This window comes from Haliotis rufescens, unplaced genomic scaffold (assembly GCF_023055435.1).
Source record: "Haliotis rufescens isolate VD_foot unplaced genomic scaffold, xgHalRufe1.0.p SCAF_8, whole genome shotgun sequence".
Lineage (NCBI taxonomy): Eukaryota > Metazoa > Mollusca > Gastropoda > Lepetellida > Haliotidae > Haliotis > Haliotis rufescens.
In genome coordinates this window covers 8,289,170-8,357,163 of record NW_025964372.1, presented here as the reverse complement: position 1 = coordinate 8,357,163, position 67,994 = coordinate 8,289,170, and the positions used below count along the sequence as shown (strand labels likewise).

Below are 67,994 nucleotides of genomic sequence, written 5' to 3'. Positions count from 1 at the left end.
CATTGTCGAGGGTACTTCTCATTTGTTTTATGCAAAACCCTGCACCAGTATTTTATACATTTCAAATCAAATTCAACATATGATCAATATCTACCACATTCAGACAGTATTGCTGTATTGGATACAGTTTTTCTAACCCCTACCACAAATTTACAAAAATTGGAATGGAATGATTCCACCGACTGGCGAACAGTGTATCCCCATATATCGGCTCCATAAAGCACAATTAGTTTTATTTTAGTATCAAACAATTTAAACAGTATATTTACTGGCCTGTTTTCAAATTTATATTGCATTTTTTAACAGCAGCCACTGCCTTATTTGCATTAACAACAAGTGTATCAATGCATTTGGTCAATGAAAGTTGAAATGTAAGTCAATTGAAAATAAAATTCCTAAATAATTGCAATATGTTGAGAGAGTGATAGAGTTCACGTCCACAAAACATGTTTCATTATGTCGCACAGGTCCACCTCTTCTGTCTTAGCCATATTAACGTGAAGACACTATACGTTACAGAAATTATCCAATACATCCATTTTTCTTTGTAGTCATCTGCACATAGCAGATTGTTCACCTGCTACCTTCAAGCTTAGATGTCCACACTGATGGGCAGGTGACCTAAAACATGGAATATGATTACAGGTAATGCCTACTCAGCTATATCGGTCAAAGGCAGGACTTTGAACTTTCGAGTGTAAACTTAGCATTTATTATTAACAACACGTATTTCACCATCTATTAATCAAATAATTATTCAAGGGAATAAATACTCCCCTACTGGGGATGAGAAGGAACTTAAGATATGTCGCTTTAGGTTGTGTGTGATAAAACGGAGAAAAAAAGGTCCAGGATTGTTTCAGCCTCATTGTCATTGTGATACCAATGTTTCCAACATAACTAACAAAAGATGTGCAGAGGATTTGAATCAAAGTCTTGTGCTCGATTGGATTGATATGAGTGTTCAAAGATAGAGTTATGCAGTGTTATTTCAGGGTTGGCTTATCATATTCCACATGCAGACTGTTGGTTGGAGATGTTCTGAAGGCCCATGCAAATGCTGTCTTTTTGACGGGTAATACCTATTTAGGAGATAAACGAACGGTGTTTGAAATTTAGAGTTAGTTTAACCTGGATTAGATACCCCTTAAATTAATTTGGAAACGAGTGTTCTATATTGACAACAAGAGAGCTTTGAAGACAAGTACTTATACATGGGGAAATAGGCCACCTATCTTAGAACGTGCCGAAAAGGGGTCAGAGGATCCGGAATTGATAAACATGAACCCTAAAAAAGTTTAAGATTAATAACTCATATTCTTGACTACTTCAAAACAATAGTTACACGAAACAATGTTTTTCAGAAAGAAACTGATGAACACATAACCCTCCATAGAAATATATTTAATTACAGCACAACTTCTTCTGCATATTTGCACAGCTTGGTCTCCATCAAATCATTGTCTGCAAATCAACATGACATCTTCCATTGTAGAGGTGACAGGTTAGGGAAATAATGACACAAAAACTTGAAATATGTATGTATTTTCTCAAATAACTTATGAAATACCAAAGAGCACATCGGCTTGGAAAACTACCATCGGGTAAGCCAAAACCAGTCATTGTAAACTTTATACATACTGGCGATGTAATTTAAAAAAGGGGATCTAGCTATATATATAGAGATGCATTCAGGGCAACCGGTGTGAAATTCAATGGAGACCTGACATGAAGACAGAGGGAACAGCTCGTACCACTCAGAGAACAGGGCAAACGTGGCTATTTCAAGAAGGGTGTACTGAACGTAGACAACCGAGGTACCACTTCAGACGCACGCCAAGTACTCACAAGGTGCAGCAAAGTAACAGCCAGTAACCCAGACAACGGTCTGTTGTGCCGGGCCACAGTGAAGTGTAATAAAATCACCCTTCATGATTTTAATATAGCTAAATATTTTACTGAATTCAGCATCGACACACAGGATGCTGTAAAGTTTTCATCATGCGACCATAAGGGTTGTTATGCAATTAGTACAACTGTACTTGTGAAGAACTGCATAAGTAAGCATGTAAGTTTTAATTTTCTTCTCATATAGGTTAATGTTCTTAAGTAGAACCAGATAATGTTTGACCATTTGCTTGATGTGTAATATGCCTCCGTGTTTATTACATCGCAATATACGATATATTATGAAAGTAAAATTGTTAAATATGGGATAAATAAACGTGAAGACATAATTACAGATCAGCTTAGAAACTTCATGTCGGACCCAGTGATAATTTTTGGTGGAGATTCTAATGCTAGAGCCGGTACATTACATGAAGATATACCCAAATTGACTGAAAATAGATCGGATTCTTGACAAATATCCCTGTCACAGGTCTAGATACAAACATAGCTAAAGATGAAAATAATTATTCTTACGCCAAAGTAGTTTGGGATATTGACAAGAAAGATGATTATATGTCAAACCTTTCTTCAAACAATACCAGAAAGGTTGACCATGCAGAAAATATGATCAGTGAGAATGTTCATAAATTTAAAGATATATTTACAAATGTCATAAATGATGCTGGATTTTGCTTTCTTACTCATTTTAATAGTAACAGAAGAAGAAGACGTCAGGGAAAATTATGTAACAATGATTGTAGACAGGTTGGACGGGAAGAAAGACGGTCACTAAGAAGACTAATACTAGATCACAGGAAAAGTAGTGGCTGTATCAAAGTGTAAGGAATAAATATACATTAGTTCGGAACAGTGGTATTATTATTTCTTGAACACAAGAATGCGAATTTTGACGTAGATTTCAAAGTATTAAACGAAGACTATCGTGACATTACTGAAAACTTGAATGTTGATATATAGGCAGAAGAAACAGATAAAGCAATAGACAAACTAAAACAGGGAATGATCAGGTAATGAGTGCATGTGGAAAGGGAGGAAAACAAAATTTAATGAACTATCTGTTGACTCATTTTAACTATATATTCAAGAAAGTTATTTTCCTACACAGTGGTCACTTGGAATAACTCCAACTATACACTCTTCAAAAAAAGAAACGCACGGGTAGATTTTTAGTAAATATATTGTACCTAATAAATTCGATATATTTAATATATTATCATAGATACAAATATGAGGTGGAGCTCGATAGTCACATGTTGTCGTTGTACAAATGCATTGATAACTGTTCACTGTCATGTTACATAAGGCCACATGGTTGCACTGAAGTCAGTGTCTCGTGTGACTGCCCCGGGCAGCAATCAAGGATCTGTATCTCCTCGGCACTGACTGGATAAGTGTACGAATTCTGTCCTGCGGAATTCTGCACGTTTCTGCTTGTATTGCGTTCGCCAGTGGTGGGAGTATCTGCGGCGTGTTCTGACGTTGACGTACTCGTCGCTAGAGTTCATCCCAGAGGTGTTCGATTAGGTTGAGATCTGGAGATCTCGACGGCCAGGGCAAAACGTTGATGTTAGCATTATGAAAGTAGTCCACCGTGACTCGAACTGTGTAGATCGGAACGCTGTCCTGTTGAAACAGCTCCCTCCGGCGGTCAATGATTGGAAGAAGGTGAGGTTGGAGAGTTTGATTCAAGTAGCGATTTGCTGTCAAATTTCCTTGAACCACAACCAAGTCAGATATCGTGGTGTAGGATATGGCCCCCGACACCATGACACAATCGCCACCGAAATTGTCGAATTCACGTACCCAATATGGGGCAAAACGCTCATTACGACGACGATAAAAACGTTGTCCTTAATTTCGCTGGTGAAGAAGAAATCGTGATTCATCGCTGAGCCACACTCGTTTCCAGTTTCTCAAATTCCAAGGCTGTAAGGTATGGCTCAACGCAAGCGTCGCTGTCGATGGATCTGTTGCAAAACAGGGACGATAACTGGTCTTTTGGGTCGGATTCCAGCCTCGCGAAGATGTTTCCTGACAGTCTGGTCCGATATCCTCCTCAAACCAGCAATCCGTCCTGCAGTCTCTGTAGCTGTGGCATTGCGATGACGTAGTCGAATGTAGCAATCCTGTGCAGGGGTGGTAACTCTTGGTCGGCTGGGTCTCGGACGGTCTGCAACTGTGGAACTGAACTGTATCGGTCCCAAAGGCCGCAAATGGTGCTGTGCTGGACGTTGAAGTGGCGTGCAACAGAAGACTGCGATTCCCCTCTTTGGATACGTCCTGTGGTGATGTTCCGATCGGCAGCACTGAGTCTCGGCATTTTCGAACTTGAAAAATGTTGACATTTGAATGACAAATTATTGCCTTATGCTTGCATTTTAATAGCCACTACCCAGAGTTACGAATGCCATAACTTGCACGCACATTTTGCTTTACTGTTTTCCTCCATGACCATTTTTAACAAGTGTGAAGACAATGCCGATTAAGACACTGCAAATCGACAATGGCTAGCGCTGCGTTTTGACGCACCGTTTGTCGAATATCAGGCCACCAACATTTTCCAATAACATATATCCAATTAATAAACCGGATTTTTTGTGTAGTCAGGTTCAATGAACAACATCCTATATTATGTACTATATATATATACTCTTCAAAAAAAGAAACTTGACACTGATTTTCAAAATGTTATATAATGCGATTGTTTCAAAATAGCACACAGAAACCATAATTGAAACACTGTTTGAAGATCAATGTACACAATGTCCAAAACATTAATCGTGTCACCTAGACAGACACACGTACACGATACAGTTAATGTCACAGGGGTACAGAAAATGTCAGTATCGGTTGTGCCCACCACGTGCATCAATCACCGCTTGACACCGACGACCCATAGATGCAATCAAGTTGTCAATAACACGCTGTTGGGTGTGCTGCCATTCATGCTGAAGTGCATCAAGAAGCGCCGGAAGTGTTTGGGGCGGTGGATTCCTTCTGCGAACGCGTCGATCCAACTCGTCCCACAGATGCTCAATCGGGGACAAATCTGGTGATCGGGCTGGCCAAGGTAATGTCTGGATGTTGTTGTTCTGTAAGAAGTCCTGACAAACACGTGCAATATGCGGTCGAGCGTTGTCCTTCTCGAACTGTCCGCTATGAATGTTGACGTGAGGGAGAACGTAAGGCTGTAGGATCAAGTCTCTGTAACGCACACCTGTCTATGCACCTGCCACATGCACTAGAGGCGTCCTACCACCGTGATGAATTCCGGCCCATACCATGACACTCCCGTCGTCAAATGGGACAACCTGCAGCACACAGTTGGGGGCGTAACATTCATCCCGACGTCTGTAGACACGTGCGCGCCCATCAGCACGTGTGGGTAGGAAACGGGACACCAAAGCAGACGGTCCGCCAGATGACGTGGGGTCAATACATGACGTCGATCAGGTCTTCGTGCAAAAAGTCCAGCCTCCCTCAGTCCGTTGCGTACCGTTTGATCTGATATTCTGGGTACCCCAGGGATCTGTGTGGTTGTAGACGTGGCTGTGGTAGTGCGGTCTCGGAGGTGTCGCAGCCGGATGTATCGATCTTGTGCTTTGATTGTCACCCTTGGTCTTCCTGACCTTGGTCTGTCGTCAACTCCAGCTTGTAATCTCCCAATGGCGTGGTTCCGTTGAGCTGCATTCAGTCTTGGCATTCTGTCACCGCCTCTACTGCCGTTATAAGGACTGTATGAACAGCCGTTGATGTGGATTTTTATACCCATTCAGCAGGGGGGCCCGCCTGTGCTGCACGTTTTTTACAGGCGGTTGCGTTTGGATGAAGCTGTAAAATTGATCCCCAAACGCTACGTTTATGTGCTTTGCATGTGTTTTCGCGAATAATAGTCACATCATCTTTCTGTTTGACTTATTTGGTTCTCATTTAATGTAATTATTTTAGATATTTGGCAAAAAGTGGTTTTACATCTGTCAAGTTTCTTTTTTTGAAGAGCATATATAGAGAGAAAACTTTAAGATTGAACAATTATGTTTTCTTATGATTGATACTAATAATAGTTTAACAATTATTCCAACTTCTTTAAAAGAGCTATTTTTATTTTAAAAAACCTCGTTGACGTCATTTACGCTGAACATGTATATCCATTATTCACCTTAACCTTAGTATTATGTAACCAATATGCATGTGGGCCTTGGCCTTGAATACAATAAGCTGGATTGAAATAACAGTGTTTTCGTTCTTTTTAAGTTGTACTTATTCACCAGTTTGTTAAAAATAACAATGTTATTTCTCCTCCCTGAACTTCGACATGGGTGATGTTGACCTGCTTCCGTTACTCTTCACTGTCACTACAATAGTTGTTCAGGGTGACGGCGCTGTTTACAAATTGCATGAACCCAGGGGACAATCCCAAACTGTAATTATGTTCACCATTAACGTGATTATTAACTGTTGGGAATGGGCCTGTTGGCACAACCTCATTGCCAACAGAACCAGACGTATGTCTTAATACTGCCATCTTCCGCTGAAGACGAGTCGATGGTTTCATATGAAAGGTATTTGTGTGAAATGATATATCAATTTTGAGGTGTCGAAAAGAATTCGATGTGTCATTTATTTATATTCTGACCAATCAGAATCAAGTATCGTCCATGTCATGGTAGAATAATGGTTACAAGCCCCGCCATAGACAGTGGCACCATTATGAGCTGAGAAGTGCTCGTATAGTCGTATAGTGCTCTCTGGTCCCTTCCCAGCAATGTGAGACTACTTTTAATAAATCTGGAGGCTTCAGGGTAATCTATATGTGATACAAAACTAAAAAGATAACTTTAGTCATCCACAACCCTGATAGGAGTTCAGGGTTCTTTGGCTCCAAACATACAATTAGTCATGGGTTTTGATAAAAAATATTCTTCATAAAAGGAGGATGTTGCTTTTTATACCAGACAATGTAACAGGAAAAAGACTGCCTAAAAGGACGAGCCGGTCTTCGTTTGTAATGGGTAAACATGATTGAACTCACACAAGCTCTGAAGTGTCAACAAACCGTGATAAAATATTGATTGATGTAATATGTCTCCGAGATCTGTAATACGCTATAATAAAAGATACTACTCGTTGTTTATGAGCAATAGCAATTAAGTGATATATCACGCTCTTTTAGATTTAGAACCTTATCTTTGAAATTATTTGCACCATATTCCAAGCTTCAGGTACATGTGAAACAAGTTGCCACAGTGTACGCTGTAACCTCCTCTAAAAGACCCGCAGCTGCATACCATCATTGTTGTCATGTCGTGTACTAAATTATGGTTTATTGTCATGATCCTTTGTACGCCATTACAACATGCTACATTGTGTTGAACTGCAACATGATATGTTGTGCTATACCATAACATACTGCATTGTGTTGTACTCCTAGACCCTACATTGTGTTGTACTGCAACATGCTACATTGTGTTGTACTGCAACATGCTATATTGTGTTGTACTGCAATATGCTACAATTTGTTGTACTGCAACATGCTACATTGTGTTGTACTACAACATGCTACACTGTGTTGTACTGCAACATGCTATAGTGTGTTGTACTGCAATATGCTACAACGTGTTGTACTACAACATGCTACATTGTGTTGTACTGCAACATACTACATTGTGTTGTACTACAACATGCTACTTTGTGTTGTACTGCAACATGCTATATTGTGTTGTACTGCAACATGCTACAATGTGTTGTACTCCAACATGCTAAATTTAGGAGATAAATTTGATATAGTTTCAAACAGAAGTTGACAAATAACCCTCTAAACGTCGTCCAATGACAGATGTTTTAATTTCATCGCAACCTGCTTGGCACTGTTTGGACTCACCATGTCATTTCTTGGAAATTGAATATGACATTTCCCTTTGTAGAGATGACAGGCCGTCTATAACTTTCGCGAGAACCGTTAACCCGAGGTGTATTAGAGACATTGCTTGTGTTAGAGTTTGTATGTAATAGAGGACATATCGATACGTTCCACAGTTCCTACGGGTGATTTTTTTAAATCGATATGAAGGCTATCGATATATTCATGCGCATGTGTTCTTGTGTGCAAAAGGATTAATATTTTCAAAAGAGATTTCCGTAGCAAAAAGGAAACTCCTGTTTAACCAATACTAATCAAGCATTCTTTAATGTCATGGTAGAATGTGTTGTAATCCAACACGTTACATGGGAATCTGTTATACTGATATTTTCTGCTTATGTACTTACACTAAAGCCTTACCTTGATTATGTCATCTGATCTAACCTTTTGTACAGTGTGAATGGCATAACACTGGTGCTACTGTCTTGTATTATATATATATGTACAGGTAATATGAGTTTGTGTGAATACGTTTGATTAATTATGTATAATCTTCTGATTAACTTCTGGAGGAAATAAAGAATCTCTCTCTCTCTCTCTCTCTCTCTCTCTCTCTCTCTCTCTTGTTTTGTACTATAACTCGCTACATTGTATTGTACTGTGATATCGAAATCCTGTTCTTGTGAGAGCAGAATAGCGTGATGATTTGTCGGTGACATGATTGACCTGACTGTTCGTGTGCCATGAAGAAGGGTAATTCATGAAATAAAACTAAAACGAATGTTGGGCCTTATTCAATTGATATGTGAGAAACGATGATTTAATGTCAGTTTAGGTCCTAGGCCCTAGCTTACTCATAGAACAAATGTAGTGTAGTTAATACTTGTGGGGGATGTTTACAAATGCAAAATACACGACCTCGTGAAAATGTAAGTGGAATGGCAACACATTCGAAACATACTGTAACGTGCTCTCCCTCTCACCTATTCACCTACATGCACATGTAGCTGGTGACAAGGGGTCCAGGTAACACTTGACAGTTCACCTTTTAAACTTAAGTTTTGAAAGATGAAAAGTTTGAAAGTTCTACACCGTTTCCTCCTTCTCACTTCCGAAATTATTTGTTTTAGATGGAAACTTGAAAGCTCAGCACCGCTACCAACTTCTTACTTCCGTACACCGTTTTGGACAGATGCAAAGATCGAAAGCTCTACTTCGCGTATCACTTCCCATTTCTGAGAAGATATTTCAGGAAATAGAAAACTTACGAGCTTGAATTTGCTGCTAACTTTCTATTTCATAGTTTGGTAAGGCAATGTTCTGATGGCCATTACAGAACAGAAATGAACATTTCTAACTCTAACAAATTATATTTATTCTGCATCACATGTATATATTTGTAAGTATTTGCTATTTCAGCAATTGTTTCAACAGAGGTTTGTTGGCATTTCACGATTGTAATATATTTTGTTGTCCAACAAATAGTTTTTATCACTACATTATATGTCCTGCCCTCTAGTGACCAATCACATCCCAAGCTATCCTGTGATTGGCCCAATTCAAGCTCTACCTTCTTGGACTGACTAACTCTATATTGCCACTTTCACTATGCACTGCATTGGGAGTAATTGAGGATCATCACTTGAGGTTAGTTCATACCATACCTTTACTTCCAGATTGAATTAAATAGTAAAGATTAGGCATTATAAATAAGCATCTACGCAGTAATTATCATATTTACATTGAATCATATACTTGTATGAATGTTGATGTTTTGAATGTACGTGTTTTAGAGGTTGAACTTTAAAGTAAGCAAGTAGAGTTCAATAGTGTATTTTATTATTATCTCGTATATATGCTAAGGTATATGCACCATTATTGAAGTGCACAAGCTATGCATTTTGATATTGATTTCATTGCATTTGGTTTGCATAGTAATTTGTCTGTGCACTTGGTAATGCTATTTTCTTGTCCCTTTGAGTATTAACATATTATGTACATGTAATGACCAGCTCTTTCTTGTACAGGACAATAGGGTATGTGTGCATTGTATATTAATTTTATTATCTATGATATATGTAGAAGTACATAACATGTGTATCTTGTATCTATATTATCCAATATATATTATAAGCCATTTCTCTTATATCAGCTGATAGTATTTTGTTGTAAGCTATGTAACAGAAATGATCGTATTGCTTTCATGATGATATGTTATATATCATGTTTTAATGTGCATATATATTATATTATCTACCGTTTATTATAACAGGGTGTCTATCCTGCTCATTAAGCCTCAAACCCCGTAGCCGACATCTGAGCAACTTATAGATAATGCCACAAAAACATGGTTACAAATATATCACTTAAAATATGTACACGTAGTTAACACATGACGAGCAATATGGATAGATAAAAAAGATCATTAAAGAGAAAACTCCATCAAGATCAATTTAGTTATCAATAACTTGAAAATCATAAAAGTCACAAAAACTTTATACATAAATGACCCGAAGACAACGAATGCTTACGGCTAAAATGTGGAATACTGGGTTATAATCTATCGTTCATAGTCCATAGTTAATATTCTTCAAAGTGTTAAAGTATTAAAGATTGTCACTGTCACCACTTCCAATATATTTCTCTGTGTGTGTGTGTGTGTGTGTGTGTGTGTGTGTGTGTGTGTGTGTGTGTGTGTGTGTGTGTGTGTGTGTGTGTGTGTGTATGTGTGTGTGTGTGTGTGTGTCTAGATCTGTTAGTGCGTGTCAATGTGTGTGCGTGTGCGTGCGTACCTTCTCGTTTTGTCAACCTTCATAACAAAACGCCTCCCCGTTCTAAAATATCTGGATCCATCCCTGAACAGGATTTATGTATCTGAATAGTTATGTATCTATATTCAGAGGTTCAGGACAATTTGAAAACATTTAGGCAAATGCCATCTGAAGTTTACTGAGAAAATGTGTGAAATGTTGGGCTTCCTCGTCGATAACATCCATGCAAAATAATGGGGGTAAGACGTTTAGGCAAGGAGTAGGCATTCCCAGAAGTATTTGCACCTCAATGGCAAGTACAAGTGTAGTACATCTTTGTTCTTTTCCTTCATTTGAAATGTGTACAGAGTGTGTAATGATTTCCGTTATGGGAACGTGTAATACAAATATACAAAACATTGTGCAAAAGACTCATGTTGTATGAGCGAGTGAGTATGGTTTTACACCGCGTAAAGCAATATTCAAGCAATAGGACGGCATGGGACACCAGAAATAGGCGTCACGCGTCCCCATTTGGTGAATATAACATGGGCATTCAGCGTGAAGAGCTGCACAATGATACACAATTGAACTGTGGCGTGGTGTCATTTTGTTTATTATCGCATAATTATACTTTTTATTTGGTCAAAATATCGGAGTCATTAATAACTGGCGTGGTCCATGATCATTTAAGTACTCCAACAGATTGTATTAACTCATGTTATTAACGCCTAGTCTTCCTGGACCTGATTCATTTGTATCATAGGGCGTCCTAAAATAGCTTGGATATTACTGACTGTGGTAAAACTCGCTCGCTCGCTCATTCTTGAACAGAGAAACAACACAGTATGTTTATCATTTAAATGATTTATTGAGCATGTCTTCCATCTCCTAGAAAGGGACCCATGTCTCTGTAAGAAACAACACTATGTATTAGATGCAGTTGAAATAAGTTTGACTTCAATTTACAAATGTGGCATTGGTTATCCTTTCATTCAAACAATCAAAATTTATCTTGTGATGCTGTTGGACATTAATCTGAGGGTTACTACAGTTATGACTTTGAGTTAGATATAAATCCACTATTATTAGCCAAAAGAATAAAAAAGGTAATAGAACCCCTACTTCAACCAAGAACCTGTCTATGTGTATGGGTTTAGTGAGCGCGACAATTTCGTTATGCTCTTTGAAGGCAACGACAATCGAATGTGGGGATGTTTGGGGTTATCTAGTGACATAACAGTGCCTCAATGAATGCGAGCACATGTGCTTGGTATGAAAGTAATCATACTGTGTGGTCGTGAAGTTGGGAAAGCATACTTTAGAAATCCATCGGAATATTAGGGTCATATAAAGGTCATAGACAAAACACAAAGTTGACTTTTCACCTGTAATTTCCATATGTTCTCTATGATCTAAAAGTGCAGGCAACAGACATCTGATTGTTGATAGCATTCTTACATTTAAACAACAAAATATATTTCATTTGAACTCAAGTTCTAACTTGCCTTCCCCGTGGCCGATCTCAAAGATCTGCTCGATCTAAACTGACGTAGTTGCCCGATCTGAACCAACGTAGTTTAAGAGTTGCCAGATCATTTGATAAAGTATAAATGACATTACTATGGTCATAATTGTCATCAATAAATGAGAACCATATTAATGCTGCCTGACAATTGTGGTTATGCTCCTACCTAATTCTGAATTTCGTGAGGGATGAAAGTGAAGTCTATCTTGAAACCTTCTCCATTTACGGATCCATCACTTGTGAAGACGAACTGGAAATGACCATCAGTACCTAGAACAGGATAAATACCTTTTAGAATCGGTGTTATAGAAAGAGAAATTGCAAATAATATGCACTGGTAAGAAAAGAGAACAGTACACACGTTAGAACAACACATGCCAATTGCTCTAACTTCTTCAGGTATTGGACAGGGAAATAGTGTGTGGAGAGTATGTTGAACCCAATCGTTAAACACATGCCACGTGTGGAAATAGAGGAAATTCCACTCGTATGTGTGCTACTCACTGTACGTCTTCTCTTGGATGTTTGTTCCACACAGCTTGTCCCCTTCCATCTCAACAGCATCGTATCGGCAGCTTCTGCCTGACTCAACGTCAAACAATGGGAAGGTGAAGACTAGGTCACCAGGAGTGGGGGTGTTGATGGTGTAGGTGCAGTACATGTTGCTCTCGTAATCACCAGGCTGTGACTCAAAGGTTCCGGATGTGGCGTTTATAGTTGCATTGCAGTAGACTGAAACAGGTGCGATTCATCAATGATAAACGGCAGTAAGAGGAAAATAATAATATTAATTTGCAATCGAACAACTTAGTAAATAATACAAATGCTCAACTGAGATAATGTAGACGAAGAACTGAGATGATGGACACGGGAAACTGAGATAATGAACATGAAACTGAGATAATGGACACGTGAAACTGAGATAATGAACATGAAACTGAGATAATGGACATGCGTTTACGTACCAAGTTCAGTGACATAATTGAAAGAGAAACCGGTACGCACAACACTTCTGTCACTGGTAAATGTCATGTCAACTGTTGGCCCAGTGTCTACAAAACAGTAACACATATAGGTTATTTACGACAAACATTATCCAAATTACTGTTTTTACTCGTACCAATACGTTACTTCTTAGTCTCTCAGTACTAAATAACATAAGTTCGTCGTAGAATAGTTAAAGATGTACAAAGTTTATTTAATCATGTGAACTGCAGGGTGAACGTTATAAATCTTTGCCGTCCCAGCTGTTATTAGGAATTAGTATCAGTGCTACTGCAGTTACCAATAGCGAAGCTTTTGTTTGTGTTTATAACCATGGGTGTTTTGCGTTCTTACATTGTCGGATAAAGGACTCCTTTGCTCCACACAGTTTCTCGGTGGCGTCATCACTTGTTACTGTTAAACTGTCATAGTGGCAAGCAGTATCTTCCTCGATGTCAAAACGGGTGAAGTTGACAGTGGTGATGTGAGGGGTGGGAGGAGACCGGAGAGTGATCTCACAGTGTTGGTTGTTTTTGTAATGATCATTAGAATCAGTGGCCAAGGTATAGGTGCCCTCAAGATCTTCACTATCGAAGTTGCAGTCTGGAATTTCAGTACAAGTTGATATACTTTTGTAGACCAGACAATCCAGTGATTGACATCATGAACGTCGATCTACGCAATTGGGATACGATAACATGTACCAACAAAGTCAGCGAGCCTGACCACCCGATCCCAATTAGGCACCTCGTATGAGAAGCATAGTCGCCTCTTCATGGGCCAGTTGGTTTAAGCAACATATCATATGAATAACAAAGACCATATCACTTCGGGCTTTCGTCCTACCTCAAGCGGACACGCATTGGAATAACTGGAATACTGTTTAAAGCAGTGTCAAACCCAACTCACTAATGTAAATAAAAGTCCCTCGTATTTTTCACTGATTGTCGAGTGCTCAGTCCTGGCCTCCTAGATATATATGTTCGTGATACACAGAGTAATATATCGATACTTACGCTCTTCAATGTTGAACAAAGCCACAAAGCCCTTTCCGGTAACACTGCTATCACTTCTGAAGCGGATGACGGCTGCTCCACCTTGTACCGACACTGAAGGAGAGACATCATAACCTTAGATTTAAAACACAATATCAAGCTGTGTTAAAGAAAATGAGTCTTCATTAAGAGTAGAGAGCCTTCATAGCATCCTAGAAATTATTTGTATTTTTTGCAGTTGTGTTAGCTGATGTTCCTATCTTGGTTTTAAAATCTTAAGGTTCGCCACTACAACAAGCAAATGTTTCGAATACTGACAGTGGTTCATGGACACTTACCTCTCGTTGCGTTGGGCAAATCACTCCCACAGTATTTATCATCCCCAACCTGGACGTAGTCGTAGCGGCAGTTGCTCGAAGACTCTGTGTCGAGGGCGATGAAGTTGATGTCCAGATAAAAGGGGGTATTGCGAGTGAACTCGTACGAGCAGTCCATGTTGTTGGTGTAGTCACTGCCGGTACCGGGTAGACTTTGGATAACGCCCGCCGTGACGTTGGTGTTGATGTATCTACAGTCGCCATTACTCAAGGAAGGAACACCTCCTGATTGATACAAATGGTAACACATTGTTATTGCCATTGTAATTTGATCAGTAGATTCCTTTATTGTTCGTATCCTCTTTGAAAATATCTCAAAACCATCCCCATCTTTCTAAACCCTATACTGTATCATGTGTTAGCGGAAGCCATATTGTTCCTATTTGGTTTGTTTCCTATTTGGCAACTGAAGTAACAAAGGTACCTGTCGATAGTTACGTGTGTAGCCTGAAGATACATTGGCTTCAATGTCACAGAATGATATTATCCATATTCGATGTAGCGTTAAGAACCAGTAGACATGAATTTTGCTTACTTGGCTGGATGGTGTAGGTGGCACTGTACCCTGCTCCTGTCTGACTGGAGTCAGAAGAAAATGTCACAGTGACGTTACCTCCATCTGACGTGTCTGAAAAATCAGCGTATTACTGCATTGAGTACAACTGAGATTGCAATTTAAACAGGTATCTATAACACCTTTAAAACTACTCTTTTCACTTAATATATATTACTTCCTTATGTTAAAGATTTATAGGGTTCTATCAAGCTTCAAATCTACGCACGTCAAATCCATTTTCCCCTGCGTTCGTTTTGTTATTCTTGTGTCGCAGGTTAGCAACTCTGCATCTTCCGACAGTTTCATTACACAGGTGACATACGCAAATTCATGTTTGTGTCATAGATGAGTCTGGCCCACCCACCGGCCTCACCAAACAAGTTGCTTAGTTACATCACTAGCATTGTTAATGAAACACATACGCTGTTCCGAGAGTTAACTATTCTCAAACTGGTTTATAAATGCTATTGCCAGCACCTTGTTATTGACTTTCTTCGTACTTCTGAGATGGACAATTCTTAATCTGACTCCGATATGTAACTTGTATCATAGACTAACGCATTTCTTATTACATCGATGTACTAGAGGTGAGATGTAAAATGTGACATATATGTGAGACTGACACTCCACTGTTCTGTTGTCCCATGTTGATCCACATCCCTTCTGGCTGTTTCCCTCGCCCATATCAACCTCCAGGTAGTCGTATCTACATGTGGATGAGCCCTCGAGGTCAAACGTTGTGAAGCTGAGGACCAAGGTGTATGGTACACTGGGGCCTGTGATGACAGTGACACACTGCACGTTGTTGGCGTAGCTGCCATTGCCGGGGCTTGTCAGGGTGCCAACATCTGATGTCAGGACTTGGGTGCAGGTATCTGTCGTGATGGGATGTTAGAAGGGAATTGTTATATGTGTAGAATATCAATAACAATGCATACACTTTATGTATGTACATTGACAACTTACTTTAAATTACATTACGGAAATACTCATCTGAATGGTCCGTAATTTCGACATCGGATTGGACGTAGTGTATACATTTCCCACATATTACACGTGCATACAGTTCTGAATTAATATATCTAATCCCTACAATGTTCCAGGTTCTAAACGATCATGTGTGCAATAAAAAAATACTGTCATAACGACTATCTAATTTGACAACTACAAGTTGTACTCACTGTCCTCGGTGTCGGGGAGACTTGTAGTGTTCACGGTTGTATTCACTGCCCAACACACACAAGTATGACCCACATGAACAAAAGCGATAAGTACATTCGATTAAATAGTTAAGTTTAATGAATACTTGGCAGTATTACTTCACAGCGTATTGTCTGATTATATTTCTCTGTTATAACAGCTTGTGATTAAGAATGCTAAATTCACAGCAACACTAAATAAGTTGGTCAAGATGGTTCTAACTTTGGTATCTTCCAATTAATTACATAGTGCACTAGAGTACCTGCTAGCGTTGTTGCTTCTGTGTAATTAGATGACATCGTTGAGTTAACGATAATGTCCACTGGAAACGGTGTTGTCTCAACAGATTCAACCTCTCGAACTGCAAAGTGTGACAAATAACATGTTAATACGTGATCAGTAACAACATACGAATAATCACAGCAATTTCACAAGAGCTATTCCGATTAAGAATGCCAAATTCATAGCAACACTAAATACGTTGGTCAAGATGGTTCTAATTTTGCCATAAATCCTTCCATTGGTATCTTCCAATTAATTACACAGTACACTAAGAGTACCTGGTAGCGTTGTTGCTTCTGTGAAATTAGTTGACATCGTTGAGTTAACGATAATGTCCACTGGATATGGTGTTGTCTCAACAGATTCAACCTCTCGAACTGCAAAGTGTGACAAATAACATGTGAATATGTGAAATAACAACATACGTACAATCTCAGTTGCTACATATATACATACGGATCCTGGATATACGTTATTGTCAACCCAATGACCCGGCTATATCCGTACTTTGTGTGTTTGTTTGACTCTGGTGGAGTGGGTTAGATATTTACCTGGATTCATGGAATACGTGGCCTGGACACCCCGTCCTGTCACTGATCCATCAGAGTGGAAGCAAACATTGAAACGACCGTCGTGGAATTCAACTGTAGGTACAAAAACACAACATTAGTAGAGGCCAACATTGACATGCTGGAAGCTTGGAAGCTCTATTAAACTTTCCATACATCACGGCAACCAATTTTTGAAACTACCAACGTCTGAAACATGCAGAAGTATTCGTGCAATATGCAGAAGTATTCGTGGAGCAAACCCACAGAACGATCGTCCCTTCACTGGTGCTGCGCCTGCCTCACTTCTTAGCAAAGATGTGGAGTAGTCCAGGCGCTAGATCAGTGTGTGAAACATGGCTATGGAGATCAGGATAAAGGTATACATGTACAGCATCAGTCTATACTACACATCCTAATGTGACGCAACGCGACGACAACAGCTTATTGAACTATGAATTTATGTGTAATCAACTTGAAATGCAGCTGCATTTGCTTCAGTTCATGGCAATATGAATGCTATTCGTATGACAACATATCCGAGTAATGATTAACATACAAACCTGTCCAGGATACTCCCTCTCACTATCAGAAGTGTACTATGTTTTAACGATAGCATCTGATGAACATCTAACCGAATTTCTATCGTGTTTTGCAGAAACTATTACGATTGTGGTGTCTCATACACGAAGCACTCACTTAGCGCCTTTCAGAAACTTCTGTATTCAACCAGATAAAAAAACTCACACTCTCTCTGGGTCCCCGCATCTACAGTGCCACACTCCCTCAGTTTTGTGTTAACGTCATCAAACTCAATGTAGTCAAACACGCAGCCGGTGGCCTCCTCGATGTCAAACACGTTGAAGACGAAGGTGATAATGCCCGAACCGGTGAAGCTTGGGTGAAGGGAGTAACAGGCATCGTGGCTGTTTTCATAGTTGCCATCAGGGTTGGTACTGATGCTGCCATGGTTGCCATTGTGGTTAATATTGCCTGGACAAGATACATATATATTCATTTCACATTTTCTCACACTTTTCATCATTTTGAAACTCAACCTAAGACATCCTCGAATAAATCATCTTATTTTTGTGTGTTAAATACCATAAACGTTAGCTACTTCACTATACATAAATGAGTCTTGGCCGGATTACGATCGGGTACAATAACATGCAATCACATGGCCTGATGACCCCATCCACTGACTCGCCTCATACGTTAAGCCTCGTATTTCAACAAGGAATCCCCAAAGGGGGGTCTTTCATGTAGTGATGTCTTAGAGAAACAGGATTTGCTTTATCATAACTTACATGAACTTGTGGCCTGTTCTTGTGGATATTCAGGGGATGCTGTGGTGTAGTCAGGATAGGCTGTGGCGTAGTCTGGGTAGGCTGTTGCATAGTCAGGATAGGCTGTGGCGTAGTAAGGGTAGGCTGTTGCATAGTCAGGATAGGCTGTGGCGTAGTAAGGGTAGGCTGTGGCGTAGTCAGGATATGCTGTTGCATCGTTAGGGTAAGCTGTTGCATAGTCAGGATAGGCTGTGGCGTAGTAAGGGTAGGCTGTGGCGTAGTCAGGGTAGGCTGTTGCATAGTCAGGATAGGCTGTGGCGTAGTCAGGGTAGGCTGTGGCGTAGTAAGGGTAGACTGTGGCGTAGTCAGGGTATGCTGTTGCATCATTAGGGTAAGCTGTTGCATAGTCAGGGTAGGCTGTGGCGTAGTAAGGGTAGGCTGTGGCGTAGTCAGGGTAGGCTGTTGCATAGTCAGGATAGGCTGTGGCGTAGTCAGGGTAGGCTGTGGCGTAGTAAGGGTAGACTGTGGCGTAGTCAGGGTATGCTGTTGCATCATTAGGGTAAGCTGTTGCATAGTCAGGGTAGGCTGTGGCGTAGTAAGGGTAGGCTGTGGCGTAGTCAGGGTAGGCAGTTACATAGTCAGGGTAGGCTGTTACATAGTCTGGGTAGGCTGTTGCATAGTCAGGGTAGGCTGTTGCATAGTCAGGATAGGCTGTGGCGTAGTAAGGGTAGGCTGTGGTGTAGTCAGGGTATGCTGTTGGGTCGTTAGGGTAAGCTGTTGCATAGTCTGGGTAGGCTGTGGCGTAGTCAGGATAGGCTGTGGCATAGTCTGGGTAGGCTGTGGCATAATCGGGATAGGCTGTTGCATAGTCAGGATAGGCTGTAGCGTAGTCTGGGTAGGCTGTTGCGTAGTCAGGGTAGGCTGTGGCGTAGTCAGGGTAGGCAGTGGCGTAGTCAGGGTAGGCTGTGGTGTAGTCAGGGTAGGCTGTTGCGTAGTCAGGGTAGGCTGTGGCGTAGTCAGGGTAGGCTGTGGCGTAGTCAGGGTAGGCTGTGGCGTAGTCAGGGTAGACTGTAGCGTAGTCAGGGTAGGCTGTGGAGTAGTCAGGATAGGCTGTGGTGTAGGCGTTCACTGCAATAAAGTTTGCAACTTGTTATGTTATGTTATGTAAGCAAAGTATGGTTATATTTAACGTAAACAACTGAAACAAAGTGAAGCACCTAAAAATATATACAAGAGAAATGAAACCGATCTGGTAGAATAGTCGAAATAATACTCATTGGCCTCACTGACATCTGCAACTTTGTTTACAGAATAGCAAAAAGACAGCGTGTATTAGTTAGTCTACTACAGTGGACTATTCTACTCACCTGTGTCTATGCTGTAGGTTCCACTGACCCCGTGGCCGGTGACGGAGCCGTCGCTGCTAAAACACACTTGGAACTGACTTTCTGTGACCGTGACTGAAATATTCAACTTCTGCCATGAGCACAGTGACAAAGTTGTTACGTTTAACAATAAAGGCAAGTTAAGAAGAGAAAACAGCGAACTGATTCAGGTAAATATTGAAGTGTTGAATTTCAGGTCAGTGTCCTGTTAACCTAAAGGATTGGGAGATTGAATTCATGGTGGTGTGAAAAATAAATGAAAAGAACAATTGTTATTTTATGACAAATTCAGCATCTATTCATGATGATTCACAAAACAAATTCGGAATCTGGAATAGTTGTTCCTTTTGGAAGGAATCATCAAGATGTCATTTATGAAATACCATGCAGATGTTAAATAGATGACTTACTTTAATAGTTTACACTTTACAACTGTGCTATTGGGAGCATTCGAGCGTCTGTTTCCTCACTTGTGCGTTGTATTTGATGAAGGGGGATCAACGGAATGGAAGCCAAACGGGTGCAATACAGGTAATACTATGATGCACTTATACCTGGAATGCCTACTTGTTCATGAGGTAAGGTATCAGTGTAACACTACCTACTATCCGAATAGAACCTATTACATACAAAGCCTGTTACTGTTTTTCATTGCTTTGATTATTATGTCTACTATCAAATAGGGACATTATTGAACATAGGACTCACATGTCCTTGAGAAGTCCGTCTTCTCTCCGCACTCCTTCACAGGCCCATCGTCCGTGTCGAAGGTGAGGGCATCATATCTACAACCAGAGCTACTTTCCACGTCAAACATATCAAATTGGAATGTGATTGTCCATGGCCCTTGAACGTCAGGCACGATGTCCCAGCAGCAGTTCTCGTTGCTGCCGTACTCACCGCCAATGTTGGTGGAAAATGTGCCTCTGTTGTCATACCTCGTTCCTCCATCACAACCTGTGACAGAACGTGTTTTAACCTTACAAGCTAATGATCGACAACTTACTAATGTATGTTATCTTTATAATCTAGTTTAACAACATGTTGCCATGTTCCTGATAATTGTATACCATTGTTAAGTTGTAAATAAACAGAAATAGAATGGTTTAGATGATAATATTCAGATCTTAAAGCACTATTTAGAAATGACATACATCTTGTTCACATGAGTAGTTTGGGCTCAAATAGCCACAGACAAATGGGTTTGTAGGTTTGGGGCTGATGGGGTGTGACTTAATTTACTGCAATAAGTTTATTGTAAAGATAAATTACGCAAACTTGATTTAGGTAAGGTATACCCACTGGAGTGTACGTCTATACCTACATAAACGCGCAAATGTATTGCTGACAGTTCTTAAATAAATACTAGTGCTTACCGGACGTTTGTCGCTTCTCACGTGATTGAACGTTCTGTGGCAATAAACAAACAATAATGCATTTGATCACATAATCTTTCCTATCAAAAATACTTTCCAAATGATTATACAGACATCCCCAATCGAAACAAACGGCTTGGCCTACACGCTAATATTGTGTAATAAACATAATTATTAATGTCCTTATACACGCCTAACGATTCAAATTGAGAAAGGATAAGAATAAATAAGAGAAATATTAACTCTTTTTTATTTGAACATGAAAAATAACTGTCAGTAAATGTGTTTATGATAAACATTTATAATTTTAGCATGAGAACGACGAGTTAGGATAATGGCGTATGTTTGACATATTTAGTGTAAAGGAAACGTATAATGTTTGGAGCCTTGCATTATTTTGAGACTAAATTACGCGAAAATAACACTCTCTATTATATACCCGTCCATGATTTCAAATTAACATTTCCCCAAGTACCCTCAGTGTTATCTCGTACCCGAAAATGGAATAATACTTGTCATACAAAAACATTTCAAAACTTTCCAGAAATATGGAGCCAACTTTGTAAGACAAGTGCCAGTGCGTTATGCGCCCTATCATCTGAACCTGCCAGTCATCTTTCAAAACATATTCTTGAAAATAATTCAACTCATTGCAAGTTCGCTGTGTGGATGTTTCGAACAGTTTTATCATCATACCTATTTCTACATGTGGTAGAACAATTCGCGGACATATACTCACATTGAAAGCCCTCGCATTGAAATACAAGCTGCCAGTCATCTATCAAAACAGATTCTTAAAAAAGTTCCACTCTTTGCAAGTTTACTTTTCAGATTCTTCCAACAGTTTTATCATCACGCCTATTTCTACATGTGTAAAATGCTATTCGAGGAAATATACTCACATTGAAAGCCCTGCCTTCAGTCTGAGCCAAAAGAAGGCTCACTACCAGAGTAAAGCAAATCATGCCTGGAACGTACATGTTGCATGTGTTGAATACTGCGAAATGTAGCTGCATTTATACATATTCACAGAACTAACACCTGTTGAATGCCCCCATTATACACAAAAATGTTCGTCAATAGAACATGACGAAACTGTACAACATAAGGCACATTTGCTTGAACATCTGCACCTAGTAGGTGGTTCACCTGCGACCTTCAAGGTTCGATATCCACACTTATGAACAGGTGACCTGAGATATGGAATATGATTACATGTCGTATTTACTGAACTATATCGGTCACAGGCCCCTCAATGAGGACGTGGCAAGAATTATTTCATATTTGGTATTTGTTCCATTTCTGGCGCGTGGTCTTCTTTGAAAAGAATACAGGAAAAGGGTAAGGAGACAAGTTACAGAAATGGTAAGTTCTATCTGCTAACAAACTGTGATCTTTCTCAATTCTTTATAGATCACACAAATTAAACTTAAACGTTTCTTGTTTTCAAAGTTGTTTGGTACTGAAATCATTCTAAAAACATTAACAAGAATGTATTTGTGTGCATTGTATGGGAAAGAAGAGCGTGAAAGCCGTGAGCCAAATCCTTCTTAATACATGTACCGATACAAATACTTTGTATTTACGTTTCGTATGAGAATTCGTTGATTAATGAAAATAGTTTACCAACATAGTGAGTGAGCTGAGTTTAACGCCGCTTTTCCAGTTATATCACGGCGTGTCAGCTTATTTGGGGTGTGTGTGTGTGTGTGGGGGGGGGGGGGGGGGGGGGGGGGGGTGTGAGCCCGAAGTGATGCAGGTCGGAGACGTTTACCATTTCGGTGTAACCCACGAGCACGGGTATGGTGCTGACAAACCTAGCTACATAATCGGGGCGAACCGGGATTCGAACCCACAATCATAGGTTTCTGGCTTGCCCAGGGGACGCAACTCTGCACAGCGAATTGCGGCGCCTTAGACGACTGGTCCACCCGTGCCCCCTTTTCCCAACATAAGTGATTGGGTATGTATTTGCAATATGTATTTGAAATATGAGGGACTATCATATACTAGTAGTTATTGGATTTAGTATATAGTATGCTCCTGACCACCTGAAATGACATACATCCCAGGTAGACATTTGTACTGAGGATTGGGAAATTTGCATTTATTATTTAAAATTTCACCAACTATTCATTTAATTATTTCAGTATTAAATACTTAAGATATGTCGCTTTAGGTTGTGTGTGATAAAATATCGACATCAAAAGGACAAGGGGTGCTTTAGCTGAAGCATCAGCCGTTATGGTATCAACTTTGGCCAAACAAACAATAAAGGACGTTGTCATATTTGACAGTTGAAAGACATATATGTCAATAATATCTGAGATAAAAGGATGATTCGAAAAAGCCTTTTTACTGCCCGTTGTCACAACAGAAAATAAAAAACATTTCATCATCATCATCATCATCATCATCATCATCATCATGATAATAATAATACGCTGTGCCCGTCCTTTCGTATTCATTTGGTGTGTTTCATTGGACGAAACAGGAAATTCAGGGTATTGACTCTCATACGTAGAATCATGGCAGACAATAGATCCAACCACCCTTGCTCTTCCCTCAATCGCTTATATTTACCAATTATGATGGGAGGACGTGGTTTGATTAATGTGGAGGCTCTTCGTGGTAGAATTGTTTTGTGCACTTTTGCACAAATTTATTTGTCTGATGATCTTCTTGTGAATGTTAACACTCATGATGAATGCAAGGTATCCACAGTTTTCTAAAACGAGCCAAGGATGTAGGACATAATCCCAATGTCAGTGTTGATTTTGTTGATGGTTCTCTACTGCTGGGCGGTATAGAAATTAGTGTCAACCAAGCGAAGTGCCATATCAAATCGGCCCTGACTCAATTTTTCAAGAAGAGGCTTTCTGAACGACCACTGCATCGGGTTTATGTGCAGTGTGTTGAGAAGGTCAGCAACCATGCAGAGTCCTTTGCTTGGATCAGGTCGGCTGGCCTGAAAAGTGAAACAGAAGGCTTTCTGTTTGCTGCTCAGGAAGTCACTTTCCCCTCGGAATCGTCAATGTGTGATTTGGCATCAAAATGTAATTATGAAATGTAGATTATGCAATGAATTTAATAAGACTGTCCAACAAATTCGCTTTCAATTATATTTCCTATATATTGACGCTGAAGGGGTCGTTGTCGGCACAGGTACTAGAGAAATGTAGTTCAGGTCCGTTTCAGTGTACAGACATCAAAATACAGCAACGTACCTGGTACCCTAAACGGCGGACGAGTCCATATTCCCCAACCCGAAACATAAACCGGTTCATGTTGCAGTTCCGGTTCGCCTGATTACGAGTGCATATCAGATTAATGGACGTACGTCACTGTGTATGATTGTTTCCTATATGATACGCTGGAATGAGCTTAATACAAATGTTCCTCCTCACGAACGCGTACTGCCATGTTTAATTCAACTGAGGTTTGGCCTATAGGAAGCGACACATACCTAAAGAACTGGTTACCCATATGCATTGCGCCCTGTGCCCCTGTAGGATCCTGGGGTCCGTTTCTGTATACAGAAACGCACCTGGGTACATTTTTGTAGTACCTGTGCCGACAACGGCCCCTTCAGCTATTCTGACTATACAACCTCTAAATATAGGTTGTAATGGGAGATGATCTGAAGGCCCAGAGACAAAATAATTTCAGGTCTTAAATATAGGTGATAAAACTACTGTGTTTGGACATTGGAGGTAGTCTACCTGTATATTGCTGAGTGCGGCGTTAAACAACAATCCAACCAACCAAGCAACCTGTAAAACAGAAACCTTTTATAATTTGATTTGGAACTGAGCGTTTCATTCTACCATGACGACAAGAGCGCCTTGAAAATGGTGCTGGAACGTGTACAGTTTACACATGGGCCAATGGGCCAGATTACTTAGAAAATGCCGAAAAGAGTTGACAGGTTGTGATTAACATAAAACATAAGAATAAAGTTTTAAGATTAATTAATTATATTCTTGACTTGTTCCAAATAATGGCAGCAAAATACTGTCAAAAATAAGTTTTTAATTTGTTCCTAATATGCTATCTGATGTGTTTTCAATGACAATTATATTCTAACTACTATTTTCTATGATATATAGAGCGAGAAAGTATGGTTTTACGCCCTTTTTGAGGGAGGCAACTGTAGGGGCTCGAACCCGGCGTGACGAGCGAACGCCTTAACCATAAGGCCACCCCACCTGCCCTATATGGTATATATAAAAGAATATAGTCCAGTAATGTTCTTGTTACTGAGTGAGTATGGTTTTAGCAATATTCCAGCAATAACACGGCGGGGGACACCAGGGCGTCACACATTGTACCCATGTGGGAAATCGAACCCGGGTCTTCGGCGTGACGAGCGAACGTTCTAACCACTAGGCTACCCCACCGCCCCGCGGAATAAGGTGAGAATAGGTCCCAAGCATCATTTAGTTTTGATGATAGTTTTAGGCGGTTGTGTGTTTACATATAACAAAAGACACAATTTGGTGCAAATTTAGCTGGAATGGCAACAAATTCGAAACAGATGTAACATGATCTCCCTCTCACATGTCCAATAACTGCATGCACATATGTCTGGCAACATGAGGATATCTTAGCATATTCAGCAAAATATGACCGGGTTTTTTAACCCTTTTTTTCAAGTTACGCACACTTGTCGTGGAGGGTGATCACTGCCGATCGACGATATCTATAGACGTATTGCGTCGGATACAATTATTATAGAGAAAACAATTTCATCAGCGTGTACATCTTAGATACATTAATCATATCCATTTATATTCAACGTAACATCGAAAAGTTCAAATAAAAGATACTGAAAGACTTATACGTGGCATGTTGATTCATCACCTACCGTTTCCTGGTCTCGCGAGCATACACGGTCAAACGGATTGGATAATATATCAATTATAAACAATTATATCGTGCAAGTCACATTGTTATTTCATACAGGTGGTGAATACTGATACTATTTAATGACTTTTGTTTATTCTGGATGTGACAGGCGAAACATTTCAATATTAACTGCAATTGGACTCGCTGAAATATTGCTGTCAGATTCTCGACCTTCATTTTCGTTTTTTTCTCGTCATATTCGACGGAAAATAACAAATGAAACATTCTTCGCTTAAGAAGATCGTCTACTTTCGACAAAGCATATATATGAAGGCAATGTAAACTTTCTTGATACCATTACGTTAGGCTGAGAACGGGTGAAGCGCGCAATGTTATATTTTCGTAAGTATTCTAGCATCCCGACACGGGATTTGTATTTTCATATAATCTTAAATACTCAGCCAAAACACTTAAAATTAGGACTGGTGAATATTTATGAGTAATTTATTGTTTCCTGCAAATGTTATTACATGACACGTTAGATTAACCCTAATGTTCTTATTTCTGCAACTGACCTTGTGACCTCGAAAATTAAGTTTATTCTGTTTAACGTTTGGATAATAAATTTACTGAAATGGTACTTAATTTACCATCGCGCCTTTATCGGAGATATCAGAGACATGAGTATGTTCCGAACATGAAACACACGCCACCTTAAATAACGACCGTTTGAAATCGTCAACCCTCTTTTCAGCACCTTATGCCAAAACAATTCAGTAGGCTAAAGGTTAATCAGTTTTTCTCAAAGTTACATCTTATTCTCAGACTGTTTGAAATGAATATTGCGAGTTGTGAGGTATCCTTGCATTGTGCCTTTTGAAACTTCTTGTGGTTGGGGTAAAATATGTTAGGGTAAAAGATGTTATGGTAACTATCACGCTTTTCAAACATTTCAAGGCGTACCTTTGCTTTCATTTCTCTGTGGTAATCACCCTCCGAGCTCTTTGTCTCTGAGACAAGTTCACAGACGACAATCACCGAGTGGGATGTCTGTCACCAATTATGTGAATTGTGTATGGAGTATGTGATGATTTCTGTAATGTGACACATGTCAAACAATTATATTCTATGTAAAGACTCATGTTGTATGGGTGAGTGAGTGAGTGTGGTTTAATGCCGTTGTTAGCAATATTCCAGCAATATCACTGAGGTAACACCAGAAATGGGCTTCACTTTTTTATCCATGTGGGGAATCGAACCCGGGCCTTCGGTTTGACGAGTTTCCCAACCGCCTCTCATGTTGAATGATATCTAATTCTACTGTCATGGTGTCCAATGTTAATTTTTATTATTGTATATGGTATAGTGTTTTATTCGGACTAAAATATCGGAGTACAACATATAATCTTCCTGGTCCCAACTCAATTGTGTTATAGCGTGCCCGTGCTTAAATATTACTGACAATGGTAAAACCAAATGCTCGTTGGCTCAGTCTTGTATAAAGAAACAACACAGTATGTTTATTATGTAAGTGTTTTATTGAGCATGTCTTCCATCTCGTGGTGAAGGACCCATGTCTCTGTAACCAAAAACATCGTGTATTAGATGCAGTGGGAAGAGGCTAGGTTTAACTTCAATTTACAAATGTAGCACAAATGATTTATCTGGTTATATGTGCATCCAGAGAGTCTAATTATGTCTGACTTGCGAGTACTAGCATGACCTTTGGCTGGACCAAAATCCACTATTATTAGCTAAATGAATAAGAAAGATGACGGAACACCTACCTCAAGTAAGATCCTATCTATGTTTAGGGGTTTAGTGCAGCGCATCACTTTCGCTGCTCTTTGAAGGAAACGACATTCGAAAGTGGGCATGTGGGTGTTTTCTTGTGGCTAAAACAGTAACGCATACACATGTACATGGTATGAAAGTAATCATACTCTGTGGTCGTGAGGATGTGAACACATACTTTAGAAATCCATCAGAATATTTGAAAAATGCCATAGACAAAATACAAAGCTGACTTTGTACCTGTAATTTATCAATTTTCTCATTGATCTAAAGCTGCAGGCACCAGACATCTGATGGGATGTAACATATGAAGTTTATCTTGAATGCTAAACAATATGAACTTTCATGTAAACTACAAAATTTGACCTCAGATTCTAATTAGCCTAGTCCCGTGGCCAATCTAAGAGATTTGCCAGATCTAAATTGTCCGACCTCATGTAACGTAGTTTAAGAGCTGCCCGGTCACATCTAACGTCGCGTGATGGTTGCCCGATCTCAAATTATGTTGTGTGAGAGTTACTCGATCTCAACTAAAGAAGTGTAAGAGTTACCCGATATAAACTATCGTTGTGTTATAGTTGCCCGATATCAACTAACGTAAACCTTGCATCATTATTTTATACATTGCAGATGATATTCCACATATGATCCGTATCTACCACATTCAGACAATATTGCTGAATTAGATAGAGTTTTACCAACACCTATTACAAATTTACTAAAATAGGAAGGGAATAATTCCTCCGACTGGCGAACACAGTATCCCCATCTTTCGGACTTCAAAAAGTACAATTGGTTGTTTTTTAGTGTCAAAGAATTTAAACAATAAATATACTTGCATGTTATCAAATTTATATTGCATTTTTTAACGGCAACCTGTGCTTTATTTGCTTTAACAACAAGTGTATCAATGCATTGGGTCCATGAAAATCTATTTGAAAATGACATACCTAACAAATTGTAATATGTTGAGAGAGTGATAGAGTTACCATCAAAAATTCATGTTTGCTTACGTCGCACAGGCCCACCTCTTCTAAAAGCCAAAATTTCCGTCTTTGCCATATTAACTCGTAGACCCCACACTTTATCAAAATTATCTAATACATCTGTCTTTTCTTTGTACTCCAATCATAGTGTCATCAATTAAACACAAATCATCAGCATATAACAATAATAACAATTAAAAAACTCTTGACCCACAGAAATTCCTGAGGCCACTATTTTCTAGCATAGACTGGAGTTCTTACATAAACATTGTGAAAAAGTACGGACTTAGCACACATCCTTTACATACACCACTTAATAAATCAAAGTACTTGATTTTCTAACTGCGCACTGTACTTTAGAATATAAGTCCTTGAGCATGACAAGCAGTTGACCGTGTATGATCGTCTTCATAATAGAAACCCAAAGCGACCTCCTATTTACAGAGTCAAAAGCCTTTCGAAAATCAACAAAAAGCTAATGAAAACTTCATCTGCATTTGGAAAGATACTTTTAGGCAAGACACTGTGATGTAAACACATTATCAATTGTGCAATATCTTTTCCGAAATCCGGCTTGTGGTTCAGGAATCTTCTCAAAGGTGTAAGAAAATATCTTGAGTTGATCCTTCATAACTGTTGCCAGAGGTTTTCCTCATTCATCCATTAATGTTATCCCTCTAAAGTTATTTAAATATTAAATGCTGCCCTTTTTATGTAAAGGAATAATGACACCTTTAGACAAGTCCGAAGAATTGTTTCATAATAGTGTTGAAAATGATAGTCAAATATGGTAAAATAGAGACTACCTAATGATTATACAAAGATTCCCAGTCTTAACAACCGGCTTGGCATGTACACTAATATTGAAGAACAGACATTCTTATCAATGTACTTATACACACCTCACAATTCCAGTTGAATTTTTGAATTATAACTCTTTTTTATGTGAACCTTGAGTAGTAACTGTTTTAGTAGTAATGATATTCTCAATGATAAACATTTATATAAATAGCATGGAAAAAGCAACATATGACATGTACAGTTACTTGACATATATAAGGCAAGGGACAATTATTGTTATGGATGGCAACTTGCATATAGTTTTATGGCTGAAATGACGGAAATGACAATTTCTATCACGTACCAGTACATGATTCAAAACAAACATCCCCCCATGTGCCCTCGCTGTGATCACCTTCTTCAAAGCCGAAAGGAGCATAATACTGCATATACAAAAACAGATTTCAAAACCTTCTGGAAACATCTAAAATTGGTCTACAGCAAACGTTTTAAGACACGCCTCAGTTCGTGGTGCTGCCTATCACCTAAACCTTATAAAAAATAAATACAAGATGTCAGTCATGTATCAAAACTAATTCTTGATATACTTCCACTATTTGGATTTTTGCTCTTCTTAATGTTCCAACAATTTTATCATCATACCTATTTTTACATGTGGTAAAATGCTATTCGAGGAAACTGTTCAATAGCAATGCTCACTTGCTTGAACATCTGCACATCGTAGGTGGTTCACCTGCGACCTTCAAGCTTAGATGTCTACACTGATGGGCAGGTGACCTGAAACATGGAATATGATTACAGGTAATGTTTACTATAACTTTCACAGGCAACTCGTTGAACATACGAACGTAAAATAGTCATTTATTATTAACAACACGTATTTCACCATCTATAAATACAACAATTGATCAAAGGTATAAATGCTCCCCCACTTCAGAAGAGACGATCCTTAAGATATGTCACTTTATTAGGTTGTGTGTGGTAAAATGTAGATATAAAAAGGATTGCTTCGGCATCAAACATTGTGTTACCAATGTTTCCGTTAAAACCAACAAAAGACTATTTGATATTAACAAGATCGTACTTAATTCTCGAATTTCACAAGTGGATGTTTATATTTTTAAAAAATAAAATTCCTAAATAATTGTAATATGTTGAGAGAGTGATAGAGTTCACGTGCACAAAACATGTTTCATTATGTCGCACAGGTCCACCTCTTCTGTCTTAATATTAACGTGAAGACCCTATACGTTACAGAAATTTTCCAATACATCAATTTTTCTTTGTAGTCATCTGCACATAACAGATTGTTCACCTGCGACCTTCAAGCTTAGATGTCCACACTGATGGGCAGGTGACCTAAAACATGGAATATGATTACAGGTAATGCTTACTCAGCTATATCGGTCAAAGGCAGGACTTTGAACTTTCGAGTGTAAACTTAGCATTTATTATGAACAACACGTATTTCACCATCTATAGATACAATAATTAATCAAAGGTATAAATGCTCCCCCACTTCAGATGAGAAAATCCTTAAGATATGTCACCTTAGGTTGTGTGTGGTAAAATGTAGATATAAAAAGGATTGCTTCGGCATCAAAAGTGGTGTTACCAATGTTTCCATTAAAACCAACAAAAGACTATTTGATATTAACAAGGTCGTACGTAATTCTCGAATTTCACAAGTGGATGTTTATATTTAGAAAACATTAGAGTCGGTACACTGGATCTGGATTTTGATGTAAATCCTTAAATCATCTGTTAAAATAGATGTGTACGTATCAGATATTCTTCTTATCTCGTAAAAATAAATATACCCCTGGCGTTAGCAATTGCAACTAAAGAGACGTCAAAACTCACAGGTCGGTTGTACGATTGATAAAACTGTTTTTGTGTAGAGGATTTGAATCAAAGTCTTGTGCTGGATTGGATTGATATCAGTGTTCAAAGATAGAGTTATGCAGTGTTGTTTTAAGGTTGGCTCATCATCATCCACATACAGACTGTTAATAGGAGATGCTCTGAAGGCCCAGGCAAGAGTTAGGTCTTAAATGACAAGTAATACCTATTTAGGTAATAAACGAACGGTGCTTAAATTTTGAGTTAGTCTAACTTAGGTTAGATTCCCTTTAAATTTGGAACCGAGTGTTCTATCTTGACCACGAAAGAGCTTTGTAAATGCATACTTACACATTGGCAAATAGGCCAGCTATCTGAGGAACATAAAAGGTTTAAGATTAATTGTTTCACGAAACATAGTTTTTCAGAGAATTGATGAAAACATAATCCTCCATAGAAATATATTTAATTTCAGAACAACTTCCTCTGCATGTTTGCACGGTTTGGTCTCCATCAAATCATTGTTTGGAAATCAACATGACATCTTCCATTGTAGAGGAGACAGGTTATAGTGATAATGACACAAAAACTTGAAATATGTATGTATTTCCTCAAATAACTTATGAAATATCAACGAGCATATCGGCTTGGAAAACTACCAACGGGTAAGCCCAAACCAGTTATTGTAAAGTTTATACATACTGGCGATGAAATTTCAATAAGGGGATCCAGAGATGCATTCAGGGCAAAATTCAGTGGAGACCTGACATGAAGACAGAGGGAACAACTCGTACCACTCAGAGAACAGGGCAAACGTACATATTTCAAGAAGGGTGTACTGCACGTGGACAACATACGTACGCCCAGTTCACAGGGTACAGTAAAATAACAACCAGTAGCCTTGGCGACAGTCTGGGAATAATGCGGGGCGGTCGGGTAGCCTAGTGGTTAAAGTATTAGCTCGTCACGCCGAAGACCCGGGTTCGATTCCCAACATTGGTACAGTGTGTGAAGCCCATTTCTGGTGTTCCCCGCCGTGATATTGCTGGAATATTGCTAAAAGCGGCGTAAAACCATAATCACTCACTCACTGGGAATAATGCTGCGCCTGGTAAAGAGGGCCTTGGTCGGACCTCAGTGAAATGTAATATAATGTTCCAGATCACTTTTGAATTTAAGAATATGGAAGGTCTTCTCAACAAACTGGAGGACGATGATTTATGGACTATGTGCGCTCAGAAGACATTGTTTTTGTTTAACAGAGACATGGCTTCATAATAATAATATATGAAATCACCATCTACACACAGGAGTAAAGTTGTCATTATGCGACCAAAAGGATCGTTACACAGGTGGTACAACCGTACTTGTGAAGAACTGCATAAGTAAACATGTAAGTTTATAACTGTTTTACCGCAATATGCGATGTATTATGAAAGTAAAATTGACAAAAATGGGATACATGAACGAGAAGGCATAATCATAGATCAGCTTAGAAACTTCATGTCGGACCCAGTGATAATTCCCGGTGGGGATTCTAATGTTCGAACCGGTAAATAACACGAAGGTGTACCCATATTGACTGATAATGCACAGGAAGGATTCAATGAAGGCAATTGAAATGAGGAAAACAGAAGACTGTATCGTAAACAATTCGGCAGATCACTTATAGATTTTTGCTCGATACTTGGTCTTTCTATTGTTAATGGACGTTATGGAAGGATGCAAAACAAGGTTCTATGACATTTGTAGTGGTATAGGCGATAGTTTGATTGATTACTGCATGTTTTCCCTGGATAACAGAAAATATTCATGATTATAACATTGAAAATAGATCGGAATCTTACCATCTACACGAGTCACAGGTTTACAATACAAACAAAACTAAAGATGAAAATAATTATTCTTACACCAACGTAATCCACAGGAAGGATTTAATTAAGGAAATTGAAATGAGGAAAACAAAAGACAGTATTGTATACAATTCGGAAAACAAAAGACAGTATTGTATACAATTCGGCAGATCACTTTGCTCGATCCTTGGTCTTTTCATTGTTAATTGAAAATATGCAATACAAGGTTCTATAACATTAATACTAGTATAGATAATAGTTTGTTGATTATTGCATGCTATCTGTAGATAACAGATAATTTATTCATGATTACAACATTGAAAATAGATCGGAATCTTGTCATCAGTCCCTGTCACTTGTTTACAATACAAACATAGATAAAGATGAAAATAATTATTCTTACGCCAAAGTAGTTTGGATTCTGACGAGAAAGATGATTATATGTCAACTTACTTAAAACGAGACATCAGAAAGTTTGACCATGCAGAAATAATGCCGAGAATGCGAATTTTGACGTAGATTTCACAGTATTAAACGAAGACTATCGTGAGTATATTATTGAAAACTTGAATGTTGATGTATAGGCAGAAGAAATAGATAAAGCAATAGACAAACTAAAACAGCAGGGAATAATCAAGTAATAAGTGAATTGGGAAAGGAAGGAAAACAATATGTGATGAACTATCTGAAGTGTCTTTTTAACTATACATTCAAGAAAGATATTTTTTCTTCGCAGTGATCACTTGGAATCATTCTAATCACACATAAAAGTGGTGACAGGACACATCCAGATAACTACCGGGACTTAACACTTATGAGTGTTGTCAGCAAGTTACTAGTATAAACATCAACTTTTAACAAAAGGATTTCCTCTTGAGCAAAAGAATTTGTAACGATAACCCTGAAGAACAAGCAGGTTTTCGTGAAGGATATTCTACAACAAATTATCGTTTTCCGAAAACAATTGACTATTGGAGAAAAGCGAATAAGGAAAATTGGGAAACAAGAACATTAAAATGTATCTCAATATAAATATTTATGGTCATGATTTACTTTAATAATAGATGAAGAAAGCAGTGAAGAATAATTGTAATGGGGTAAAGTGGCACTGTATGAACGTCTTCGTTCAATGAATTCTGTTGGAAGCCTTGCCTTCAAACTGATATTTGACCTGAAGATTTAACCTATTTTTTTGTATGGAACTGAAATTCAAACAACGGCATGCAAAAGGTTTTGAGCATTGCCGATTTATACACCAAATGTAAATATACTTAGGGATTGTCGAAGATACCCATTGTTTAATGAATCCTATTTAAGATGTATCAAATACTGGCTTTCACTTATACGTGTGACAAATAATCGACTCCCAAAGAAAGCCTACAATATGTTATACTGCCTAGATGCACAGAAACTATTTACAGGAACTTGGATATCAATCATTAGAACATCACTTTTACATTTGGTCTTGGGTATCCATGGATCTATTTAAAAAAAGTCGGGAATACTGAATACTTTTCAACTGGCATGCAATATTAAAGGGAAGCTCCATATATGATAATTATTCTAGCAATACACATCAATTTATATCTTGAAGTTTATGTTACAAATAATAATATATTAAATATTAGACAGCATCTAGCACTACTAGAACAGGCGGGGAAGGACTACCGATGTATATTTGGATGCAGACAAAATATCCCAAAAGAAAACCGAATGTGTCAGTTTTGAATATGGTTGAAGGTGAGTTCCACGTTATTTTAAATATGATACTGTAAGCAAGATATATATATATTCAGAAAATATAGGGAAAATTATTGTTAAAAAGTTGTATTTTGATCCGAAATCTTGTGAACGATGTACAAGATAGGCATTACTCACCTTAACCTTAATATTATATAACCAATATGCACGTGGGCCTTTGACCTTGAATACAATAAGCTGAAATGAATTTTCGTTCTTTTCAAGTTGTTCTTATTCACCAGTTGATTATAAAATAACTCCCGAGAAACAACAATACTATTTCTCCTCCCCGAACTTCGCCAAGGGTTGACCTACTTCCGTTACTCGTTACTGTCACCAAAATAGTCGTGCATGGTCACGGTGCTGTTTACAAATTGCATGAAACCAGGGGACAATCCCAAACTGTTAGTATGTTCACATTAACGTTATTCTTAACTGTTCGAGCCTGTTGACACAACCTCATTGCCAACAGAACCACTCTGACGTATGTCTGAATACCGCCATCTTCCGCTGAAGACGAGTCGGTTTTGTACGACACGAGCGAGCCTGAGAGGCTCCTCAATTTTGTGACCGATGATTGTGTGAGCCTGATACAATGGTTAGTTTGTATTTTACTTAATTGTGTGTGTTCTGAAATAGATTGCACCATGTTTGATGCGCTATTATTCTGATATTGAATGTATAAGACTGTAACGGTGTTATCGACAGGCATTGTTGTGTGTATCGATGCGTAGGCTATCAATAGATCGATGTTTTCATATGCAAGTTATTTGTGTGAAAAGGTATATTTATGTTGAGGTAATGAAAATAATTCGATGCGTGATTTTACTCAGATTTTGACCAATCAGAACCAAGCACCTGGAGGCTTCATGCATGCCCGTCCTCGGGTAATCTATATGTGATTCAAAACTAAAAGGATAACTTTACTCCTCCACAATGCTAATAGGAGTGCCAGGGTTCTAAGGTTGCAAACATTATATAATTTGTCATGGGTTTTGAGAAAAGAATTCTTCCTTATTAGAGGCAGTTACTTTTAATACCAGACAATGTAACAGTCAAAGACTGTCTAATGGTCTTCTTCTGGTATTTGGTGAACATGACTGAACCCACACAAGTCTTTAATTGTCAACAAACCGTGATAAAATATTAATTAATATACCATGCCCCCTACAGCTGTGATACGCGTTCCCGTGGTCAAAAATGAAAGATACAACTCGCTGTTTATGAGTATGTTTAGCATAATGTATCACGCTTCTTTAGATTTGGAACTTTTCCTTGAAAATTATTTGCACCATATTCCAAGCTTGTGAAACAAGTTGCTATGTTGTTCGTACAGTGTATGGTATGACCCCCTATTAATGCATGCCATCATTGTTGTCATGTCTTCACAGGACCATGTACTAAATTATGGTTTATTGTCATGATCCTTTGTGTGCCATTATATTGTGTACATATTGTACTGCAATACAAACAACTTGGTTCTAGTCAACACCACACCATGCTTCATTGTATTGTACTCCAACATGTTACATTATGTTCTACTGCAACATGCTACATAGTGTTGTATTGCAACATGCTACATTGTGTTTGAACTGTAATATAATACATTGTGTTGTACTTTAACGTGCTACATTGTGTTGTACTGTAACAAGCTACATTGTGTTATATAACAACATGCTACATTGTGTTCTACTACAATATGCTATTTTATCTTGTACTTTAACTTGCTACATTGTGTTGTACTGCAACATGCTACATTGCATTGTGCCTTAACATGCTAAGTTGTGTTTTACTTCAACAGTGTGTTACTACAAAATACTACACTGTGTTGTACTGAAACATGCTACATTGTGTTCTACTACAATATGCTATTTTATCTTGTACTTTAACTGGCTACATTGTGTTGTACTCAAACATGCTACACTGTGTTGTACTTTAACATGCAACGTGTGATGTACAACAACATTCATTTTGTTTTTCTGCAACATGCTACATTGTGTTGTACTTTTACATGCTACATTGTGTTTTACTGCAACAAGCTACATTGTGTTATATAATAACATGCTACATTGTGTTCTACTACAACATGCTACATTTTGTTCTACTTCAACATGCTACATTGTGTTATGCTACAACATGCTAGATTGTGTTGTACTACAAAATGCTACATTGTGTTGTACTGCAACATGCTACATTGTGTTGTACTACAACAAGCTACACTGTTTTATACTTTAACATGCTACATTGTGTTGTACTGTAACATGCTACTTGTGTTGTACTACAACCTGCTACATTGTGTTGTACTACAACATGCTACATTGTGTTGTACTGTAACATGCTACATTGCGTTGTACTGTAACATGCTACTTGTGTTGTACTACATCATGCTACGTTGTGTTGTACTACAACATGCTATGTTGTGTTGTACTACAACATGCTACATTGTGTTGTACTTTAACATGCTATATTGTGTTGTACTACAACATGCTACATTGTGTTGTACTACAACATGCTATACTGTGTTATACTACAAACACGCTACATTGTGCTGTACTACAACATGCTACATTGTGTTCCACTACAACATGCTACATTGTGTTGTACTTTAACATGCTATATTGTGTTGTACTACAACATGCTACATTGTGTTGTACTGCAACATGCTACATTGTGTTCCACTACAACATGCTACATTGTGTTGTACTACAACATGCTACATTGTGTTGTACTTTAACATGCTATATTGTGTTGTACTACAACATGCTACATTGTGTTGTTCTGCAACATGCTATACTGTGTTATACTACAAACACGCTACATTGTGTTGTACTACAACATGCTACATTGTGTTCCACTACACCATGCTCCATTGTGTTGTACTACAACATGCTACACTGTTATGCTTTAACATGCTACATTGTGCTGTACTGTAACATGCTACTTGTGTTGTACTACAACCTGCTACATTGTGTTGTACTACAACATGCTACATTGTGTTGTACTACAACATGCTATATTGTGTTGTACTTAAACATGCTACATTGCGTTGTACTGTAACATGCTATTTGTGTTGCACTACATCATGCTACATTGTGTTGTACTTTAACATGCTACATTGTGTTGTACTGTGGCATGTTACTTGTGTTGTACTGCAACATGCAACATTGTGTTGTACTACAACATGCTACATTGTGTTGTACTTTAACATGCTATATTATGTTGTACTGTAACATGCTACATTGTGTTGTACTACAACATGCTACATTGTGTTGTACTAAAACATGCTACATTGTGTTGTACTACAACATGCTACATTGTGTTGTACTGTAACATGCTACATTGTGTTGTACTGTGGCATGTTACTTGTGCTGTACTGTAACATGCTACATTGTGTTGTACTGCAACGTGCTACTTGTGTTGTACTACAACATGCTACATTGTGTTGTACTACAACATGCTACATTGTGTTGTACTACAACATGCTACATTGTGTTGCACTACAACATGCTACATTGTGTTGTACTGTAACATGCTACTTGTGTTGTACTACAACCTGCTACATTGTGTTGTACTACAACATGCTACATTGTGTTGTACTGTAACATGCTACTTGTGTTGTACTGTGGCATGTTACTTGTGCTGTACTGTAACATGCTACATTGTGTTGTACTGCAACGTGCTACTTGTGTTGTACTACAACATGCTACATTGTGTTGTACTACAACATGCTACATTGTGTTGTACTACAACATGCTACATTGTGTTGCACTGCAACATGCTACATTGTGTTGTACTTTAACATGCTACATTGTGTTGTACTGTGGCATGTTACTTGTGTTGTACTGTGGCATGTTACTTGTGCTGTACTGTAACATGCTACATTGTGTTGTACTGCAACGTGCTACTTGTGTTGTACTACAACATGCTACATTGTGTTGTACTACAACATGCTACATTGTGTTGTACTACAACATGCTACATTGTGTTGCACTGCAACATGCTACATTGTGTTGTACTTTAACATGCTACATTGTGTTGTACTGTGGCATGTTACTTGTGTTGTACTACAACATGCTACATTGTGTTGTACTGTGGCATGTTACTTGTGCTGTACTGTGGCATGCTACATTGTGTTGTTGAATAAAGTAAGAATAGGGACAGGAATCATGTTCTTGTGATAGAAGAATAAAGTGACACTAGGTCCTGTGTATCATGTCGACATTAGGTGAGAATATTTGGGCACAGTTTGGGAAGCAAATGCTTCGTAAATGAACTACCTTCTGTCAGAAAGGTGAGAGATGAGATTGTACGACATACATTCATGTTTACGAGACCCAGTGGTATTTTAAGTTGATCTGTTTTGATTTATTATGCTCTTGCAGTACTGGTAACACATTCATTTCCCCTATTGTATAACAGAAAGGAAACTTTCCGAACAAACGTTAACTGTGTTCTTACTCACATAAACAGTTTATATTTGGGGAAGGCTACACGTAAAGGGACCCAAGGTCGATTAAGATAAGAAAACTTTATTGTTACGTACGGACTGTAAAAGTCTGTCCATTAAAGCCTTTAGAATTGAAATTATTTATAGGTCTCATAAAGGCACAACGTTGTCGAACGCACTTGGATGCAACATAGAGCACAATATTTTACGTTCGCTTCATCGAGCGCCTTTCATAATTCCTCACAGCGAAACAGCGATCGAGGTCTGTTTCTTACTGCCTCACATAAGCTCTGACCAAGCTTCCAGTGGAGGTTCATGAGTCATGAGTAACATTTGGACATAATACTATATGGTGAGGGCAACGCGAGTAGAAAACAGTATTTTTGTGTTTGCATATTAAGAAAGGGAATGTATGACAGCTCAATTACTTTCCAAAATAATGGCAATTATTTTATTTCTTTTATAATAAACGTGCTTCTAAATATCAAGTGCGTATTACGACCAACTGGTCCCTTTAAATTAAAACATGTATTTGTCTCCAGCATCCTTGTCTATATAAAAAAATACAGTTTGTCGTACAGAAAGCTCCTCTTCAATAAACATTTAAAATAAACACAATATTTATACAAGATACTTGCGGTTTTTGACAATGATACATGTATGTGATGCGAAAGAGTTTGTTTCATAATTATTTCAAAGTTATCTATGTATATCTCAAACGATAAAGTCACGATTCGTTAAAAAGTAACATTAAATAAGTATCTGCTTGAATGAGAAACGTTTAAGTTTAGCGATTACTATACTGATGAGTCCAGGTTCTTGACGTCAGCTTGACAATGAAAAGATAAAACATGATAATATGTTTGTCCTTTTAAGTGCATAGTCCTATTAAATGCATCAATTTTATAGACACTGTCAGCACACATTTTCTCTCTTAAATAGATTTCTCAAATTCTAATCATACCATTCTTTGACAAGGCACTACATCGTCAATTTTAAAGATATTCAGTTCATTTTTTTATTTTGGATGGATGACATTGTAGATTATTAATCCACTCTAACTCAATACCGACCACGTTGTCCCTTTACCGATAGCCTTCCCCCAAGTATTCTGCATCAGATAATGTAAATATGAAATATGTTTATGTAGTTCACGCATGACGAGCAACATAGATTTATATACATATACATATATATACATACAAGCTGTACGTTGACTTCAGTCATTATGTATAAACGTCATGAGACTTTCATGACGATTATACATAATGACTGAAGTCAACGTACAGCTTAAATGTGGACAACCGGGCTATAATCTGTCGTACAAATCCGAAATATGACTTGTGTCCTTTGAATTTATTTTTATATTGAAAGCTGCATTTCAAAACACAAACGGTTATTAATACTGAGTTTTATTGCCAGTTTAAATACGTAGATAAGTGTTTAATAGCAATTATGCCATGTCAGTAATCTTACAAACACCGAAAAACGCAAAACTTTAGACGTAATAACCATGTTGTAACTATATACCAATAAGTGTTGAAGTGTTAAAGATTGTCACTATCATAACTTCCAAACCATGTTTTTGTGTGTGTGTGTGTGTGTGTGTGTGTGTGTGTGTGTGTGTGTGTGTGTGTGTGTTTGTGTTTGTGTGTGTGTGTGTGTGTGTGTGTGTGTGTGTGTGTGTGTGTGTGTGTGTGTGTGTGTGTGTGTGTGTGTGTGTGTGTGTGTGTGTGTGTGTACGCGCTGCGTGCCTGCCAATATACCTGGATCCATCCCTGAACAGGATTTACTTATGAACAACTTGATAAAAGTAAAAGTTTTTGTAAATAAGTAAGTCATGAGGTTTTAGTGGGTAAGCGAGTTCAAATTTCACAGTGCAGTGTTTCAGCCATTTCGTGGTGAGACATAATTAAAACATTAACAACAAACATATTTAGACAGTATACAATCCTTTTATCGAAGGACAGTATAATAACTAGCTGATCACAGATTTTGTTTGATACTACTTTGAGAGCATTAAGCCACCATACTAGGAATTATGACGTTTTAAGAAACACCTTCACAAAAAATATTGAATAATTTTGGGGACGCCGGGATATTGACTAAAAGCGCTAAGCTAACGTGCGCGTACCAACAGCAGAACCAGTTAAGAGCTTTCCACCTTTCAAAACTAAAGACTGCCTCTATTGTATAGTGGTGGAGCGTTACAAGATTACTACCCTGTCTGGCGCTCGGCATTAAAGAGCTAAAACAAGGACACAGAGTCAGTATACTGTGTCTGGGTGGGGGTGTTCATGTTAAATTGCGGCATGGTACAATGTATCTCAGTGGGCTGGCACTATAAATCGGCATCAGTCAGAACAAGTACCAGCAGCCACACACACACACACACACACACACACACGTGCATGCACGACACTATATGAGTGTAATAATCTTGGACGCGACGTTAAACCCCATTTCACCTCACCTCAAAACTAAAATTGGAAAGATGTATTGTCAAGTGTTACCTTGACCCATGAGGAAAGCGTTAGTGTCAAACAAATTAACACACATCCGTTCGAATTTGATTCTAGACTGCTCAATAAGTGAACAATACTAGGAGTCACGTGACTAACGTCAACCCCCATCCTGCCGACGATACTACTGCTGTATACACATGACGTTGTCTTCTGCATTTTGCCAAACCTGTAGTGTCATGATGCATGATGCATATGTTAGATCTATTCCATCGGATAACGTAAAAATGGTGGTGTGTCTGGCAACAAAACCTTGTAGTTAGCCTGGATCTGTTCAATTAGGTTCAACTGGCGGTGTTCGTACCACAGTGTGACCATGAATTGCGGCAAGGTTGTCTGTTTACTTCGGTGGTGTTTGCGTTTCTCAAAGTTACACCTTATTCTCAGATGGTTTGAAATGATCATTCCGAGCTGTGAGGTATTCTCGCATTGTGACTTTGAAACTGCTTGTGGTTGTGGTTATAGGGTCCGATCCGCTGATGTCATTGTAACCCGCCTTATCCATCACCATAACGCTTTGGCTATCCAGCCTTGGAAGAGGTTCATGTTCAAACCATTCAAAGAATACCGTTCCATTCATTTCTCGGGGGTAATCGCACTCTGATTTCTTGGCCTCGAAGACAAGTTCACAGCCGACTATCAAACATTTCGCTCGAGTGCGAACGTACAGTGCAATGCGATGGCGGGTGACTGTTGGTCCATGATTTGTGTTTACCCACGTTTCATCAATGTACACTAATTGAAAACCTCAATTCGTGAACATTATGGATGGAATAACTGTCCCTAAACGTTGTCCTAACGCCACCACGCTTGGTGTATTTGCACCCCAATTCAAGGCAAGTCCAAGTGTAGTATTGGAGATATTGATATAATCAATCTTTCGTGTCAGTCTGAATCGTTGTACAAGTTGGCGCTTTGTGACGGTTCCTACATTTTTCATTTTTTTGACACGGCTTTACATCTGTTTATATGGCAAACCAAGTTCATTGTGAGTTTTCTTATATAATCTGACATAACTAACTTCTTCGTCCTTTTCTTGACAAAATAGTTGTGTACATTTCGTACAGTTGAAACGTGTACAGAGTGTGTAATGATTTCCCTTATGGGAAACGTGTTACACAAATATACAAAACATCGTACAAAAGACTCATGTTGTATGAGTGAGTACGTATAATTTTACACCGCTTTCAGCAATATTCCAGCAATATGACGACAGAGGGCACGAGAAATGGACTTTACGCCGGCCTATATGGTGAATATAACCCGAGCCTTCAGCATGGTGAGCTGCCTCACCGCCCTTTATGTTGTATGATACATCATTGAACTGTGGCGTGGTGTCCATGTTATTTTGTTTATTATCGCTACATTGTAATTGCATTTTTTATTTTGACAAAGTATCGGAGTCGTTAATAACTGTCGTGGGCCATGGTCACTTTAGTACTCCAACAGATGGATCTTTACTCATGTTATTAACGTCTAGTCTTCCTTGACCTGACTCATTTGTAATATAGGGCGTCCTGAAATAGCTTGAATATTACCGACTGTGGTAAAAAACAATGCCCGCTCGCTCATTCTGGTACAGAGAAACAACACAGTATGTTTATCATTTAAGTGATTTATTGAGAATGCCTTCCATCTCTTGAAAAAGTACCCATGTTTCTGTAACAAAAAACACATTGTATTAGATGCCGTTGAAAGAAGTTTGACTTCAATTTACAAATGAAGCACGAATCTGATTATAAAAGCATTCAAACAATCAAAAAATTTCTTGCAAACCGTTGGACATAAATCTGAAGGTAACTACTATGATGAATTTTGGCTAGATATAAATCCACAATTATTAACTAAAAGAATAAGAAAGGTAACAGAACCCCTGCTTCGACCAAGAACCTATCTATGTGTATGGGTTTAGTGCAGCGCGACACTTTCGTTATGCTCTTTGAAAGAACCGACATGGGGTTGTGGGGCTATTGGGCGTTATCTTATGACGAAACAGTTACGTCGCGTTGTTGAATGTGGGCACAGCTGCATGGCATGAAAGTAATCATACTGTGTGGTCGTGAGGTTGTAGAAACTTACTTTAGAAATCCATCGGAACATTTGAAAAATGCCATAGATAAAATACAAAGCTGCTTTGTGCCTGTAATTTATTAATTTTTTCATTGATCTTAAGTTGCAGGCAACAGACATCTGATGGGAGTAACATATGAATTTGATGTCGATTGCTGAACATATTTACTTACATTTAGTGAAGCTTATGCTCATTATAGGAAACGACACACGGATGTTAGGTTATCTTGTGACTAAACACTACCGCGCGCCTCAATGCATGCGGGCACAGCTGCAGAGTATGAGAGTAATCATACTGGGCGGTCGTGAGGTTGTAGAAACACTTCAGAAACCAAAAAAGGTCATAGACAAAATGCAAAGCTGACTTTGCGCCTGTAATTTCCATATTTTCTCTTAAGGTGCAGGAAACAGACATCTGATGGGAGATAACATATGAAGTTTATGTTGATTGCTAAACAAGGTATGCAGTGTAAGAGTTATCCGATCATTTAACAATATTACTATGGTCATTATTATCATCGATTAATGAGAACCATATTAATGCTGCCTGATAATTGTGGTTATACTCCTACCTAATTCTGAATTTCGTGAGGGATGAAAGTGAAGTCTATCTTGAAACCTTCTCCATTTACGGATCCATCACTTGTGAAGACGAACTGGAAATGACCATCAGTACCTAGAACAGGATAAATACCTTTTAGAAACGGCGAATGGTGGAATCGGTGTTATAGAAAGAAGAATTGCAAACAACATGCACTGGTATGAAAAGAGAACAGTACACACGCGCGAATCACAGACCCTCCATCTGAACAACACATGGCAGTTGATCTAACTTCCTCAGGTACTGGACAGGGAAATAGTGTGTGGAGAGTATGTTGAACCCAATCGTTAAACACATGCCACGTGTGGAAATAAGTTCCGCTCGTATGTGTGCTACTCACTGTACGTCTTCTCTTGGATGTTTGTTCCACACAGCTTGTCTCCTTCCATCTCAACAGCGTCGTATCTGCAGCTTCTGCCTGACTCAACGTCAAACAATGGGAAGGTGAAGACTAGGTCACCAGGAGTGGGGGTGTTGATGGTGTAGGTGCAGTACATGTTGCTCTCGTAACCACCAGGCTGTGACTCAAAGGTTCCGGATGTGGCGTTTATAGTTGCATTGCAGTAGACTGAAACAGGTGCGATTCATCAATGATAAAAGGCAGTAAGAGGAAAATAATAATATTCATTTGCAATCGAGAAACTTACGAGAAAAAAATACAAATGTTGATAAGTGATAATGCACACTTAAAACTGAGATAATGAACATGAAACTGAGATAATGGATATGTGGAACTGAGATAATGGACATGCATTTACGTACCAAGTTCAGTGACATAATTGAAGGCGAAACCGCTGCGCACAACACTTCCGTCACTGGTAAATGCCATGTCAACTGTTGGCCCAGTGTCTACAAAACAGCAACACATATCGGTAATACAGGTCAAAGAGTGTCCAAAATACTGTTTTTACTCGTCACTTTCTTAATCTCTCAAAATGCTCGCTACTACAAAACGTAAGTATGGTAGAACAGTTAAAGATATACAAAGTTCATGTGAATCATGTGAACTGCAGGTTGAGCGTAAATAAATCTTTGCCGTCAAAGCTGTTATTAAACATTATTATCGATGCTATTGCAGTCACCAAAACAGCACCCTGGGGAAGCTTTTGTGGGTGTTTATAACCATGGGAGTTTTGCGTTCTCGATTAATTAAAAAGTATATCAAGACTATCTCACATTGTCGGATAAAGGACTCCTTTGCTCCACACAACTTCTCGGTGGCGTCATCACTTGTTATTGTTAAACTGTCATAGTCGCAACCCGAATCGTCCTCGATGTCAAAACGTGTAAAGTTGACAGTGGTGATGTGAGGGGTGGGAGGAGACCGGAGAGTGATCTCACAGTGTTGGTTGTTTCTGTAATGATCCTCGGAATCAGTGGCCAAGGTATAGGTGCCCTCAAGATCTTCACTATCGAAGTTGCAGTCTGGAATTTCAGTACAAGTTGATATACTTTTGTAGACCAGACAATCCAGTGATTGATATCATGAGCTTCGATCTACGCAATTGGGATACGATAACATGCACCAACCAAGTCAGCGAGCCTGACCACCCGATCCCAATCAGGCACCTCCTATGAGAAGCACAGTCGCCTCTTCATGGGCCAGTTGGTTTAAGCAACATATCACATATGATATTCTTGATATTCTTCTCTGTTTTTGTTTTTTTGTTTAATGTTTTACATCGCACTTAGCAATATTCCAGCTATATGACGGCGGTCTGTAAATAATCGACTGTAGACCAGACAATCCAGTGATTGTCATCATAAGCATTAATCTACGTAATTGGGATACGATAACATGCACCAACCAAGTCAGCTGGAATGGCCACCCGATCCCGCTGGGCACCTCGAACGACAAGCATAGTCGCCTCTTCACGGGCCCACGGGCCGGGCGGTCGGGTAGCAGCGTTCGCTCGTCACGCCGAAGACACGGGTTCGATTCCCGACATGGGTACAATGTGTGAAGCCAATTTCTGGTGTCCCCCGCCGTGATATTGCTAGAATAGTACTAAAAGCGGCGTAAAACCATACTCAATCACTCTTCACGGGCCATTTGGTATACGTAGCATATCACAAAAGACAAAGACCATATTACGAACACGCCTTGATACAAACTGGAATACTGTTTAAAGCAGTGTCTAACCCAACTCGCTCTCTAATGTAAATAGAAGTCCCTCGTAGTTTTCACTGATTGTCGACATGAACTTAACATTATAATTGGAGGTCCATTAATGTTTATAGGTGGGGTTATTGCTATGCTGGCAATGCTCTGAAATGTTAACATGTTTGGTGGAATGAATATGACCTCGGTAACACATTACATTGGTTTTTGTTTTGGCTGATCTATGAGTTAATAATTACTACATTCTTATTTCCTGAGATAAACCAATGATACGTATGTCAAAGTCGTATAAAGACGGTACCCTGCATGGCGTTCGGCATAGGGAGATGAAACAAGGACTGGTCGGCTCGGAGTCATTATACTGTGTCTAAGTGAGGTATCCATGTTAAACTTCGGTATTGTGTTTCAATGTAGATATGTATGTTCGTGGTTTACAGAGGAATATATTGATACTTACGCTCTTCAATAGTGAACAAAGCCACAAAGCCCTTTCCTGTAACACTGCTGTCACTTCTGAAGCGGATGATGGCTGATCCACCTTGTGCCGACACTGAAGGAAAGACATCATATACCCTCAGGGTTAATACAAATATCAAATTATATTTGTTTTCTCAGGCCAAGAATCTACATGGCATCATAAAACTTATTTTTAACTTTATGTCTTTTTTTGCAGTTATGTTACCTGTTGCTCTAATCTTTGTTTCAAAGTTTAACAGTTCACCAATACAAAAAGAAAATGTTTCGAATACTGCAGTTGTACATGGACTCTTACCTCTCGTTGCGTTGGGCAAATCGCTTCCACAGTATTTATCATCTCCAACCTGGACGTAGTCGTAGCGGCAGTCGCTCGAAGACTCTGTGTCGAGGGCGATGAAGTTGATGTCCAGATAAAAGGGGGTATTGCGAGTGAACTCGTACGAGCAGTCCATGTTGTTGGTGTAGTCACTGCCGGTACCCGGGAGACTTTGGATAACGCCCGCCGTGACGTTGGAGTTGATGTACAAACAGTCGCCATCACTCAAGGAAGGAACACCTCCTGATTGGCACAAATAGTAAATTTGGTTCCTGGTAAGAAACTTGATATTAATTCATGAACCGCACATATGTAATAGTGGTTTCACCTATACTCTCCAGCTTTGATGGTACATTAATAACGTTGTTCACGTCGTGTTGACTCGTCTGATTGGCAGAAAAGAAATTGTTATTGCCATTGTCATTTGATCAGTAGATTCCTTCATTGTATGTATCCTCTTTGAAAATATCTTTAAACAAAATCCCCATATTTCTAAATCCTACACTTGAACATTTGTAAGGGTTGGATCGGGAAGCTATATTGTTTTCTTTTCTTTTGGCAACTGAAGTAACATAGGTACCGGTGGATAGTCTCGGTTCTGCTGATAGGTACGTGTGTAGCCTGAAGATGCATTTGGCTTCAATGTCACAGAATGATATTAAGCATATCCGATGCCCCCGCGTAAATGTCGCGTTTAGAACCAATACCGATGAATTTGGCTTACTTGGCAGGATGGTGTAGGTGGCGCTGTACCCTGCTCCTGTCTGACTGGAGTCAGAAGAAAATGTCACTGTGACGTTACCTCCATCTGACGTGTCTGAAAAATCAACCTATTGCATTGAGTACAGCTGAGAATATAATTTAATAAGATATTTTGAAACGCCTTTCAAACTGCTTCGTACGTGTTCACCGCTCTTTTTACTTAACATATATTATTTCCTTATGTTAAAGATTTATAGGAATCAGTCATGCGTCAATGTTTCTTGTGTCGCAGGTTACCAACTCTGCATCTTTCGAGAGTTTCATTACAAAGGTGAAATACGCAAAGTTATGTTTGTGTCGCAGATGAGCCTGGCCCACCCACATAGCATTGTTGATGAAACACATGCAATCCCTGAAAGTTAACTATTTTCAGACTGATTTACAAATTCTATTGTTAGCTCCTTTTTATTGACTTCCGTCGTACTTTTGAGAGTGACAATTGTTAATCCGACTGATACGTAACTTGCATGCTGGACTAACGCTTTTCTAATTACACCGGGGAACCAGAAGTGAGATTTAAGATGTAACAAATGTGTGAGACTGACACTCCACTGTTCTGTTGTCCCATGTTGATCCGCATCCCTTCTGGCTGTTTCCCTCGCCCATATCAACCTCCAAGTAGTCGTATCTACAGGTGGATGAGCCCTCGAGGTCAAACGTTGTGAAGCTGAGGACCAAAGTGTATGGTACACTGGGGCCTGTGATGACAGTGACGCACTGCACGTTGTTGGCGTAGCTGCCATTGCCGGGGCTTGTCAGGGTGCCATCATCTGATGTCAGGACTTGGGTGCAGGTATCTGTCGTGATGGGACGTTAGAAAAGGAATTGTTGCATGTGTGAGTGAGTGCGTGAGGTTAAGAGTCGCTTTGAACAGTATTCCACTTATATCATGGTTGATGGATATAATATATGTAGAGCCATATTGGTAACTATTTATAGATCTATGGATTTACAACTCCGTGAACAGATACATTATGACTTAGTGTGTCCATGATCCGTTGTCCCTAAGAACATGGTTTCGCTGGCCGTCATTCCAGATGGAATACACACACAGATGGACCAATGCAGTCAGTGCCACTACAAGATATACTCACCAGTGTCAGGAGAAGATGTAGTTACAGGGAGGGTGGTGGTTTGTGTTGTCACTGTAAAGAAATGTTAAACATGGACAAGAGCAGAGATAAGAATTATCCTCACAAATAATTATTATATGAAAGTCTTTGTTAGGTGTTTAATCTAAATGTTAACATTTTGCATCAATGAAACAATTATGTATTGTATCCGGAACAATGCTTAATGGTTTTCTGTCTTGGAGGCAAAAAGAAAATCCAATAAAAAGTTGAAGCATGAGTCCTAAATCAGGAAAATATTCTCAATATGACAGTCAGATCACAAGACTGTTCAGAGAACTGAATCCCAATATGTATGACCATATTGCGGATCCTTATATGACATACTACCTGGTAACCCTATGACTCAGCCCTCAACGACTCAATAATAGTACCTGGTAGCGTTGGAAGCGTTGGCAGTGGGGATGTAGTTATGTTGTCCGCCGGAGTGAAGTTGAAGTCTATTCGAAAACCATCTTTAGTTACGGAACCATCGCTTGTGAAGAGGAACTGGAAATGGCCATCAGTACCTGTGAAAACGAACTTGCATTTAAATGACACAACAAAGGAAATCAGTATTTAAGAACCACAAACAGAAACCAAACAGTTCTTTTCCGAGAGACATATACTTATACACAGAGCAAAGCCAAGATTTATTATTTTGAACTCACGGAAAAATAGCGAGGATACGTGGGTGGGTGCGTATCAGTCAAGAGGGTGACATGTCACAAGTGATTCCAGAGATATGAGATAGGCAGGTGTCTGGTATATTTTGAAGATGTAAAGTATTGACTACAAATGGTACTGCGACAGGATAACTCGAAATGTTGATCCCTGAATTATTTCAGGCGCTGTTTGTAGATGGTCTTGTATGTAATGTGCAACATGGGACATGTCTTTCAACGCTTTTGGCCAAGTCAAGCTGACGCGTATCGTGGTTCTTATAGTGATAGGTGTGTAGAAAGCGGGAAACGGGGCAACCCCTTGTGAATGGTTTGGACGCGTGGACACAATGCATATTCACACATGCCACGTGTGGAAATAGAGGAAATTCCACTCGTATGTGTGCTACTCACTGTACGTCTTGTCTTGGATGTTTGTTCCACACAGCTTGTCTCCTGCCATCTCAACAGCGTCGTATCGGCAGCTACTGCCTGACTCAACGTCAAACAATGGGAAGGTGAAGACTAGGTCACCAGGAGTGGGGGTGTTGATTGTGTAGGTGCAATACATGTTGTTCTCGTAACCACCGGGAAGCGACTCAAATGTTCCGGACGGGGCGTTTATAGTTGCATTGCAGTAGACTGAAACAGGCGCAAATCAAGAATAGTTTCATCGAATATCATGAACTGATGAAGAGGTTAGTATGCTTGATCATGCGCATCAACAGGTGTAGAAGCACAGTGATTATTTATTTGAAACCTATTTTAGTCTACATTACGACAGGAAACTCAGATAATGCACACGTGAGCTGAGATCATGGGTATGTGATACTACGATAATGCACATTTGAAACTGAGATAATGGACACGTGAAACTAAGATAGTGGACACGTGAAACTGAGATAGTGGACACGTGAAACTGAGATAGTGAACACGTGAAACTGAGATAGTGGACACGTGAAACTGAGATAATGGACACGTGAAACTGAGAGAGTGGACACGTGAAACTGAGATAGTGGACACGTGAAACTGAGATAGTGAACACGTGAAACTGAGATAGTGGACACGTGAAACTGAGATAATGGACACGTGAAACTGAGAGAGTGGACACGTGAAACTGAGATAGTGGACACGTGAAACCGAGATAATGGACACGTGAAACTGAAATGATAGACACATGAAACTGAGATAATGAACATGAATGTACGTACCAATTTCAGTGACATAACTGAAGGAGAAACCGCTACGCACAACACTTCCGTCACTGGTAAACGTCATGTCAACAGGCCCAGTGTCTACAAAACATTAATACATATAGGTAATAGCAGGCAAACAGTCTCCAAAATACTGTTTTTATTCGTATGAATATGTAATCATCATAGTCTTTCTAAATGCTTACGAAAAAAGACCATCTAGATCATCATAGACTTGATATATATAACGCTCTTTTTACGAAACACATTAAATGTTAATCACAGGTTAAAAAAGTTTCTCATTACGTGTCTCATGGACTTTAAAACACTGGGGTTTCTCCAACAACAGACATCCCTGACTGACCGATGTTATCCGAAGGAGGGACATAGAACTACTCCACTCAATACATCAGCTGGAACCAGGTGTAAAACACACGTTGTATAAGATGAGCACACATTCGGTTTGCTATAGGGTTAACGTTAACATGAGAAAACAGTATTTTTCCAAACATCAGTGCTAATATAATCACAAAGTGATGTATTATTACCAATTGTTCATTACAACACCTCAAAGGCTTTTATTGGTGTTTGTTACCATGAGATTTTTGCGTTCTCGGTTAATTACTTCAAAAGCATAGCAAGACTATCTTACATTGTCGGATAAAGGACTCCTTTGCTCCACACAGTTTCTCGGCGCCGTCATCACTTGTTATTGTTAAACTGTCATAGTCGCAACCCGAATCGTCCTCGATGTCAAAACGTGTAAAGTTGACAGTGGTGATGTGTGGGGCGGGGGGAGAGCGGAGTGTGATGTCACAGTGTTGGTTGTTTTTGTAATGATCTTCAGAATCAGTGGCCAAGGTATAGGTGCCCTCAAGATCATCAATTTCGGAGTTGCAGTCTGGAATTTCAGAATAAAACGATAACTTACTGATGTATCTGAATCTCTTCGGGGTTTAATTAAAAATCTTGAATGAATACTACTCAAAGGTAATTATTCATGACTATCCTAGTTATAGTGCCACGTAATTGACTGAAGAAGTATGACATCGCACCTATAACTAAAATATATATCATGTTAAAAGTCAATAGACAACTAGCCGAAGTACTGGCTCGCGCAACAAAATCGGTTTATCTCTACCTAAAGGATCTCAGACAATAACTTCCTTATTGATTTACTAACATTTAATCAACACATTCTGATGCAGAACACACACATTCACGATTAGCAATTGGACGGTTGTAAATAACACTCGCCACGTTCTCAAATTAACGATCCACTTTGGAACATATTTGTGTGTTGATACACTTGGAATTGTGATCACAAAAGGTTGATAAAGGAAATATATTCATGCTATAAGAATCTACTAGAATCTAGAATCTACATTATAGTTACATGAATCCCATTGAACAACCCTAACTCTGTCCTTCTAAAAGTGTTATGTTCACGATGCACACAAATGTCGACCCTACCACCTTTACAACCCCAGCCCTGCCCCCTAGATGAGGTATGTTTATGATGAACACGAGTGTACCACCTTTACAACCCTAGCCCTGCCCCCTAGATGAGGTATGTTTATGATGAACACGAGTGTACCACCTTTACAACCCCAGCCCTGCCCCCTAGATGAGGTATGTTTATGATGAACACGAGTGTACCACCTTTACAACCCCAGCCCTGCCTCTTAGATGGGGTATGTTTATGAAGCACACGAGTGTACCACCTTTACAACCCCAGCCCTGCCCCCTAGATGAGGTATGTTTATGATGAACACGAGTGTACCACCTTTACAACCCCAGCCCTGCCCCCTAGATGAGGTATGTTTATGATGAACACGAGTGTACCACCTTTACAACCCCAGCCCTGCCTCTTAGATGAGGTATGTTTATGAAGCACACGAGTGTACCACCTTTACAACCCCAGCCCTGCCCCCTAGATGAGGTATGTTTATGAAGCACACGAGTGTACCACCTTTACAACCCCAGCCCTGCCCCCTAGATGAGGTATGTTTATGATGCACACGAGTGTACCACCTTTACAACCCCAGCACTGCCCCCTAGATGAGGTATGTTTATGATGCACACGAGTGTACCACCTTTGCAACCCCAGCCCTGCCTCCTAGATGGGGTATGTTTATGAAGCACACGAGTGTACCACCTTTACAACCCCAGCCCTGCCCCCTAGATGAGGTATGTTTATGATGAACACGAGTGTACCACCTTTACAACCCCAGCCCTGCCCCCTAGATGAGGTATGTTTATGATGCACACGCGTGTACCACCTTTACAACCCCAGCCCTGCCCCCTAGATGATGTATGTTTTTTTATGCACACGAGTGTACCACCTTTACAACCCCAGCCCTGCCTCCTAGCTGAAGTATGTTGATGATGCACACGAGTGTACCACCTTTACAACCCTAGCCCTGCCTCCTTCCCCCGAGAAAGAAATATGATTATGATGCACACGAGTGTACTTCGTTTACATTCTATCCCTGTCCTCATAAATGAGGTTTGTTTATGCACACCTGTGAACCATTTTTACATCCTGCTCTGCCTTCCTACTCGTATATGATATATGTTCGTGATGCACAGGTGACTCTGACATATAATCCGATCAACCGTAACTCTGCCTCCTTAATGTGGAAGTTAGATGCTATACACATGCAAAATATGTCATACTATCTGTTCAACTTTAGCCGCGCTCTTTTAGATCAGGTATATTTTTGCTGCATACCGTCTTAAGAACCTTAACTTCCTCGTAGGTTTGATATACTAGTATGCATGCTGAACACGTGCCTTTATTGATACTTACGCTCTTCAATAGTGAACAAAGCCACAAAGCCCTTTCCTGTTACACTGCTGTCACTTCTGAAGCGGATTATTGCTGATCCACCTTGTACCGACACTGAAGTAAAGACATCATATACCCTCAGGGTTAATACAAAATAAATACAAGTTATATTAGTTTCTGTCTTTTTGCAGTAGCGATAGCTGTTGTTCTTATCTTGGTTCCAAACGCCTGACACTTCACCAATACAAAAAGAAAATGTTTCGAATACTGACAATTGTTCATGGACACTTACCTCTCGTTGCGTTGGGCAAATCGCTTCCACAGTATTTATCATCCCCAACCTGGACGTAGTCGTAGCGGCAGTTGCTCGAAGACTCTGTGTCGAGGGCGATGAAGTTGATGTCCAGATAAAAGGGGGTATTGCGAGTGAACTCGTACGTGCAGTCCATGTTGTTGGTGTAGTCACTGCCGGTACCGGGGAGACTTTGGATAACTCCCGCCGAGACGTTGGTGTTGATGTACAAACAGTCGCCATCACTCAAGGAAGGAACACCTCCTGAAGGCACAAATAGTAAATGTGGTTCGTGGTAAGAAACTTGATATAAATTCATGAACCGCACATATGTAATAGTGGTTTCGCCTATACTCTCCAGCTTTGATGGCGCATGAATAACGTTGTTCACGTCGTGTTGACTCTGTTAGCTACAGGGTACGGTTTTCAATATGAATGACACTACATCTTCACAACACCTACATTATACAGCATGAATAATAAAGAGATAATTACATTCAGGTGTGTATGAAATTGATTTAACTCGGCACAGAATTCATGTCTTAATACAATTACAGACTTTGGAAAATATATTGTATTACAATGTTCTCAGTCTATATATATGTTATTTTAACAAGTACACTTATTATTGGACAAACTCTATTTAGTATTGTATGGAATGGGCTTAATAGTTAATACATTTGAAGTTTGGTGTAGGGGTAGAAGTTTTGAACCATTACAAGTGTTGCCTGTCGCTGACTTGTAAAGTTAATATATTAATGATTGCTTACTAGGTTGAATGGTGTAAGTTGCGATGTATCCCGTTCCTGTCTGACTGGAGTCAGAAGAGAACGTCAGTGTGACGTTACCGCCATCTGATGAGTCTGCAATCACCAATGGTGGTACTGGATTGACTACAAAGACCTGAACATACAATCATAACTAGAAGCCGTTTGTCGAAGTTTCAAGGTGATGCTGTGGAAGGTGGGAGTGGGTGGGAGCCATTTAGCATTTGGTCTCATGTTTGCACATACAGCTAAAAAAATGAATGCAAACTTTGACAATTTGAAAATAAAAAGAAATAAGTGTATCCCTGACACAGATAAGTTTTTAATCAACTTCTGTTTTTAGACTGGAATCCTGTGTGAGGAATCAGTCCTTCCAGGCAGGTTATGTGTGCTTGTGTTGAGCACATCGCCATGTTGCCCTTGGCATATTACAGGCTAGATGGAAGCACTCGATCAGATCACATTTAACTATACATGAGTGTTCCAGTTATATTTCTTTTGATGGATAAATCAATTTCAATTGATAATTTTCATTTTCATAAAGGCAAAAGAGGGGATTATTATATTAGCTCAACTTATCTCAGTTTGTGTCTTGCAGGGGCCATTGCACTGGATGCAGCACAGAACAAACAGCCATGTGTTTTCCAATTGCAGATGGATCTCTGATTTACACTATATTTAAACTACAAAGCCCTTTTTATACAGCTTCAAAACTTTTGTCTGATTATATTTTAAGCATATATCTGTACTAGAGGTGAGATGTAAGATGTATATATGACATTTATGTGAGACTGACACTCCACTGTTCTGTTGTCCCAGCTTGATCCACATCCCTTCTGGCTGTTTCCCTCGCCCATATCAACCTCCAGGTAGTCGTATCTACATGTAGATGAGTACTCGAGGTCAAATGTTGTGAAGCTGAGGACCAAAGTGTATGGTACACTGGGGCCTGTGATGACAGTGACACACTGCACGTTGTTGGCGTAGCTGCCGTTGCCTGGGCTTGTCAGGGCGCCATCATCTGATGTCAGGACCTGGGTGCAGGTATCTGTCGTGATGGGACGTTACAAAGGAATTGTTACATGTGTAGAATATCAATAACAATGCATACACTGTATGTATAAATATATATTGACAACTTACTTTAAATTAAATTACGGAAATACTCATCTGAATGGTCTGAAATTTCAACATGGGGATGGACGAAGGGTATACAATTCCCACATGTTTAATGTTCATACAGTGATGTCCTGAATTAATGAAAATAATCCCATACAATGTCCCTTGTTCTCAACTATCATGTGCATAATTTAATTTTCACTATCTTAAAGTGTACCTAATTTGACAACAACAAGTTGTACTCACTGTCCTCGGTGTCGGGGAGACTTGTAGCATTCACGGTTATACTCACTGTCCAACACACACAGGTGAAACACATATGAACAAAAATGACAAGTACATTCGATTGAAGAGCAACGTTTGATGAATATTTAGTAATCATACAATGTTGGCGTGACAGAAAACGACAATTACTTCACAGCATATTGTTTTGAGTTTTTCTTTTTCGGGCATAACTTCAATTTCACAAGAGCTACACTGATTAAGAAAGCCAAGTTCACAGTAACACCAAATAACTTGGTCAGGATGGATCTCATTATGCCATATATGGGAAATCCTTCTATTGGTATCTGGCATTATATTACAGAGTACACTTAGAGTACCTGGTAGCGTTGTTGCTTCTGTGAAATTAGTTGACATCGTTGCGTTGAAGGTAACGTCCACTGGATATGGTGTTGTCTCAACAGATTCAATCCTTCGAACTGCAACGTGGGACAAATAACATGTTAATACGTAATACGTAACAACATACGTATGATCTCGGTGTGTACGTATTTTCTATCTACATACGAATCCTTGATATACGTTATTGTCAACACTACATTATTGTCTTGGCTATATCCGTTCTGTGTTTGTTTGACACCATGATGCGAATCGAGCTCTATAATCATAACAAGTCTCCATCAATGATTCACCCTCCTCTGGTGGAGTGGGTCAGGTATTTACCTGGATTCATGGAATACGTGGCCTGGACACCCCGTCCTGTCACTGATCCATCGGAGTGGAAGCAAACATTGAAACGACCGTCGTGGAATTCAACTGGAGGTACAAAATCACAACATCATATGTAAGAAGAAGCCAACACAGACGTGCTGGATGCGCGACTTGGAAGCTATATTAAATTTTACATACAACCATTTTTTTAAAACTCTATATCACACACATATCAACGTATTCGTGCAACATGCAGAAGTATTCGTGGAGCAAACCCACAGAACGATCGTCCCTTCACTGGTGCTGCGCCTGCCTCACTTCTTAGCAAAGATGTGGAGTAGTCCAGGCGCTAGATCAGTGTGTGAAACATGGCTATGGAGATCAGGATAAAGGTATACATGTACAGCATCAGTCTACACCAGACCCGTGAAGATCCGGTGTAGACTAGGTCTTCATCAACCCATGCTTGCCATAAAAGGCGACTTTGCTTGTCGTAAGAGGCAACTAAAGCGATCCGCTGGTCAAGCTCGCTGACTTGGTTGAAGCATGTCATTGATCCCAATAGCGTGGATCGATGCTCATGAAGTCAATCACTGGAATGCCTGGTCGAGATTCGATTATTCACAGACCGACGTCAGACAGCTGGAATATTGCTCAGTGCGGCGTTAAACAACAAACAGTCTATACCACTCATCATATGAAGGGATACTGAAACATTTCATATTGTGATTACAACAGCTTATTGAACTGTGAATATATATGTAATCAACTTGTAATGAAGCTGCACATGTTGCAGTTCGTGGCAATATGAATGCTATTCGCATGTCAACATGTCCGAGTAATCAATTACATACAAGCCCTTCCTCTATACTTCCTCTCCCTGACAAACGTTGTGTAGCATGTATTAAACGACTGTATCATAAAACGGAATCGTGTTTTCCAGAAACTATTAAGCTTGTGGTGTCTTACACATGAAGCACGCACTTGGCTCTTTTCGTAAACTTCTGTAGTCAATCAGATAAAAAAAATAGCCGTCAACTCACACTCTCTCTGGGTCCCCGCATCTACAGTGCCACACTCCCTCAGTTTTTTGTTAATGCCATCAAACTCAATATAGTCAAACACGCAGCCGGTGGCCTCCTCGATGTCAAACACGTTGAAGACGAAGGTGATAACGCCCGACCCGGTGAAGCTTGGGTGAAGGGAGTAACAGTTGTCCTGGCTGTTTTCGTAGTTGCCATCAGCGTTGATACTGATGCTGCCATGGTTGCCATAGTAGCTAGTATTACCTGGACAAGAAACATTTATATTGTGAAATATCCATAATAGCTAAATACTTGCTCCCCAGCACATCCTGTTGAGTGAATAGACCTATTTAATCAACAGGTCACATTATCATGACGAAAACTCTCTCAACACACGTCACTGACTGATCAAGGTGTGATTTGTTGTTTTAAGGCCACACATCGATATATTCCAGCACTTTACATAATTGTGTCTTGGCCGGATTAAGATCGGATACAATTACATGCAATCACATGGCCTGATCACCCGATCCACTGACTCGCCTCGTACGACAAGCTTCGTATTTCAACAGGGAATCCCAAAAGGGGAATCTTTCATGTTGTGATGTCGTTGATGAACTGGACTTGCTTGATCATAACTTACCTGAAGTTGTGACTGGTTCTTGTGGATACTCAGGGTATGCTGTGGTATATTCAGGGTATGCTGTGATGTAGTCAGGGTATGCTGTGACGTAGTCAGGATAGGCTGTGGCGTAGTCAGGGTAGTCTGTGGCGTAGTCAGGGTAGGATGTGGTGTAGTCAGAGTAGTATATGGCATAGTCAGGGTAGGCTGTGGAATAGTCAGGGTAGGCTGTGGAATAGTCAGGGTAGGCTGTGGAATAGTCAGGGTAGGCTGTGGAATAGTAAGGGTAGGCTGTGGAATAGTAAGGGTAGGCTGTGGAATAGTAAGGGTAGGCTGTGGAATAGTAAGGGTAGGATGTGGTGTAGTCAGGGTAGGATGTGGTGTAGTCAGGGTAGGCTGTGGTGTAGGCAGGGTTGGATGTTGAGTCGACGTTCACTGCAATAAAGTGTGCAACTTGTTATGTTTTGTAAGTGAAGTATGGTTATAATTAACGTGAACAATTGATACAAATTGACGTATCAAACGTTCTGAATGAATAAAAATATAGACTTGTTCGAACTACAATAGTCGAATTGACCGCCTCCGTGGTCTAGCGGTAGAGCGTCCGCCTGGAGAGTGGAAGGTCCGGAGTTCGATCCCCGGCCGTGTCATACCAAAAGACGTTAAAAGATGGTACTTGTTGTTACCCGCTCGGCATTAAGGGGCTAAAACAAGGACTGGTCGGCTCGGAGTAAGTATACAGTGTCTGAGGGGGGTATTCATGTTAAACTGCCGCATGGTATCTCAGTGAGCTAGCACTATAAATCGGCATCAGTCCGGTCTAGTACAAGCAGCCACACACACGTGCATGCACGTCGCTATATAAGTGCAATAATCTTGGACGCGACGTTAAACCCCATTTCACCTCACCTCACCAATAGTCGAATTGATATTCATTCGCCTGGCTGAGGTCTGCAGCTGTATTTACAGTATAGCAAAAAGACAGTGTGTCGATTATTAGTTAGTCTACAACAGTGGACTATTCTACTCACCTGTGCCTATGCTGTAGGTTCCACTGACCCCTTGGCCGGTGACGGAGCCGTCGCTGCTGAAACACACTTCGAACTGACTGCCATTTACCACGACTGAAATACATAAAAATCTACTAAAAGTACAGGGACAGCATTGTGAGGTTTAACAATACATGTGAGATAGGAACAAGAAAACAGCAAACATCTGTTCACAGTGAATCACAAAGCAAATTGGGAATCTGGAATAGTTGTTCCTTTTGGCAGTAATCCTCTCAATGTCATTTATCAAATACCATACATATGTAAACCATATTGATGTTTTACGAACTGACCTTCGCTTTGTGTGAACCTTCACTTTGGAGTATGAACTTTCATAGAGTGAGGGCCAAACTGTATGAACGTCGGAAGTGAAGGTCAACTCTTATAATTTTTATCACAATTTCTTACCTCAAAGGATGTAGGCCAAGATCTAAACACAATTTTATTTAATACGTGTGACTTTATGTTTACACTTACAGTCATACAATATCCAGCTATATCGCGGAATAAAATTTTATTGTTCCTCAAAAAGAGAGGTGACATGAGCGTATGGATGCATAACTTACTCTTCAGATACATCTTACACAACACATGTGTTCAAATAATATTACCATTAGATGAGAAAGGTCTGTAAAGAACTACCTCAGTAAGTCAGTCACAATGACAGCGTGTCGCAATACATTTACATCAAGCACAAGACGTCAAAATGTCGGACACGATATACGTGACGGGAGAGATTTTCGAAGTTGTTGATGAACCTGTGGCGGTTACATGTGTTAGTCATCATTGATCAACTGGCCGATCATTGAAAGGTGATTAAAGATGCGTCAAACAGACACAGGTAAATTCACAGATTGCTGGAGACGGTCACTGCCAGCATAGACACGGATCGAGTCAATACTACGAGAGTTTGGATGTGCATTTCTTCGTTTGATCATTAGGATGGGCCGTAGCGAGAATATTCGTGAACAATCATGCAGTCAAGCTCTCTGACTTTTCTCAATGCATACTGAAACGCTGAGACCAACATTAAAGGCTCTAAATGATCCGAAAGAACGCTTATGTATGTTTTCGTGCTAAGGAATTCATACACTTATGAACGTCAATTTCGCGGTCATGTGACCGACCTCTCGTCCAATGGAAAAGCCGTATATCGTGTAAGCTTCAAATAAAACAAATCGCAAATAGATGTCTTACGTTAACCATATACACTTTCGTGTTTAACACATTGTATGTGCTTCATTGCCTACAGACCGACATCTGTACAATGTGGGATTCCTTTGAACTCCAACTGTGTTAATGGGATCATTAGAATGTGTGTGTGTGTGTGTGGGGGGGGGGGGGGTTCAATGTTTTGACTATTATGTCTACTATTATATCTGCACATATGGACATTATTGAACATAGTACTCACATGTCCTTGAGAAATCCGTCTTCTGTCCGCACTCCTTCACAGGCCCATCGTCCGTGTCGAAGGTGAGGGCATCATATCTACAACCAGAGCTACTTTCCACGTCAAATGAACTAAACTGGAATGTGATTGCCCATGTCCCCTGAACGTCAGGCACGATGTTCCAGCAGCAGTTCTCGTTGTTGCCGTACTCGCCGCCAATGTTGGTGGAAATTGGCCCGAAGTAGTCATACCTCGTTCCTCCATCACAACCTGTGGAAGGAACGTGTTTTAACCATACAAACTAATGATCGACAACTAACTAATACATGTTATCTGTATAATCTAGTTTAACAACGTGTTGCCATATTCCTGATAATTGTATACCAATGGTATGGTGTTTACTTAGCCGTAATAGAATGGTCTAGATGATACTGTTTAGATCTTAAAGTACTATTTAGAAATGACATACATCTTGTTCACAGGAGTACTTTGGGCCCAAATAGCCACAGAGAAATGGGTTTGTGGGTAGGGGTTTGAGGGGATGGGGCTTTCGATAATTGACTTCAATAAGTTTATATCCAAAGATAAGTTACGCAAACTTGATTTAGGTAAGGTCTGCGCACTGGATTGTACGTTTATACCTACATAAACGCGCAAACGTATTGCTCACAGTTCTTAAATGAATGCTAGTGCTTACCGGACGTTTGTCGCCGCTCACGTGATTGAACGTTCTGTGGCAAAAAACAAACAATGGTGTATTTAATCACATAATCTTTCCTATCAACCATACTTTTCAAATGATTATACAGACATCCCCAGTCTAAACAAACGGCTTGGCACACACGCTAATATTGTGCAATTAACATAATTATTAATGTCCGTATACACACTTAACGATTCAAATTAAGAAAGGATAAGAATAGTTTAAAAAATAACTCTTTTTTATATGAACAAGAGCAGAAACTGTCAGTAGTGAATGGGTCTATGATAAACTTTTGTACATACAGCATGGGAACGACGAGATAGGCTAATGACGTATGTGTTACATATATAATGCAAAGGCCAAGTATATGGTTGGCGACTTGCATGGTTTTGTGGCTAAATTGCGCGAAAATGACACTTTCTGTTACATACCAGTCCATGATTCAAAATAGACATTTCCCCAAATGCCCTCACTTTAGTCACCTACTTCAAACCCGAAAGTGGCATTATACTTATCATACAAACACATATTGCAAAACTTTCCAGAAACCTGGAATCAACTTTGTAAGACACGTCTCAGTGCGAGATGCGCCCTATCACCTGATCCTAATTCAAGGTATAAATACAAGCTGCCAGTCATCTATCAAAACAGATTCTTAAAAAAGTTCCACTCTTTGCCAGTTTACTGTTCAGATTGTTCTAACAGTTTTATCATCATGCCTATTTCTACATGTGTAAAATGCTATTCGAGGAAATATACTCACATTGAAAGCCCTGCCTTCAGTCTGAGCCAAAAGAAGGCTCACTACCAAAGTAAAGCAAATCATGCCTGGTACATACATGTTGCATGTGTTGAATACTGCGAAATGTAGCTGCATTTATACATTTTCACAGAACAAGCACCTGTTGAATGCACCCAAAAAAACATGTTAGACAAAAATGTTTGTCAATAAAACATGACGAAACACTTCAGCATAAAGGCACATTTGCTTGAACATCTGCACCTGGTAGATGGCTCACCTGCTACCTTCAAGCTTAGATATCCACACTGATGGGCAGGTGCCCTGAAATATGGAACATGATTACATGTAGTGTTGACTCAGCTATATCGCTCACCGGCCCATCAATTAGGACGTGGCTAGAATTATATTATTTTTGCTATTTTTTACACCTGTTGTGTATGGTCTTGTTAGAGCAGAATGCGGGAAAATGGTAAGGGGACAAGTAACAGAAATAGTGAAATTCTGTCCACATCCATCACATTATTTTTAGGATTTCGTCTTTCTTAGTTCTTTTGGATCACAAAGATTAAACTTTAATGTTGTTGCTAATTGTGTTTTTAGACCTGAAATGAAACTGCCGCAGCAAGCCCGGGTAGAAATGTGTTCTAACGATTGTGAAACTGGCATTTATCTTTAACAATAAAACTGTTGTCTGGGATTGTAAAGAAAATAATAGTTTGGATGATATTCTTCATCAGAAACGTGGCAGGGTAGAAAGAAGAGAGAGGATCGATCAGTTTATTTGGGGGAGGAAAATCGAAAATCGAAAATCTGGAGTTCAGAGATGAACCCTCGCAATAAAGTCAAAGCCATAAATACTTATGCTGTATCCGTCCTTCCGTGTTCTTTTGTTTATTTATCCAATGTCTATTTGGACGAAACATGAAATTTATGGTAGTGTAACCCTCACACGAAGAATCATGCCAGACAGAAGATCAGACCACCCTCGTTCTTCCCTCAATCGCTAATATTTAGAATGGGATGGCGTTGTTTGCTTGAGGTGGAGGCTCTTCATGACTAGTATTGTATTGTGCACTTTTGCACATATGTATTTGTCTGATGATCCTCTTGTGAAGCATATGAGAAGTCATTCCACAGTTTTCTTAAACGAGCCAAGGAATGGTTGGTTTGTTGTTTGACGCTACACTCAGCAATATTCCAGCTGTATGGCAGCGGTCTGCAAATAGCCGAGTCTGGACCAAACAATCCAGTGATTGATATCATGAGTATCGATCCACGCTATCGGGATCGATGACATGCATCAACCATGTCAGCGAGCCTGACCACCCGATCCCGTCAGTCGCCTTTTACGACAAGCATGGGTTGCTGAAGACCTATTCTACCCCGGATCTTCACGGGTACGAGCCAAGGATGTGGGACATAGTCTCCCTGTGAATGTTGATGTTGTTGATGGTTCTGTACTGCAGGACGCTACAGAAATGATTTGGTTGGTTGTTTGATGTTTAACGCCGCAATATTCCAGATATATGACGGCGGTCTGTCCATCGAGTCTGGACCAGACAATTCAGTGTTTGATATCATGAGCATCGATCCACCCAATTGGGATACGGTGACATGCATCAACCAAGTCAGCAAGCCTGACCACCCGATCCCGTTAGTTGTCTCTTACGACAAGAATGGGTTGCTGAAGACCTATTCTGACCTTGATGTTCATGGATCGCACAGAAATGAGTGTCAACCAAGCGAAGTGCCATATCAAATCGGTCCAGACACAGTTGTTCAAGGAGAGGCTATCTGAACGACCATCGCATCGAGTTTTTGATGAAATGAGAAAATGAGGCAATCCTGCAGAGTCCTTCGCTTGGATTAAGTCGACTGGCCTGAAAAGTGAAAGAGAAAGCTTTCTGTTTGCTGCTCAGGACCAGTCACTTCCCACTAGAAACATTCAATGTGTGATTTTGCATCAAAATGTAAATATGAAATGAAGATTATGTAATGAATTTAATGAGACTGTCCAACACATTGTCAGTGGATGCCCGGCTTTGGCACAAACACAGTATCTTAAACGAAAGGATGGTGTAGCTCGATCATTTTATTACCGTTTTCGCCATGCTTGTGGTTTTGACACAGAGGTCCACCCATGGTACGACCCGGAATATGTAGAGGGCGTCATGGAAAATGATCAATGCAAAATTCTTTGGAATAGGCCAATTTACAGCCTCAGGCGTATCCAGGCCAACACACCTGAGCTTGTCCTTTTTCGATAAATCACATGAAATCATTTATGTCATTAAAATTTCTGTCCCCTTTGACACGAATGGGATTGACAAGATTGAGGAAAAACATGGCAAATATGCGGACCTCGCCTTCGAAATGTCACGCTTGCATCCCAAGTACCAAGTTGTCTGACTCCCCATTGTTCTCGGTGCCTTAGGTTTGCTACTTCCCAATCTGTTGACTGACATTGGGAGACACTGACCCGGGTTTGCTACCAGGAATACAGCCCTTCTAACAATCTGGGTAATGCAGGAGGCTGCAGTGTCGGGGAGTCTTCACATTCTCCGAAAAGTTTTGGGTGGGTTTGACTAGGCAGCGCTTCCCGGGAGAAGTCCCATTCGCTGTCTGGGCTGCGTGTAATAATAATAATAATAATAATAATAATAATAATAAAATATAATAATAATTTATGCATTTGTATAGCGCAGTATTCACTGTGCATAAGTGCTATGTGCGCTAAGGGCCCTGAGCTGATGATGAGCCTTACCAGCCTGACCGTCCCAGTATCACCCAAACCCTCTTTGCTGCTTTTTTTATTTTAATCTGTAAATAATAATAATAATAATGATAATCGATAAATGCAACATTCTTCATCTAAACGTGGCAAGGTAGAAGAGGGAGGATGAGTTAGTTTACTCGGAGGAGGAGTTATTTACCATCTCGTGGAAGATCAGACCCATACGAACTTCGGGATGCAGACTCCCCATTATTCTCGGTCCCTTAGGTTTGCTACCTCCAAATCTGTTGACTGACATTGGGAGAGTACCCGGGTTTGCTACCAGGAATACAACCCTTCTGCCAATCTGGGTAATGCAGAAGGCTGCAGTGTTGGAGAGTCTTCACATTCTCCGAAAGGTTTTTGGTGGGTTTGACCAGGCAGCGCTTCCTGGGAGAAGTCCCATTCACTGTTAGGGCTGTGTGTAGAGGGGGCAAGGGCCCTGAGCTGATGACGAGCCTAACCAGCCTGACTATGCCAGCATCACCCAAACCCTCTTTGCTGCATTTTTAAAAGTTTTCATCTGTACATAATAATAAGGTCGAGTCCTTTTCTAATGATATTGACATGTCCTCGATAAATGCAACAATAATACCGAATGTGTTTGCAATTTCAGGGTATCTGTCAGTGACTTGAAATTTGAATTCAGCATTATTTCAGCCATATTCAGACAAACTTGTATATGATATAATTTCAAAACACAATCAAAGTATGGCAGTCAAATAACCAGTACGTTATCATAGTGTTTATAAATTATAGTAAACTCAGTAAAATAAAAACAAATTATCTTTCCTGTATACTGACATTAGATCCTCAGCAAACTAACACAAAACGTCCACGCCGCACATTATAACTGAGCAGTGTTGAATATCTGCCGAAACATATTTCATATGACCTATGACTAGGTACACTAGTATTTAAAATTATATGAATGGATCACTGAAAATCAGTGATGGAACCGCGTGTTCGCTAAAAGGGTAAGCTTGGCCACCATACAAGGGACGTTCTACACATTGACGCAAATCATGCTTGACTGTGATTCTCTCATCACGAGGGATGCATATCGGAGGATCATCGCCTTTCTACAAATAAAAGTGTATATAACTTGAATGGCCAACACAACATAGCCGTAGAATTACCTCTTCAAATCTGGACTAAAAAACCCAGTAAGTGAAAACAAGGGATGATTTACTTTAATGTAATTTGGTAGTATATATTTACTGTAAATTCTTGGATGGTCTGTGAAAATAGATCACTCGATATCATATCTGCTTCTTAACTAGTAACATACTTGTTGATAAGCTTATACCCTAGCTTTACCAACTGACAGGAGGCTAAATGTTGAAGAATAACACAAGTAGAAATGGCAGATTGTATTCTTGATAAATATGTTTTCGTACAGAGGATTGAAAAATCAGTCTTGCGCTCGATTTGATTGGTATCAGTGTTTAACTATAGTTCAATGATAAATGTATGCAGTGTTGTTTTCGTGTCGGCTCGTCAACCTCTACATACAAGTTGTTGATAGGAGATGAGACAATGTTCCTGACCTTAAATATCTATATAGGAGTGAGTGAGTGAGTATTGTTTTACGCCGCTTTTAGGAATACTCCAGCAACATAACGGCGAGGGACACCAGAAATGGGCTTTACACATTGTGCCCATGTCGGGAATCGAACCCGGGTCTTCGGCGTGATGAGCTGACGCTTTAATCACTAGGCTACCCGACCGCCCCATCTCTATTTAGGAGATAAAGTACTGTGTCTTGAAATTTGAGGTAGCCTAGCGTAGATCAGATTCCTCTTTTTTCAATTTTGAACCAAGTGCTTCATTCTACAATGACGACAAGAGCGCAATAAAAACTGTGCTCTCTTGGAACGTGTACTAACATATGGACCAATACGCCAACTTAGAACGTGCGAAAAGGAGTGACATGTAGTGATAAACATTAAATCATATTACTCAAGTTTTAAGATTATTATTTATATTCTTCCCATTCAAATAATGGCTACAGAATACATGTTTTTTTCAAAATGAATTGCTGAACGAACTAGCATGCAACTTGATGGAATTTGCACTGCTTGGGCTCAATTAAGTCATATCTTGGCTATCAATGTTATATGTAGGAGTGACAGGTTGTCGAAACAGTACCAGTTAGTTTACTCCGTAGTCACAGTAACGACTATCTCTGTGACACTTCGATATGGCTGAACGTAACCTTCTTCCGCTACTCTTCACTGTCCATGACTGCCAAATTAGTTGTTCACGGTCACAGTGCTCTTTATAAATTACATGAACCCAGAGTTCAAGTCGAGTCTGTATTTATTTTCACCATTAACGCTGCTGGCACATATCGCCGTCCTTGGCTGAAGTCGACGGCATTATTTTTGTGCTTGTGTTTGTGAGCGAGAGAGAGTGGTTAGTGTCTATTTTACTGAACTGTGTGTGTTCTAAAATAGATTTCATCATGTTTGATGTTAAGCTGTTGTTCTGATATTGAACGCGTACAGTTTTGATGGGTTGTCGGCAGTTAATGTTATATCCACCGATGCATGAGCTATGGTTAGTTCGATGTTTTCATGTGCAAGGTTTTTGTGTG

General features: G+C 39.6%; 2 protein-coding genes across 3 annotated transcripts; both read right to left on the bottom strand.

The window, feature by feature from the left end:
• Positions 1-11,372: 11,372 nt before the first annotated feature.
• On the bottom strand, positions 11,373-22,023 carry LOC124119813 (cubilin-like). The gene is made up of 19 exons (XM_046482459.2): positions 21,944-22,023; positions 21,042-21,075; positions 20,374-20,622; positions 19,648-19,740; positions 18,302-19,408; positions 17,739-17,984; positions 16,995-17,087; positions 16,722-16,820; positions 16,424-16,522; positions 16,143-16,187; positions 15,585-15,836; positions 14,941-15,033; positions 14,367-14,630; positions 14,050-14,142; positions 13,388-13,636; positions 13,015-13,101; positions 12,554-12,781; positions 12,216-12,319; positions 11,373-11,432 (listed from the first exon to the last, which is right to left on the bottom strand). Exons 1-18 carry the CDS (start codon positions 22,019-22,021, stop codon positions 12,216-12,218), a joined length of 3,513 nt encoding a protein of 1,170 aa, XP_046338415.2. The 5' UTR covers positions 22,022-22,023; the 3' UTR covers positions 11,373-11,432.
• A 5,433-nt stretch (positions 22,024-27,456) lies between these two features.
• On the bottom strand, positions 27,457-62,723 carry LOC124119812 (cubilin-like). 2 transcript variants are annotated; one of them, XM_048388956.1, is made up of 27 exons: positions 62,644-62,723; positions 61,875-61,908; positions 61,199-61,447; positions 59,767-59,859; positions 58,757-59,170; positions 58,132-58,377; positions 57,101-57,193; positions 56,758-56,856; positions 56,402-56,446; positions 55,833-56,084; positions 55,040-55,132; positions 54,270-54,533; positions 53,999-54,091; positions 51,839-52,087; positions 51,205-51,288; positions 50,408-50,635; positions 49,727-49,861; positions 49,317-49,367; positions 48,768-49,019; positions 48,185-48,277; positions 47,440-47,703; positions 47,125-47,217; positions 45,722-45,970; positions 45,308-45,394; positions 44,886-45,113; positions 44,517-44,620; positions 27,457-27,468 (listed from the first exon to the last, which is right to left on the bottom strand). In XM_048388956.1, exons 1-26 carry the CDS (start codon positions 62,719-62,721, stop codon positions 44,517-44,519), a joined length of 4,170 nt encoding a protein of 1,389 aa, XP_048244913.1. In that variant the 5' UTR covers positions 62,722-62,723; the 3' UTR covers positions 27,457-27,468. The 2 variants fall into 2 exon arrangements, with proteins under 2 accessions (XP_048244913.1, XP_046338413.2); XM_046482457.2 differs by lacking the exon at positions 27,457-27,468 and adding an exon at positions 43,474-43,533.
• Positions 62,724-67,994: the final 5,271 nt, after the last annotated feature.

Coding starts and splice junctions, on each gene's coding strand:
- LOC124119813 (XM_046482459.2), bottom strand. CDS start 22,021: ATGTACGTTCCAGGCATGATTTGCTTTACTCTGGTAGTGAGCCTTCTT. Junction 17,985..18,301: donor AGAACAGGCCACAAGTTCAT/GTAAGTTATGAT, acceptor TATCTTGTCCAG/GCAATATTAACCACAATGGC. Junction 13,637..14,049: donor TTTGTTCAACATTGAAGAGC/GTAAGTATCGAT, acceptor CTGAAATTCCAG/ACTGCAACTTCGATAGTGAA.
- LOC124119812 (XM_048388956.1), bottom strand. CDS start 62,721: ATGTATGTACCAGGCATGATTTGCTTTACTTTGGTAGTGAGCCTTCTT. Junction 49,862..50,407: donor CATCCAAGACAAGACGTACA/GTGAGTAGCACA, acceptor TCGTTTTCACAG/GTACTGATGGCCATTTCCAG. Junction 45,114..45,307: donor CAATTATGTCACTGAACTTG/GTACGTAAATGC, acceptor CACCTGTTTCAG/TCTACTGCAATGCAACTATA.